We start from the raw sequence: 72,089 nt of genomic DNA, 5'->3' as shown, positions 1-72,089 counted from the left end.
CGTGTCTTTCTCAATGGTTTACTTATGCTCCGTTCACGTGTTTTTGAAGGTATAAGATCAAGATTCCGTTTGAAATCTGTACTCGGCTTTATAGTTATTGTTCTCTAATTACTTTTCATCCACAAGAGTGACTTGATCCATGCTTGGAGCCTCGATATTCAACTCGGCTATTGTGCACAAGTAACTTTTTCAAAGTCCTTTTAACTTCAATTCCTCACTGTCTCAGCGGTGCCAATTACATTTAATTATGTTTAAGGGTGGTTGAACCAAAAATGTCTGCTTGGTTGACTCTGATGAGTACTTTAATTCGCATTTATGGTTATTCTTCTTTAATTCACATCAATAGCTGCTTGAACTGTGTTTAAGTTTCACATTTGAGTTGTCGATTCTCATATTATACAATTAAAAAAAATTTAATTCTTGATATTAAAATATTTTTTACAGGTCCGAAAACAGTCCTACATCAAAATGCAGATCTGTAGAAATAAATGGAAACATGTTGTAGAGGACGACAAAATGTAATTAAGTCGACCCATATCAACAATCGACAAACCAAACTGGTCATTAATTCAATTAATACATTATTATAGGGCATTCATTGAAGAATAATACTTGGTATCTCAATATTAGAATCCCAATTTCAATTACATTATTGTGTGTCATTCATTTTATGGATGATGATTGTTACTATTTTTTTAATGTTACTCTATTTTGTCATCTAATAGATAAATGATAAATAATTAGAACTTAATCTCAGACTAAAAAGTTGAAATCCTTAACATTACTCTTCATTTCATGACAAAAATTAACACAATAATAATATTAATTGACAAATAATAAGCCATTAGGGACATACACTAATAGCAGCTTTTCACTGGCATATCATATGATAAACTTTTTTTTTTTTATTAATTGTAAGATGATTATAGGGATTAATAAATGAGCTTAGTTATACCCCGCTACTTGTTTTTCTTTTGCTGTATGTACTACAATCATAGTATCATAACAATACCAACGATTACTCTTGATCTGCAAATCACCATAAATTTAAAAGAAAAATGACCTGAATTAAATTTTTGAATCAACAGAGGTATTAACTTATCATTTCCTAATTAAGATAACAATAGAATATTAATCCACAAATAAGCCATTAGCAAGACGTCATCAATTTTGCAATGGCATATGGTTAATTTTCCGTTGTAAGATAAGGATTTAGGAGCTTGGTTTAATTATTTATCCCACAGCTTGTTATTTCATTTGGTGGACGCACTAGTACTACTATCAATATTGTCATTTTTGTCATACACAAACATAACGCCTACTCTTCATCTGTACAAATCACGCTAAATTTAAACAAAAACAGATAATTAATTAATTTTTTGGAACAACACATGCAGGGGTGGCTTTAAGTATAGGCGAACAAGACAGTCGCCTAAGACCCCATATTTTTTGAAGACCTTATTTTTTTGAGTATTTTCTTAAAAATTCTATAATTAATAAAGATCTTTTTTTTTTAAATTATGTATTATAGAAAAGCTTATTAAACATCTTTATACTTAACAATTATACTACAACTAAGAATTTTTTTAATATAAAATCAATATTTGGTAATCTTAATGTTAAAGAGATATAATTAATAATATTGTTTAACCATTAAATCAATTATTTATTAGTCTTTCCAAGAAAAAAATTTAAAATTTTAACCTTTTCAGTTTCCCAGAAAAAAATTAAATTCTTTGACTTTTAATATTCCTTCTAATTTCTATTAAAACCTTGTAATATAAAAAATTCAGTAAACACAAAATTTCTTGCTCCTTTATATTCATTGGTTCATTTAAAAAAGAAAAAAGTAGTTTCTTAAAATACAAAATCCATATATATTATTTGATAATCAATTCATTGTCTCAACTTTTTATGTGATGTCATTCTAAATATTATATTTGAAAATAATATTATTCTTATTTATTTGTTGTTGGAAAATTCTATAATGCCGTAATGAAAATTACTGCATTAATACTGTGATAAACATAAATATTGTAAATTACACATAGAATAAGTAAATGTAAAGTAAAACCAGTAAATTCAGACAAGATTATTAATTATTTAAAAAATTAAAATTGTTTCTATAGAATTTTAGTGAAAAATATTTTATTCATTTACAAAAATTTTTTCTTTAATTAAACAAAAAAATTACTCATTAATTAAACACAAAAGTTATACAAAAAAAAAGTGGAATAAGTTTTATTGAATTGGTTACCATAAATTCTGTATTCATTTTAGGACATTTGTATACTTTTTTTTCCCCATTTTCTATAATGATGTCTACTTATTACACATGTTAATTAAGCCCAATTATTTTTCTTGATATGGATCAAGTAAAAACAAAATAAAAAAATTCTTATATTACTAGACACATATATGATATATCAATAGAATTATATCTAATTTTGAATATTATGCATATTTTATATAGTTTCAAACTTTTTACTTCTATTTGGAGACTATTTAAAGTTGTTATTGAGGAAGTACACAAAGATGCAAAATAACTTCATTTTACAACAACTATGAAATATATTAAAATAATATTTTTTTTCCAAAATCCAATTTTGAGTATAAATTTCATCCTTAATCAAAACATCACATATATACAAAAATACAAAACTAACGTTTTCAATTTAAATATAAAAAATCAATAAATATATAAGGTAATAAACATTATAACGAGTTTTAATTTTACAATTGTGATTTTTTTAGTAATTATTAATTTATTTATTTATCTTTAATTCATAAGTTTTAGGTATAATATACAAACTTTTATGTTTTATTTTGCATTTAATGTTGATTTACTTACTTTATGTTATATTTTTAATTTTTTATTTTATTTACCAATAATACATTAATTTACCAGTTTTATAGTAATTTACTAATTTTATCTTCCTTTTACAAGTCTTATGTTTCATTTCCAAAATTTACGTTTTATTTTGTAATTATTGTTGATTTATTAGTTTTATGTTACATTTGTAAGTTGTTGTTTTATTTACCAGTAATACATTAATTTACTAGTTTATATTAATTTACTTGTTTTACATTTCATATACAAGTCTTATGTTTCATTTCCAAAATTTATGTTTTATTTTGCACTTAATGTTGATTTACTTGTTTTATGTTATACTTATAAGTTTTCATTTTATTTACCAGTAATACATCAGTTTACTAATTTTATAATAATTTGCTTATTTTACCTTACTTTGACAAGTCTTATGTTTCATTTCTAAAATTTATGTTTTATTTTATAGTTAGTGTTGATTTACTAGTTTTATGTTATATTTGCAAGTTTTTGCTTTATTTACTAGTAATACATTAATATACTAGTTTATATTAATTTACTTGTCCTTCCATTTATAAGTCTTATATTCCATTTTCAAAATTTATGTTTTGTTTTACGCTTAATGTTGATTTAGTAGTTTTTTGTTATATTTGTAAATTTTGTTTTATTTACTAGTAATACATCAATTTATCAGTTTTATAATAATTTACTTGTTTTACCTTCTATTTACAAGTCTTTTGCTTTATTTTCAAAATTTATGTTTTATTTTACAGTTAATGTTAATTTACTAGTTTTAAGTTATATTTGCAAGCTTTACTTTTGTTTACTAATAATACATCAATTTACTAGTTTTATATTAATTTACTTGTTTTATTTTCTATTTACAAATCTTATGTTTAATTTCTAAACTTTATGTTTTATTTTGCACTTAATGTTGATTTATGAGTTTTATGTTATATTTGCAAGTTTTTATTTTATTTACTAATAATAAATTAATTTACTAGTTTTATATTAATTTACTCATTTTTCTTTACATTTACAAGTCTTATGTTTAATTTCTAAAATTTATGTTTTATTTTACAGTTAATGTTGATTTACAAGTTTTATGTTAAATTTACAAATTTTATGTTTTATTTACATATTTTATGTTTAATTACAGTATTGATACTGTAATTTTAATCACAACATCATAGAATGACCCCACTTGAAAAATTAATCTTGAAAATGCAAACTAAGAACTATAGCGAGCACCTCTACAGGCATAAAATAAAAGAATTGCAACGTGTACATGAAGACTGCTAGATATAGAAAAATGTGTATAAAAAAAAACTGATATTTGATAACGAGCATAATAGAGATAGTTGTTATATGGTGGATAATTTTTAAACAAATTAATTGTATCAAACTTATAATCCGAATAACATTGTTTTAAATAAAATTTTAATAAATGAAAATTTTGGAAATATGTAATATTACTTTTAATAATAGTGATACAAAAACTCGTCATAATTAATTTGTCATTCATTTGTAAAATTTGACAATTCCATAGTTTAATTAACATTTTTCTAATTCTCATTTTATGTTTATCGCTTTTGAAGATTAAAATATCAGGATTTATTATGTCTATATAAGTAATTTGATATCCTTAATTTTTTTTTTTTGGGAGAAAGTAATACTTTCATTCATTCAACTCTATGAATAGGTACACAAATTGGGTTGGTATATCATCCACCCAAAAGACAAAATCATTGAGTTCTAAAGCTAGTTTTGCAAGTGAGTGAGCCACACTGTTACATTTTCTTGGAGTATATTGCATTTTCACTTGCTTTAATCTTTTGATCTAATCCTGAACTTTAGCTACAACCCAAAAGATCTCAGTTCTTGTGCTTTTTTTTACATGAGATTAAGTTCACAACTTCTTGCGAATCAGATTCCATAATCACTGGAATGCATTCTGCATGCCCTGTTATCTCCAACCCGAACTGAGTTGCTTCAACTCCTGCTATCTCTAGCCCGAACTGAGTTGCTTCAACTTCTGCATAATCCACTTTATCTAAAAATTTTGTAGTCTTCATAACTACTGCTACAACTTTGCCCTCTGAGTTCCTAATGACAATACCCAATCCAGTTCTTTGCTGATCATTCTTCACTGCTGCATTCACATTAGCCTTGAACCAACCTGTTGGTGGAGGTTTCCAACACTTTTGGACAACATCGTCATATCTTGAGCTTTCTTGCATGTGTGGCATTTGGATTCTTCTGTAGGCTTGCACAACTGCTTCTGCTACCGCAACTGATGATTGGGAATCTTCTCTTTTGCTTTTGAAAATGAGGAGATTCCTTGATTGCCAAATGTTTCAGCACAATGCAACCATCAGTTCCATTTCAGCCTTGTTCATTTTTCCCGTCATAACTTGAAATAAGCTAAAAACATCATTGTTCTTACTAGGGGTGGGCATTTTACTCGACCCGACCCGACCCGAAAAATTTCAGATTCGGGTCGGATCGGGTCGAGATTGAAACCCGATCGGATTAAAAATTACAAACTCGATCGGGTTGTGATCTTCACCCGACCCGATTCGAATACTCGTCGGGTTGTTAGAAAAAAAAACTAAACCTAACACTGCACACTGCACAACATACACACACACGCTGCACAACAGCGCACACACATACACACTGCACAACAGTACACACACACACACACACTGCACAGCAGCACACAGCCACACACACACACGCTACACACAGTCACTCAAACAATCCCCAAATTCACAAACCTAACACACAAACGCTATCAGCCACACACCACCACAAGACAAATCACAAGTTCATAATTTCATTGTCAAGCTCAAACACAGACAACTGATACAAGGCAGCCGCAAGTCCGCAACCAGCCACCACAAGACTCACACACACACCAGTTCACGATATGTTGCCGCCAATTGCTGAAACAACGATCTGTTGTTGCCAAGTGAAGCCGCAACCAGCTGCTGCTGCCAAGTCAAACCCATCCAGCCGTGAGCCGTCTGCGTCCAACCGTGATCTGCTACCAAGTGAAATCGCGTCCAGCTGTGACCCGTGGCTACCGATTTGCTGCTTGAAGACCAAATCCTCACAACCCGACCCAGCTTTCTCCCCACCCGAACCCGATTTTGAAGCTTTCCAATGGATCAGAGGAATTGAAGCTTTCCACTTTCTAGTGAGCTTGAAATTATTTTCCACTTTCAAGCTCAACTTTCAACTTTCAAGTTACCTAAGTCATAACTTTCATGGTATATATATATATATATATATATATATATATATTATATAATTATATATGCATAATTTGTTATTATGTAATTGATTATTATTTAATTGTTGTAAACTTGTAATTTTGTATTTATAAATATTAGTAATAAAATCAAGAAAATTGGTGTATTTATGATTTTGTTATGAATAAATAATGATTAATTGACTAATTGTTATTAAATAACAAAAATTTTGTTAATTATTAAAAATTGAAATAATAGTAATTGATAATTGTTAATAATAGTTAATAATTGATTTTTTATGAATAAATTAGCACATTAGGTAGATTAAATATTAAAATTAAGTATTATGTTGTATATATTTTATAATTATAATGTGTTATGTAATTATGTGCACTTGCGCAGTAGCTTCAAGCCTTCAACCTTAAAAAAAAATAATAAATTCAATTAATATTTTATTGTATGTTAAATTGTTAATCATCTAGTAATCGTTAAGTACAAGTAATTTGGGCTTGAAATTAAAGGTTTATAATAAGAATTAAGACATAGATAGGCAAATAATATCATATTATTATGGGGAATGGGTAATTGGATATTATAAATTAATTAATTAATTAATCATGAATTTCTTACTTTTTGTTTATGGAGTATGAACAATTTGAATTGAAATTACTAATTAGATTATGTTAATAATATTTCTATGTTTTGATTTTTGAATTAATGATTATTTTTTATATTCAGATGCTTGGACATTCAAGATCGAATTCGATGAGTGACGAAAAAGAACAAAGTATACAAATGGAACGAACTCAAAGAGGAAAGGAAAAGGCAAAGCGGAAAAGACCGCCAATGAAGAAAAGATCAGAAGTGTGGAATCATTTCACTTTACTCGAAGATATTCTAAACAAATGCATGTGCAACTATTGTGGTAGACAATATCAATGTCATTCAAGAAATGATGGGATTACAAATATGACAAGGCATTTAAAGTCATGTCAATCATTCAAGACATTTCGCGAACAACAAAGTGGAAGTCAACAAAATTTGACAGCTGAGGGCGGCGAAGAAAATGCAAGTAATTTGGTTTCGGGTAAAGGATGGAGTCAAGACGCGTGTTGAAGGGCAGTAACTAAAATGATTATTATGGGTGAGTTGCCGCTTAGTTTTGTAGACAACAAAGGATTTAGGCATTTCTACAGTGTAGCTATCCCGCAGTTTGTTATGCCATCTTGAAGAACTATTGATAGGAATGTTATTGAGTTATTTTTGGAGGAAAAGACAATGTTGAGGAGTTTGATTTGCAAAAACAAGCAGCGGGTGTCTCTTACAACTGATTTATGGACTTCTGTTCAAAACATGAGCTACATGGTGATTACAGTTCATTTTATTGATAGTGATTGGTATTTGAATATGGGAATTATTAGTTTTAGCGCAATCGAAGATCATATAAGGAAGTCGATTGGCAAAAAGATTGTGGCTTGTTTACTGGATTGAGGGATAGAGAGGTTGTTTGCAACAATTGTTGATAATACCACTGCAAATGATATTGTTGTTGGTTATGTCACTATGCAGTTGCTTGCTTGGAGGAATGATTATGCACTTGTGTTGACGGGACAGTATATACATGTGCGTTGTTGTGCACATATTTTGAATTTGATTGTTGTTTCAGGATTGGAAGAGTTGCATGCTAGTGTTACCGCTATTTGGAATGCTGTAAAGTACGTGAGATCCTCCAATATGAGGCTGTGGACATTTAAACAATGTACTGAGAAGGTGAATTGTCCAAAAGAAATTGTTATTTTGGATTGTCCTACCAGGTGGAATTCCACTCATTTGATATTGATGATTGAGCTGAAATTTCAAGCGGTTGATAGAATGGCAGAAATGGATAAACCTTATGAGACATACTTTGTTGAGAAAGAAAATAATGTTAGAAGGGTGGGCCTACCTGGACTGGAGGACTGGGAGAGTGCTGAACAAATTGTGAAGTTTTTGAAGGTATTTTATTATGCCACATTATTATTTTCTGCCTCTTTGAGTATGACTTCTAATCTTTATTATGATACTATTGGCTTAATTGAGAGTTCATTGACTGCACTGCAAGAAAGTACAAATTCTTGGGTGTCCTTTATGGCTTATAGTATGAGGAAAAAATTTGATAAGTATTGGGAGTCCACAAGAAAGATAAACAAAATGTTGATTGTTGCCTTTATTTTTAATCCAAGAGCGAAAATGGATTTTACTAAACATATTTTTGAGATCATTTTTGGCAATGATAGTTTGATGGTTGAACAAATGACCAAAGCAGTGAAGGACTTGTTAAATGAGTTTTATAATGCATATAGTGCATTCTCCACTAGTTCCACACCATCGATATATAGTGAGAGTGGTCTTAGTGGCAGCTATGGAGGTACAAGTTCTTTTCAACGTTTTACAAGTGAGGCTAATTTGGTGGATGTTGCTGGTGGTGAATGTGATGACGCTTTTCAAGTTGCTCGCCCTTTCCTTGGATATGCCAGGAAGGTTTCTGTTCAGAATAAGAGTAGAAGAGTAGTATCTGAAGTGGAAAGGTACTTGAAGGACCCAGTTGAAGATCTGAACGATCTTAAACTTAATGTTTTGCGTTGGTGGAGGGTGAATGGATCGAGGTATCCAATTATGGAGAAAATTGCAAGAGATGTCCTCGTTGTTCCTGTTTCCACAGTGGCATATGAGTCTGCCTTTAGTACCGGACGTCGTATTATTGATAAGTATAAGAGTTCTTTAACCCCGGCTATGGTTGAGGCATTGATATGCACTGAAAATTGGCTGCAGTCTAAACTTTTTGCCAATCCTGTCTACAACCTCCAAGAAGATATTAAAGAGCAAATGTTTCATATGAAATTATAAGAAGGTAATGTTTTTAATTTTTTATCATACATTATATACATAATATATTTAAAATGCATTATAACTTTATATAGAACATCTACATGCAGTCATGTACTTGAGTTACTAATTTCTTTTTTTTTTTTTATAGATTTTATAGAGCTTATAAGATCGCAAGCTTCGACAGTGGCAGCGGTGAGCGCCGACATTGGTGTTATGGATGTTTGAAAGGTCACTTTTAATATATATTATTATTCATAATTTGATATTATAGTACTATTAGTATTTGGTTGTAATTTAAACTATAATTATAGTTGTTATAGTTTTAAATTTTAAGTCTAATTTATAATTGTTTTAGTTAGACAAGTTGAAGTTGATAGAATGTTATTATTATGATGAATGCCATAAAATAAGCATGATTGACTTAATTATATATAAAATTAAGTGTGTGTGTGTGTATTGAAAAATTTGGTAAACATATATATTTATTTGTAATTATAAATTTATAATGATAAAATAAAAATTAGAAAGATTGTAACACCCCTTTAGCTTAATTAAAGATATGAATTGGATTTATTTATTTGTGTTTGTGTTTGATGTGTAACCTTATGAATTTGGTTTATTTGCTCAATTTTTTATATGAATTGAGTTTGTTCATTTGTAACGTGGCTTAAAGAAAATATTTATTGTATATTTCTTCAATCTTTCTCTAGGTAAGCGGCACTTGAACTTGGAGTTCAAAATTTTGAATTTAGAACTTGTCAAAGTGCTTGCATGGAGCCATGGAGGAACCAAGGTGGAGGAACCAAGAAAGCCTATTTAGTTTTAATGTTTGAACTTGAATTTTGTGATTTGTGTTTCTAAACAATTTAATTATGTTTAAATTTTGTGACTTTGTGAGTTTGTGTTTCAAACTTTCAAAAACTAATATTTGGAAATTATGCTTTGGACTTTGTAAGTTTGTATTAATTTTAACTTTTATTAAGTTTGGACTTTGTTGGTTGAGCAAATAATAGTCCTAAATCCTAATCCTACCCTCCAAGCCAATAGGCAAATAATCATATTCTAGGATTTTAACTTTATTCATTTGATTTAATAGCATTTTCTTTTCTTTTTTTCAAATGAAAATTAGTAAAAATGACTACAATTGAGAAATATGTCTTAAAACTATCATAAAAACTACAAAAATAGGAAAAAAAAGAGCTCAAAATTGCATTAACCAAATTTGACCCGAATTGACCCGATTTCAACCGACCCAAACTGACCTGAACTGACCCGAACTCAATCCGATCTGTTTTAAATCCAACCCAATCTAACCTATAATTCGGGTTGGATCGGGTCAGGTCAATAATTTGGGTTAAGTTCAGATTGATTCTTGTCTAACCAGAACAACCCGAAACCCGATTGGGTTGACCCGAACCCAATTTTGCCCACCCCTAGTTCTTACAAAGCCTGATATCCTCTTCAAAACATGTCAGCTGTCATATTTTTTTAGAGGCTTTACACTCAAAAAGAGTATGAAGAATAGACTCTCCCATTCTATTAACCTCTGACACCGAGGGAATTGCACAACTTTCCTCTTCCATAGGTTCTCTGCAGTTGTGCAACAAGTTATTAGCTGCTCTTCACATGAAGATCTTGATTTTTTCTGGAATTTAAAGATACCAGATAGAGTTCCATGAATTTTGATTCTCCTTTAAGCAACTTGGCTTGTCTAGGAATTTCATCTTTAAGGCCAATTGATAACTGCTCTTCACCAAGCACTCACTCTTCTTGTCATAGTACTACACCACTTGATCCGGGTTTGGCTATCTTGGAGAGGGATTTTTATAATTTGTTCTGCATCATCTCTTAAAAAATGCTGTTGAATCAGCTCTTCATTCCATTCATGTTTTTCATTGATGAGCTTTGAAACAGTTGTCTCTAAATGTAGCTTGGGGGGGGGAGGATATCAGTTTGAAAGTGTCAGGTCTTGGAAGCCATTTGCTATGATACACTTGTACCTATTCACCATTTCCAATTCTCCACCTCAATCCCTTCTCAACAACTTCTCTTCCCCAAAGAATACTCCTCCACATGAAAGAGGGGTAAGAGTCGGTTTTCCCCTCCATAAAGCTTGAGTGTTTAAAATATCTAGCCTTCATTACTCTCGCTACCAGTGAATCCGACACTTGAATAATCCTCCAACCTTGTTTTGTTACTAGTGCTTGGTTGAAATTAGACACATCTCGAAATCCCATTCCACCTCTACTCTTAGCTTGACACATTTTCTCCCATCTTCGCTAATGAATTGGCCTATGATCTTTGTTGTTTCCCCACCAAAACCGAGCAATAGCTTTTTGCATATCTTCACAGAGCCCTAATGGGAGCTTGAACACACTCATAGCATATGCCGGCACTGCTTGGGCAACTGCTTTTATCAAAATTTCCTTTCCACCACATGAAAAAAGTTTTGCTTGCCAACTGGATATCTTGCTGAGAATTCTAAGCTTGATATCGTTGAAAAAGTTGATCTTGTTTCTTCCAACCATAGAGGGTACCCCAAGGTATTTCTCATGTCTGTAGACCACTTGTAGCTGGAAAGTGTTCTTTATCACAGTGACCATCTCCTGCTTTGTGTTTTGACTAAAGAACACAGATGACTTTTTGTAATTAAAAATTTGGCCTGAAACAGTAGTATAACAATCAAAAACTCCTTTCAAGCTCAAGCAATCTTCTTTTGTAGCTCTTACGAAGATCAAGCTGTCATCTCCGTCATTAAGAACTTGCAGGCAAGTAGTTATGACTCCTTGGCTCACAGACTTCCAGTGCTTTTGAAAGAAGGCTGCTGGAAGACCATATGGACCAGGGGCTTTTGTTGGATGCATTTGACTCAGAGCTTCTGTGATATCTGCTTCTGTGTAAGGCTAATCGAGTTGTGCATTCATCTCATTTGAAATTTTACAAGGCATGTCTTTAAGTGCTGACTCCATCTGGTGCTTCGTTGGATTATTAGAGGTGAACATATTGTCAAAATATTCACAAAACATCTTCTCAATTTCATTAGCTTCTTCTGTCCATTGGTTCCTTTAATCAACAATTCCTCTAATCCTGTTTTTTCTCTTTCTTGAAGTAGCCTTGGAGTGGAAAAACTTTGTATTTCTATATCCTTCCCATAACCAGAATATTGATATTAAATAAAATAAAGAGGTTCATTAAAAAACAAGATCAGTCTATTTTTGATAGTGTATATTTTATTTTCGAGGAAAAGTTGTAGTTGAAAATAAAAATAATTAGGTTTTTCCTATCTTATTTCTGAGGGCATTTAATTCCATTTCTGATAACAATGCCTAGGAAATAATTTTTTTCTCCAATGACTTATCGGAAATTCGATATTTTCGACAAGACTCAATACAACGACAATCGACAGTACGTCCCGCTTGAAAATAAGTTTTACTGAGGGCCTTTGTGTATTTCCAAGGGTATTTGCCCTCGAAAAATGACCCATTTTCTCGTTGTGAGTCTTGACTAATTCTTGTTTGCTAACCAGATTGTAATTTATGGATAATAAGACAAGCCGAAGTAATTTCTCTTTTTAATATTTAGAGGGTAAAAGAATACTTACACTCTAAGGTTTGGAAAAATAATTAGGTAAATCTTTATATTTTCAATAAAAGACACCAAAACTCCATTTTAATTAAAATACCTTTTTGATCTGTTAACTCAAAAAAAATTGACTCTGATATTTTAGAATACGGAAATATCCATTAAAATCTATTTGTTTACTATTTTTAAAGTATATTTTTGCTTGAACTTACTCCTTGCTAAATTAAATTTCCAGCAGTGCCCCTAACACCATCCATTAAAATTTCCTTTATTTGTTTTTACAATTATTTATTTTGTGTACCATCTCTCGCTTGTATGATTAAACTTGAACAATTGATCCATTATCTATACCATGCATTATTTGTTTATTTGGCAATATAGTGTTGGCACTTGATCTACATATATTAGATCAAACCAGAAATAAGCACTCTCATAAAAAGATCAAACCAGAAATAAGCACTCTCATAAAAGGAAGCAAGCCAATACTAAATACTAAATACTTAATATAATTTTTTTAAATAAAAAAATTTAGAATGTTAAGTGCTAAATACTTGCAAAAATCAATTATGAGGTACAACATCAGTTAATACATTAGTATTGTCACATAATCGCAGTAGAGGAGCTGAAAATTTAGTTAGAGCGGTGATATTTGTCCCCCTCTATTTATCTCAGCAGCCCTACTTTCTAATTTATTTCATTAAAAATTCCAAATTGTTTATTTTTCAAACTTTTTTTCCCTAAATAATCTCGGCGTAACCAGGGAAATTATTGAAGATTAGAAAGAAGAATACAGCTAGCAACTTGGGGGGGGGGGGGGGGGGTGGACGCGGGAGGGAACAAAATGTGCCTTACATCTACACTGAACAATATGAAAATCCATGATTTTACTCTTGAAGTTATTCTTAAACACTATTTCTTCTATGACAAAAACAAAAATCCATATTTGCTTTGGATTGAAAAAAAGAAATAAATGAAAAAACCTTTACCAAAACAAGCCGTGCGCCTGAAGAATAATGTTTGTAGAAAATACTTCTCATAGAGAATTTTGCATACTGAAACACGAACTAAATTGCTTGCCTCAAGAGGAAAAAATATCATATCAAATATTTGATATTATGAGAATAATTGACCATACAGCAGTAAAAGAACAATTAATGCACCAGTAAAAAAATTAACCTTCCTACTCTGGTACAACTATTATTCGATGAAGTTACTATATATGAAAATTCGAAGTCAGCATTTTAACCATCTTTTCACTTATATTTCACTCTTTTTTTGAGAGGTTGTTTAACTCTTCATAGATCTAGACAACATGTCGGAATAACTTGAATATAATAAAAGATCCATAGTGTACATATTTATAGAGGTGTACATAAATTTTATTTAATATTATTATATCCAGTTCAATTGTTTATATTATTATAGTAATTTATTAGTAAGATTTATTAATCCTATGTGACGGGCGGATCTATATAGGGACCGTCATGGCTCCTGTAAAAAAAAAAAAATTAATATTTTAATAACTAATATTTTATATTAAAATAAATATATATTAATAAAATATCTATTTTATAGGGTTGTACGGTGCCGTTTATTTACAAAATTAAAAAAGAAGAAGCTTGTAGAAGAAGAAGAGTCGAAGTCTTGAAAGAAGAAGAAGATACAAATACAAGTTTATCGTTAATAAGGAAGATGAAATATATGGGTAACGCTTGATTGGCTGACGAATCACCAGACAACTTATCAATTCAAGGTAAATCTTGACCTTGAAGAATGATTTTGTTAATATTAGTTTGTATTTGTCTTGCTTCTTGATTCTTGAACTTGAATAATGAACAATGATTTTCCAATTTTCTATCGTTATTGCTAGCAAATAATTAAGAGTAGCCAACTGATTTTTCAGGCCCAATGTCCATCGTGGAATACCAGAATGCTTCTAGTTATTATTCTTCATTCTTACTTCTTCAAGAAAAGATTTTTTAGCTTTATTTTTTTATAATGTTCTGTTCTTGTACTTTTGCAGAACTGCAGTTTTGCGTCTTCAATTATATTCATATTATGTATATTTTTTTTTAGGATAAGTAAAATTGTATTAAAATGATCAAATTGGCCAATGATACACTATAAGCCGAAATGCCGAATGGAATTCAAAGCCAAATTAGAAATTAAAAAATATTTACTTAATTTTTTAAATAATAATTCTTTGCCATTGCATTGTAAATAATCCTGTAACCTTCATTTATAAAATTATTTTTTTCCAGATTATGGCTAAGCCACAAAAGACTCTAGATGCATTTTTTAAGAGAAAAGACTCATCAGAAAGTCCAACGTCTTTGACTCCATGTCAAATTAATGTTGAACATTCAACCCTTGCCCAAGAGCAGCGTCCTCCAAAATCTCCAAGAATTGAATCAAGAAAAGATGATAATTTGAACTCTTTACAACGTGATCCTGGATTGCGTCAACAAATATGGAATTATCTTGTGAATGAGCGAGACGAAATACGTCGAGCTTATATTAAAGCGGGACCATATCATGTTGTTCTTTCAAAATATCCAGCATCCGGGCCAGAAGATCATCCTCGGAGATTTCAGTCTTCTTGGTATGTAAAATTTTCATCATGGCTAGAGTATTCTCCTTCTAAGGATGCTGCATTTTGTTTACCATGTTTTCTTTTTGTAATGCCAAATGGACGTCCAGCATCAACTACATTTACAGTACATGGATTTAGAAATTGGAAAAAAGTTAATGATGGGAAAAAATGTGCATTCTTGGTTCACATGGGGGAATCACATAATGCTGCTGAAAAAAGTTGTGCAAATCTAATGAATCCATCTTTTCATATTGATAAACAGATGAATGCACAAACTAGAGAAGAAAAAAAGATGAATATGTTGAGGCTTAAGACTACAGTAGATGCTATCCAATGGCTTACATTTCAATCATTGGCTTTTAGAGGACATGATGAGAGTGTAAATTCTAGGAATCGGGGAAATTTCATTGAATTGGTAAAACTTTTGGCAACATATAATGATGATGTTGCTAAAGTTGTATTAGAAAATGCTCCAAAACATGCCAAGTATACTGCAGGGTCAATACAAAAAGAAATTTTGTAGATTCTTGCTAACAAAGTGAGAGAGAAAATTCACGAGGAAATTGGAGATGCAAAGTATTGTATTCTTGTGGATGAGGCTAAAGATGAGTCTAGAAAGGAGCAAATGGCACTTGTGTTGCGTTTTGTTGATAATGATGGTTTCATAAGAGAAAGGTTTTTTGATATTTTGCATGTAAAGGATACTACTTCAATGACTTTGAAAAAAGAGTTATCTTCCATACTCTGTCGATATAAACTTGATGTTCAAAACATGCGTGGATAAGGGTATGATGGTGCTAGCAACATGCATGGTGAATGGAATGGGTTGCAAGCATTATTTCTTGGTGAGTGCCCATATGCTTATTATATACATTGTATGGCACATAGATTAAAATTAGCGTTAGTTGCTGCTTCTAGAGAGGTGATTCCTGTGCATCAGTTTTTTTCAAAATTGACTTTTGTTGTGAACTTCTTTAGTGTATCTAGCAAGCATAATAGTGAACTACAATCAGTTCAAATACATGAAATCACTAATATGATTGCTATTGATGAACTTGAGACTAGTAAAGGAGCAAACCAGATTGGAACTTTGTGGAAAACAGGTGATACTCATTGGGGTTCTCATTTTCATTCCGTTTACAGTTTAATAAAGATGTTTAAGGCAACTTGTGAAGTTCTTCAAAGCATTGTCAAGAGAGGATCCAATTATTCTCAACCAGGTAATGCTAATTCAATTTATAATCTTATTACATCTTTTGATTTTGTGTTTATCTTGCATTTAGTGAAGGAGATTCTAGGAATTACATATATTCTTTGTCAAGCTTTACAGCAGAAGTCTCAAGATATTTTAAATGCTATGCACCATTTGTCAACAACAAGAGCTCTTGTTCAAAAACTGAGAGAAGATGGTTGGGATTCTTTTCTTGAAACTACAAAATCATTTTGTGAAAAGTATGAAATTGATGTATCTGATATGAGTGGTCTTTACATTATGGGTCGTGGTCGTTCTTGTCATCAAAAGGACCAAATCACAATTGAGCATCATTATCAGATTGATTTATCTACTGCTACAATTGACTCTCAGTTGCAGGAGTTAAATAGTAGATTCAGTGAGAAAACAATGGAATTTATTACTCTTAGCTCAGCTTTAGACCCAAAGGATGGTTTTAAATAATTTAATATTAATGATATTTGCAAACTTATAGAAAAGTTTTATCCCCAATATTTCACAGAGCAAGAGAGAATTATTTTGAAATATCAGTTGCAGCATTATGAGTTAGATGTGCTTCATCATCCAAGTTTTCAAAGTATGTCTAAATTATCTGAAATATGTCGAGAACGGGTGGAAACAAGAAAATCACATTGTTATCATCTAATTGATAGATTGATTCGTCTTATATTGACACTTCCAGTTTCCACAGCAACTACAGAAATATCATTTTTAGCTATGAAGATTATTAAAACAAGCCTTCGTAACAAGATGGGAGATGGATTTCTTGCGAATTATTTGGTTGTTCACATCGAAAAAGAAATTGCAGAAATCTTTAGTACAGAGTATATTGTATTTGATTTTTGTTCCATGAAAGAACGCAAAGCTCAAGTTTAGGAGATTTTATAATTTTGTTTGTTCACTTGCCTGTATGTTTTGAAACAAAATGTGAACTTTGATTAAAGTACTTTATTTTCTATTATATTAATAATTGCTTATTTACATTAAAAAATTTGTTGATTTTTTTTTTTGAAAAAATTCTTTGGCCCCTCCAGCCAAGATTGGCTTATTCTGCCCCTGCTATGTGATTGCTTTTAAAACTCACTAACACTTTTAAAAAGAAATTTTACCAAGCGTTCAACAGATTAACTTTACGGCTGATTATTTCTACAATATAATTAATAATAATTATTTTAAAAGTTACAATATTATCAAACTAACCCTTCATAGGACGGGAATTTGCATAAATATACACAACAGATTATTAATTTTAAATTTAATTTAAAGTGTGTTTATTAGTTACATGGATTTAAGCATTATATTTCTATTTATTATATAATATTAGTTTGAAGTAAATTTTTGTTGGGTAAATAATGTCAAAAAGTTAAATAGTTATAAGGGTTATCTGTGTAAATATTTTCTAAACATTGAGACATGTATACATCACTTGACTTCTTGTTTACAATTATTTATTTCGTGGGCCCGTTAATTGAAACATGTATAGCCGTTAATTTTACAATGAAACTTCAGGCGTAGAAATGTTATCGTATCTTTACCATGCATTATTGATTGGTACTTTGATCGTCAGTTATTCTTCTTATTTACAATGGGTTTTACTAAGTTATAACATGTGTAATTTACAGTTTTCATAAAACATACAAAAACTAGTAATATGATAGTGAAGCTCACTGCCATGAATAAATTACACAAGTTGTAACTGAACAAGACCCACAACATTTACGATTATTTATTATTTGAACCACGTTTTGCACATGCAAAAATTGAATCACAGCCCTTACTCTTACCAACTTATTGTACGATAAGACTTGAGCCGTTGATCCCTCATCCATACTTTGCAACGTCACAATCACCCAGGTCGGCACCGTCGGAGAGTTGATGTCCATGAACAAAATAATTTGTTCTCGAAACTTTGAAAAGTTGGAGGCATGTGCTGCACAAAACCAAATGATGTATCAAGATTTGTTATGTGAAAAATAATAATAATAATTTAATTTGGTAATAGAAAGTTGATGTTTAACCTTCAGAAGACGACAAAATAATTTCAGCCCTTGGATGCATCATACGGCTGGAATCACAGGTCTGAATAATTCTTAATATTTGGGAGACCGCATCAGAGTTCGATTATTTACAATCAATTTTAAGATTTACAGTAATTTTAGAAATAAATTTTATTAAATATTTAATTGTTTTTAATCACAACTGAATGTGCTTTCAAAATTAACCACAAACGCAACAATCACATAAAAAAACAAAGCCTATTGTCATGGACCGCAATCGTGGCCCCCAAGATATGCGCTTATACGCTAGTGTCGATGATGGTTGTGCTGATTGTTGGAGACGTGCTTCAGGGGCGTGCGTGTGGGGAATACAATGGCCCTAGACTCTTTGGAGTTCAGGCAGGCCGACCCGGTTGAGTTTGGGGAGCTTGTCGCTAGTCGAGGACTTAACCTTGAAGACGGGTCTAGGCAAAACCCTACACACACTGGTTGGGAACTGGAGCCGTTCTCCTGACGAGCCCAAGACAGGGCGAAACCAGTCGATATTGTGCCACTTCCACTAGGCTTACTCTCGTAGTATGGGATGCGGGAGTGCCGTACGGGCTCGAAACCTCTCGTCCCGTGACACTATGCCATCAATGGCTCTATAACTTATGAGCAAGATTAGATTTGATTTGAAACTCTTGTACTGTATTAGTATATCATAATATCAAGATTTACTTTTAGATCTTTAATTGGCGCTTTCAATCACAACAGTGGAACAATTATTGGGGTTTGATTCAGCCACATAATTAAATTAGGGTTTCGTATGCAAGAATATTTCTGGTTCATTCAGTTATGCAATAACTAAGTGAAATGGAATTTTGAAAAAAAAAAAAAGACTTTATAATAGTTATCAAGATTTTCTTTTAACTATAATACCCTATGCAGATACAATATTAATTAAAAAATTAATTTTTAATTTTTTAAAAAAATATAAATATAATTTAAAAAATTTAATAGATAAAATAATTTAAAAATGTAAATTTAATAATTTTGTATTTATTATAAGAATTTTAAATAAATCTTAGGGATAAATAGATTTTACAATTAATAAAATATATTTCATGTAATAATAAGTAAATTATTTTATATAATATTGAAAATAAAATAATTTTTAAAATGTAAATTTCGTTCATTTGTCCATCACAAACCTTTTCCAATTGTTATCTACTTTTCTGATTTCTACGATTACTATCTACATTTTTCATTGAATTATTGCTTTGTCGGTACTTTCGCAATTATTTATTTTGTGGACCAGACCGTGTTTCGCACTAATTGCAATTATTTAACTATAGCTGTTTATCTTACTAATCACTATACCATTACCATGAATTAGTGTTGCTTTTACTACGTTCTAACCACCAAGGTTGACACCGGTGGCCACTTAATTGAATCACTATATATATCAAATCAAACCAGAGATAGCAACTCGCTCAAGCTCAACAAAAGTATTGATTACGGTTCATCCACAATAAGCTAGCAGAGATCTTTTCCATTTCTGGTTTGATGAATATGGAAACTCCTTGCGCAAGTTTATAAACCATGTTCAGTTGAAAAACATTTATAATTTATAGTTCTTATTTCAATATATGCATTTATGATTATCTTAACATATGCATTTATAAAAATATTTTTTAATATTAATTTTGAATGTAAGAACAAATGGTCGGAGGGTCATATAATAATGATAATTGACAGTGTTGCTGATGTCGAGGATGTGAAAAATGAAAATCTTGATCTTCATATTGTCCCTCAATATGAGAGAAATCTCAATCATACTGGTTAAATATATATAATATTACTCTTATTATTATGTTTAATTAAATAAAAAGGATGAGTGCTATTAGTTTCTATCGATCATGTGAGTGTCATTTTGGTTAAATTCAACTATTAGGATCTATTGAGATTTTGAAGAGATTATCTTTGATAATGTCCATGTACTACGTCTTTGTTAATAAATAAAAGTATCTTGTGTCAATGTGTTATTTATTTTGGTCTCTTAATAAAATTTAGTTTAATTAATTATGCTCTTTTTCTTATATTTACATATATGCGCACACAAATACCGCAAAGAAAAAAAAAAGAAAAAAAATTCACATATTAGTTTGCTAATTATTGCAACTTGTAGTGGAACCAAGATCTACGTAATTAATTAAGAATGTTTGTATTTTCTTAATTGTATTTTCTCAAATGGGTTGTCCTTAACAACTTTACCGCTGCTGAATACAATTCATCCAGCTATACCGTCAAAGTCACAAAATAAAAATAAAAGAGATATTATGAATATTTTTAATTAATTTAATAATTTTATTATCCTGCTAATTAAAATATCGCGTTTCTATGTGTTGTTTAAGTTAATCCACCAATAAAAATAAAAGTATTATCCTAATTAATTTAATTGATTATGCTCACTTTCTTTTTGAATATTTTTGTGATATAAATTCTACATATTTTTTTTCTTAAACAATCTCGTCGCAACAAGGGAAATTATTGAAGATAAGAAAGAAGAATAGAGTAACTCACGGGGACAATATGTGCCTTACATCTACACTGACCAGTCTAAAAATCCATGATTCTACTCTTAAAGATATTTTTAAATACACTTTCTTAAAGATACCGGTGTCTCTTGGGAATTTTAGTCTGGAGTAAAAGGTTTTTAGATGATTAATGTATGCATAACACCTGACATACATGCATCCATGCATTAATTGGATGAAATAATCCTCATTCCTAATCGGGTGACTATGCATTTAACCACATTCGTCATTCGAATTCGGAGTTATTATCCAATTGATTATACTCTGTGTCTATAACTAACAAAAAGGTTCCCCATATCAAATTCCATATTAAAATGCTAGTTAATACATTAAACTAAGCAGCTAGTAATTAACTTTTCTTTTTCAGCTTTAGTCCATCCTTTTCCATTTTCTTGCGAAATAACAAACAAAGCCTTGACGTCCAGTATCTTAAAAAAAAATCATTGTAAGATACCAAGAATTGATTCTGTATATTAGCCGAACCTATTGGTCTGCGCACGAAAATTATTAATTTCTTCAATATTAACTGTCCAATATCTTCACTTAGGATGGTCGATGTGGTAGGTCATACACCTCTTATTTGTTGTGTCCGTAACGATTACAACAAATAATAATTATATACTCGATCACCCACGCTAAGTGGCTTCAGGTTAATTGATGTTGTCTTTAAACCAAGAATCCGTTTAGATCACTATGATATTCCGAATTATATAAAAGCTATATATCTCTTACTATATTTATATACATGCGAAAAATAAGAGGAATATGAATTGTGGAAAGTTCAATTACGAAATAGTGAAGGCCTTAGACAATGTGATGCAGTGTGGTCGCGGACGCGAAAGGTATGATAATGGAAGTTGAATAATAGATACAAAAACGAATAGTCCAAGGTAGATAATACGCCAACACCGAAACAGTGAGGCGACCCAAGACAAAAATATACACCAAAACGTAGGATTAGATGATTTTCGAATCCAAGAGCGATTTAGATAAATAATCCCATGAAGAAATATTAATTAAAGGTTTTCTAACGTATTATATAACCAACCAATTTATAATAGAAAAATAGCCTAATTATACTTAAAAATGGAGATAGAATTCTACCCAAAGAAGAATAATACAATCTGGTAAATAAAAATTAAAATCACTTGCTCAAACAATTTAACTCTAAAACAGTTGTCCTAACTATATATCACTACGGTAATTTATATATCTGTTGTGTAGGGTTAAGATCTATCCAATGGTTTTTTTTTTTTTTTTGGCTTAACAGAACTTCGGTGATTATTCTCAAGAATTGACCTCTATAAGGAGAGGAGGTCATTTGTAGCTGAACTAAACAAAAAGTACAATTCAAAACCAAATTTTAATGGAATCCAATTGCTCTTCTTGACCACCATTTTCCTTAGTAGGCATAAAGTTACTGCATCAACTTCTGAGCAACATGAAGCAACATGAATGTAGCATGCCCCTCCCCAGTCATCAGTGCTCATGGCGTCAGATGAAGATGGCATCTTTCCATCATATCGCTGTTTTACAAAAGAGAATGGAACATATCTGTACTTGATCATGTGCATAATCTGTCTCCTCATAGTGAGAGTGAATAGCGTCAACCAGTAGAAAAGAAGTATTGGCCAAAAGACATGCACATCAAACGCACTGAAGAATGTCATCAGAAAACCAATGCAGAAGGACCTTGTGAAAGCCGTATTGGCCAGAACTTGAACTCGAGCAAGCAGCGTACGAACGGCCGGAACTCGTCCGATCCGTGGGTGGGCAACGTCGGCCCGTCGCTATACTCGAGGTCAATCTGCGGGGACAGAAATCCCATCAACAGATTCAACATCCAATGATTTATTTTGTTTTCAACTGATTTTGGGGTAGGAAAAGCCAAACCAATCTAGAAGAATAAATTTATATTTTTGGGGGAGACGGGGTACCTTATTAGTTTGTTGTGTGAGGTGTAATGTATCTGAAATCCGGGGGAGGTGAGAAAGGGAGAGAGAGTGATAACAATGGTGAAATGTTTAGAACTAAGAGAGGTGTCCTTCAAAATGGGCTCCACGCTTTCTCAAGCAAGCTGATCCTCGCGAGACTGACGGTTTTGGAGCTCACCCCTTAACTTGTCGACCTCTGACTGGGCGGCAACAAAGGAGTCGAGGTCTGGAAGGCACTGGCTGAGGAAAAAGGATGCCTGCGGGTCATAAAAGACATGTTAAATATATGTGTATGACAATATGATTAAATAAGTAAAAAAAAAATGAAGGGTGCACCCGGGATACCCCAGGAAAGCCTACCTCTTGGGTAGCCCTAAGCGCTTGACCATGACGTTGGCTCAAACTCATCTTGTCAGTCTCTTCAACAACCTCGGAGGTAACCTTTTCAGTAGAGTAGTAAAAACAGCAAGCCAAGTGCAAAACCTCCTTGTTGGAAGTTGGGTCTAGGTCACCTTCGCGTAACTTATCGGGAAAAGCGGAAACCAGCCCGAATTTTCTCTTCCTCGAGGGAGGGGTATCCTTCGACCCGTTGCGGGACATACCCTGGGATTTCTCCTTTGGTCCGGGAGCTCGAGGTGGTCTGGAGCCTTTCGGGGGTACCGCTAAATCCTGAGATCTGGAAGCACCACCTACTACCGGTTGGAAAAAGGCATCAAAAGCGTCACCCGCCGATTTCATAACTGCACCCAATGCACAAAAGTTATGTTAGTCGGACCAGTACAAAGTACTAAAAAAGCAAAAATGAGAAATGAAAAGCGGGGAACCAAAATAAAGAATGCGGTGATAACGGGATACCTTACTAGTTTGTTGTGTGAGGTGTGGTGTATCTGAAAATCGGGGGAGGTGAGAAAGGGAGGGTGAGTGGTAACAATGGTGAAAGGTATAGAAGGAAGAAAGAAAAGAGAGAAACAAAAAGAAGAAAGAAAGAAAATGGAGAAAGAAAAGAGAAGAAAGAAAACGGAAGAAGAAGAAAATAAAAGAAAAAAAAAGTGAAGAAAGAATAAAGCCAAGGGAAGACGAATAGATGTAAAAAAAAAAAAAGAACGGAGAAGACAACACGGAGGGGGGAGAGCTGCAGCCACCGAACCGACGCCGAAAATCGCCAAGAAGTTCGCCTTCCGAAACGAAAAAGAGTGAAGAAAAAGAGAGAAGAAAAGGAAAAAAAGAGAGAGAAAGTAAGGATAAAATGAAGACACAAGGGAGGAGGGTTACCGTGTCTATCGCCGGGTTGGATCTCGCCGTGAGCCGCTGGAAAACCGCCTTGAACCGACCAGATCTGGAGCCCAAAATCGTCACTGCAGCAGCCGAGATCCACGTCGGAAAACGTACCAGATTAACGCCGGCCGAGAGAGAAATAAGGAAGAAAGAAAAGAAAGAAAGAGAAAGAAGGAAGAAATAAAAGGAAAAAAGAGAAAGAAGGAAGAAATAAAAGGAAGAAAGAAAAGAGAGAAAGAGAAAGAAGGAAGAAATAAAAGGAAGAAAGAAAAAAGAGAAAGAGAAAGAAGAAAGAAATAAAAGGGAGAAAGAAAAGAGAAGAAAGAAAACGGGAAGAAGAATGAAATAAAAGAAAAATAAAGTGAAGAAAGAATAAAGCCCAAGGGAAGACGAACGGATGTAAAAAAAAATGAAGAACGGAGAAGACAACACGGAGGGGGGAGAGCTACAGCCACCGAACCGACTGCCGCGGCTGCAGCCACCGAACCGACGCTGAAAATTGCCAAGAAGATCGCCTGCCGAAATGAAAAAGAAAGAAGAAAAAGAAAAAAGAAAAAGAGAGAAGAAAAGGGAAAAGAAGAGAGAGAAAGTAAGGATAAAATGAAGACACAAGGGATAAGGGCTACCGTGTCTACCGCCGGATTGGATCTCGCCGTGAGCCGCCGGAAAAGCACCTTGAACCGACCAGATCTGGAGCCCCAAACCGCCACTACAGCAGCCGAAATCCACGCTGGAAAACACACCAGATCAACGCTGGCCAAGAGGGAAAGAAGGAAGAAAGAAAAGAGAGAAAGAGAAAGAAAAAAGAAAGAAAAAGGAGAAAGAAAACGGGAAGAAGAAGGAAATAAAAGAAAAAAAAGAAGTGAAGAAAGAATAAAGTCAGGAGAAGACGAACAGATGTAAAAAAAAAATGGAGAAGACAACACGGAGGGGGGAGAGCTGCAGCCACCGAACCGACACCGGAAATCGCCAAAAAGATCGCCTTCCGAAATGAATGAGAGTGAAGAAAAAGAGAGAAGAAAAGGAAAAAAAGAGAGAGAAAGTAAGGATAAAATGAAGACATAAGGGAGGAGGGTTACCGTGTCTACCGCCGGGTTGGATCTCGCCGTGAGCCGTCGAAAAATCGCCTTGAACCGACCAGATCTGGAGCCCAAAATCGCCACTGCAGCAGCCGAGATCCACGTCGAAAAACGTACCAGATTAACGCGGCTGAGAGAGAAAGAAGAAAGAAAGAAAAGAGAGAAAGAAAAAGAAGGAAGAAATAAAAGGAAGAAAGAAAAAAGAGAAAGAGAAAGAAGAAAGAAATAAAAGGGAGAAAGAAAATAGAAGAAAGAAAACGGGAAGAAGAATGAAATAAAAGAAAAATAAAGTGAAGAAAGAATAAAGCCCAAGGGAAGACGAACGAATGTAAAAAAAAATGAAGAACGGAGAAGACAACACGGAGGGGGGAGAGCTGCAGCCACCAAACCGACTGCCGCGGCTGCAGCCACCGAACCGACGCTGAAAATTGCCAAGAAGATCGCCTGCCGAAATGAAAAAGAAAGAAGAAAAAGAAAAAAGAAAAAGAGAGAAGAAAAGGGAAAAGAAGAGAGAGAAAGTAAGGATAAAATGAAGACACAAGGGATGAGGGCTACCGTGTCTACCGCCGGATTGGATCTCGCCGTGAGCCGCTGGAAAATCACCTTGAACCGACCAGATCTGGAGCCCCAAACCGCCACTACAGCAGCCGAAATCCACGCCGGAAAACACACCAGATCAACGCTGGCCAAGAGGGAAAGAAGGAAGAAAGAAAAGAGAGAAAAAGAAAGAAAAAAGAAAGAAAAAGGAGAAAGAAAACGGGAAGAAGAAGGAAATAAAAGAAAAAAAAAGAAGTGAAGAAAGAATAAAGTCAGGAGAAGACGAACAGATGTAAAAAAAAATGGAGAAGACAACACGGAGGGGGGAGAGCTGCAGCCACCGAACCGACGCCGGAAATCGCCAAAAAGATCGCCTTCCGAAACGAATGAGAGTGAAGAAAAAGAGAGAAGAAAAGGAAAAAAAGAGAGAGAAAGTAAGGATAAAATGAAGACACAAGGGAGGAGGGTTACCGTGTCTACCGCCGGGTTGGATCTCGCCGTGAGCCGTCGAAAAACCGCCTTGAACCGACCAGATCTGGAGCCCAAAATCGCCACTGCAGCAGCCGAGATCCACGTCGAAAAACGTACCAGATTAACGCGGCTGAGAGAGAAAGAAGGAAGAAAGAAAAGAGAGAAAGAAAAAGAAGGAAGAAATAAAAGGAAGAAAGAAAAAAGAGAAAGAGAAAGAGAAAGAAGAAAGAAATAAAAGGGAGAAAGAAAATAGAAGAAAGAAAACGGGAAGAAGAATGAAATAAAAGAAAAATAAAGTGAAGAAAGAATAAAGCCCAAGGGAAGACGAACGGATGTAAAAAAAAATGAAGAACGGAGAAGACAACACAGAGGGGGGAGAGCTGCAGCCACCGAACCGACTGCCGCGGCTGCAGCCACCGAACCGACGCTGAAAATTGCCAAGAAGATCGCCTGCCGAAATGAAAAAGAAAGAAGAAAAAGAAAAAAGAAAAAGAGAGAAGAAAAGGGAAAAGAAGAGAGAGAAAGTAAGGATAAAATGAAGACACAAGGGATGAGGGCTACCGTGTCTACCGCCGGATTGGATCTCGCCGTGAGCCGTCGGAAAACCGCCTTGAACCGACCAGATCTGGAGCCCCAAACCGCCACTGCAGCAGCCGAAATCCACGCCGAAAAACACACCAGATCAACGTTGGCCAAGAGAGAAAGAAGGAAGAAAGAAAAGAGAGAAAGAGAAAGAAGAAAGAAAGAAAAAGGAGAAAGAAAAGAGAAGAAAGAAAACGGGAAGAAGATGGAAATAAAAGAAAAAAAAAGAAGTGAAGAAAGAATAAAGTCCAAGGGAAGACGAATGGATGTAAAAAAAAAAGGCGGGAAAAGGAAAAGACAAAGAGAAGATTTTTAGTTCGGAGTATACAAAGTTTAGTTAAAGGAAGAAATTATGCAAGGTGCCCTCAGTCCAACCGCGTCGCCACGTGTCACTCATACAATGACTTTTTTTTTCCTCTAATACTTCTTGCAAAAAAAAAACTAGGGGGATGTTGTTTGAGGGAAAAATAGAAAAGGCAATAGAGCGCCACATGTCAACCAATGGAATGATTCCGGCACAATCTGAGGTATCCCACACAATCCGAGGTGCCCGGCGTGATTTGAGGTACCCCGCACAAATAGAGGTGCCCTGCACAATTAAAGGTACCCCACACAAATAGAGGTACCCCGCATAATAGGAGATACCCCACGTAACTCGAGGTACCTGGCAGAACAGATGCAAGAGAATCCTCTAAAAATATCTACCATGAGAAACGTCTCCACCTTTTAAAAGATATTTTTTAATTTTGTCAGAATTAGGAATAAAAAACGCGTGCTAAAAGGAGGGACAGCCGCCTGCCACCTCTGCCAAAAGTGAAGGACACTGTCCTAAGAACAGTGGTCCTCAACCGCCTACCCGACAGCTACTGCAAAGGTATCCTGGACCACCCTCCAGCGCGCGCCACGTTTCCAAAGGCTAAGATACACCGCGAACATGCACATAACGGCCCAAAAATCATAAAAATGATAAAATAATGTTAGCCAAAAAGGGTACGCCACGTGGCAGCCAAGGTACTCCATATATAAAGTCGCTTAAGTTTCATTCTCCAGGAGGCTCTTAGTCACCATTAACACTCACACTCAAAAAATTAGGTTTTCTTCAACCTTAAACCCTAATTTACATAGGGCTAGCCAACTCTCTTTGTAATAAAAGCTTGAGTTTGCTAACTTGAGCGTCGGAGTATAAACGCCGAAGTACTCCGACTTCACCTCTAACCTTTATTTCATTATTTTGCAGGCGTGGAGCCCATTTTGAAGGACACCTCTCTTAGTTCTAAACCTTTCACCATTGTTACCACTCTCTCTCCCTTTCTCACCTCCCCCGGATTTCAGATACATCACACCTCACACAACAAACTAGTAAGGTACCCCGTTGCAAGAGAATCCTCCAAAAATATCCGCCATGAGAAACGTCTCCACCTCTTAAAAGATATTATTCGATTTTGTCAGAATTAGGAATAAAAAATGACGTGCTAAAAGGAGGGACAGCTGCCTGCCACCTCTGCCAAAAGTGAAGGACACTGTTCCAAGGATAGTGGTCCTCAGCCACCTACCCGACAACTACTACAGAGGTACCTTGGACCACCCTCCAGCGCGCGCCACGTTTCTAAAGGCTGAGATACGCCGCGAACATGCACATAACGGCCCAAAAATCATAAAAACGGTAAAAGAAAGTTAGCCAAAAAGGGTACGCCACGTGGCAGTCAAGGTACTCCATATATAAAGGCACCTAGGTTTCAATCTCCAGGAGGCTCTCAATCACCATTAGCACTCACACTCTAAAAAATAGGTTTAAGATTGAATAAACTTTATTTTTTGGAGTGTGAGTATTAATGGTGACTGAGAGCCTCCTGGAGAATGAAACCTATGCGCCTTTATATATAGAGTACCTTGGCTGTCACGTGGCGTACCCTTTTTGGCTAACGTCCTTTTACCGTTTTTATGATTTTGGGCCCCTCCAACCCAAGGTTAGCGAGACATTCATGTGAAAGTTTACGATAAAGAACCGTAAGTAAGGGAGATACTTATTGTTTACATTGAAGGAATTAAGAACCTCCACGGGGTTGCCCTTTTCACCCAGAGTCTCTGTTCCCCACCTATCCTCAGCAACAAACCATCCCTTTCGGTAACTCTTCTTTAAGGCGGGGTTCCCCTCAACAATATGGGCATGATCACCCCAAGGAGAGAAGTAAGCAATACCGGGACCCTTAGGCTTTTTGAATTAATAAAGACCCCTCAACTCCTGAATAGAAATGTCGCGTTTTAAGACCTCCAACCATAACACATGTAAGCCCGTAAGTGTCCTCCACCCCTAAAGGGACAACTGCCCAGGAGCTACCCTCAAACAACTAAACATTCTCATATAGAAAGTTTGGAGGGGCAGGTAGAGTCATAGATCAAAGAGGTCAATATGGAGAGCAATCTCATCAGACTTCGGACACTCAGGTCGTTCATCTACATGGGTACCCTAAGCTGAACAGAGGGAAGAATATCGTATTTGGCTCTAATTTGTTCTAAGTCTCCCAAAGTAACCCTCCTAGTGCCTAGAGAAAAAAGGTTGTCAGATTTTGAAGGTGTTGCAGGGGGAGATTTGGGAGGCTGGTCCGAGGAATGAGCGGGAACCTTGGGCTTAGATGACTTACTCATTTTTTTAGGATTAGGGGTTGGCCGTTTATTGGGAAAGCATGGGCTGACACAAGGAGTAATCCTATGGGGGAAGCTCAGAACGAGAGTTACAACTGCTAGAGGTATTATAGGGGACCTATCCCCCTCGCGAATGGAGATGTGGGAGGGAGAACCCGCAGGAGGGCTGTCGACCCTACTGGCCCTAATTGCACGTCATCTCTTCTCGGGTCCCGTATGTTTCTTGCCCATCTACTTTCCCCCAACAATACATCCAACAAGCCACAAGTTCCCCAACAACACATCCACAAGCCCCCAACCACACATCCAACAAGCCACAAGTTCCCCAAAATAACAACATATCCATACCAAGCACCACCCACCACACATCAACAACCAAATGCAAACACCAAAAAAAAAAAACAACAAAAACAAAAATAAAATTTTCTCAGAGTATGCAAAATAGCGCCACTGTAAATGCGCCAAAGGAGGAGAAGCGAGGAGGGATACCTGTGATTCACCAATTCGACAGATCGGGGTTGATAATCGCGGGGAGACGAAACTGCAGGCAACCAAAAATAGTGGGTAAAAACATGCAAGTATAAAAATAAAAAATAAGCTTAAATATATGTAATTATTTATAAATAAATAAAATGAAGAACGAAGAAGCTGCAGCAACCGGCGTCGGCTGTCGTGGCTGCAACCACCGAGAACCGATGCCAGAGATCTCGAGAAGGACGCCGGAAACCACCAAGGGAGAACGCTGCCGAGAATAAAAAAAAGAAGGAAACGAAGAACGGAAAAGACAACACGGAGGGGGGAGAGCTGCAGCCACCAAACCGACGCCAAAAATCGCCAAGAAGATCGCCTGCCGAAACGAAAAAGAAAGAAGAAAAAGAAAAAAGAAAAAGAGAGAAGAAAAGGAAAAATAAGAGAAAGAAAGTAAGGATAAAATGAAAACACAAAGGAGAGGGGTTACCGTGTCTACCGCTGGGTTGGATCTCGCCGTGAGCCGCTGGAAAACCGCCTTGAACCGACCAGATCTGGAGCCCCAAACCGCCATTACAGCAGCCCAGATCCACGCCGGAAAACGCACCAGATCAACGCCGACCAAGAGAGAAAGAAGGAAGAAAGAAAAGAGAGAAAGAGAAAGAAGGAAGAAAGGAAAGGAAGAAAGAAAATAGAGAAAGAGAAAGAAGAAATAAAGAAAAGAGAAGAAAGAAAACGGGAAGAAGAAGGAAATAAAAGAAAAAAAAGAGGTGAAGAAAGAATAAAGCACAAGAGAAGACGAACAGATGTAAAAAAAAAAAAGAGTATAGAAGAAATTTGTACTTGTGAGCAATTTGATGCAGCCAAGAGAGAAGACGAAAGTTTGAAGAAAGAAGGTCACTGGAGATAATCAACTTTAGGGAGGTCGTTTGAGGATTTTTAAAAATAAATGAGAGGAGATTGACACAGGTCAGGGGTTTTTAATTCAACCTGACAGAACACGCTGTCCAAGAAAGGAGTTAGGGATGTTTGCGTGAGATTGGTATTTTCAAAATACAAACTGCATGTCAGACGGCTGCCACTTCTCAAGAAAAAGGGCAGGTCGTTTTTTATTTTTGGGAGGAGACGGGGTACTTCAATAGAACGCATTTCTTTTCAAATTTATATTTGACCTAAACCCAGTAATAAGTGACGAGGTACCTCAAAAAAACGCATTTATTTGCAAATTTATATTTTTGGAGGAGATGAGGTACCTCACTAGTTTGTTGTGTAAGGTGTGGTGTATCTGAAATCTGAGAGATGTGAGAAAGGGAGAAAGAGTGGTAACACTGGTGAAAGGTTTAGAACTAAAAGAAGTGTCCTTCAAAATGGGCTACACACCTGCAAAACAATGAAATAGAGGTTAGAGGTGAAGTCGGGGTACCCCGGCGTTCACACTCCGACGCTCAAGTTAGCAAACTCAAGCTTTTATGGTAAAGAGAGCTGGGTAGCCCTCTGTAAATTAGGGTTTACAAGACCCATGAGGAAGCGACGTGCAGTTGGGGCTAATAGGGTTGACAGTCCTCCTGCGGGTTCTCCTTCCCACATTTCCATTAGCGAGGGGGATAGGTCTCCCCTAGTACTTATAGGAGTAGTAACTCTCGTTCTGAGCTCTCTCCCCCTAGGAGTATTCCTCATGTCAGCCCACGCTTTCCCAGTAAACGGCCAACCCCCAATCCTAAAAAAAAGAGTAAGTCATCTAAGCCCAAGGTTCCCGCTCATTTCTCGGACCAGCCTCCTAAATCTTCCCCTGCAACACCTTCAAAATCTGGCAACCTTTTTTCTCTAGGCACTAGGAGGGCTACTTTGAGGGACTTAGAACAAATTAGAGCCAAATATAATATTCCTCCCTCTATTCAGCTTAGGGTACTCCATGTGGATGAACGACCTGAGTGTCCGAAGTCTGATGGGATTGCTCTCCATATTGACCTCTTTGATCTATGACTCCGCCTGTCCCTCCAACCTTTCTATATGAGAATGTTTAGTTGTTTGGGGGTAGCTCCTGGGCAGTTGTCCCTTCCGGGGTAGAGGACACTCACAGGCTTACATGTGCTATGGTTGGAGGTCTTGAAGCGCGACATTTCTATTCAGAAGTTGAGGGATTTTTATCAATTCAAAAAGCCTAAGGGTCCCGGTATTGCTTACTTCTCTCCTTGGGATGATCATGCCCATATTGTTGAGGGGAACCCCGCCTTAAAGAAGGGTTACCGAAAGGGATGGTTTGTTGCTGAGGGTAGGTGGGGAATAGAGACTCTGGGTGAAAAGGGCAACCCCGTGGAGGTTCTCAATTCCTTCAATGTAGACTGTAAGTATCTCCCTTACTTACGGTTCTTTATCGTAAGCTTTCACATGAATGTCTCGCTAACCTTGGGTTGAAGGGGCCCAAAATCATAAAAACGGTAAAAGGACGTTAGCCAAAAAGGGTACGCCACGTGGCAGCCAAGGTACTCTATATATAAAGGTGCCTATGTTTCATTCTCCAAGAGGCTTTCAGTCACCATTAACACTCACACTCCAAAAAATAGGTTTAAGGTTGAAGAAAACCTATTTTTTGATTTTTGGGCCGTTATGTGCATGTTCGCGGCATATCTCAGCCTTTGGAAACGTGGCGCGCGCTGGAGGGTGGTCCAGGGTACCTCTGCAGTAGCTGTCGAGTAGGCGGCTGAGTACCACTGTCCTTGGGACAATGTCCTTCACTTTTGGCAGAGGTGGCAGACAGCTGTCCCTCCTTTTAGCACGTCGTTTTTTATTCCTAATTCTGACAAAATTGAATAATATCTTTTAAGAGGTGGAAACGTTTCTCATGGCGGATATTTTCGGAAGATTCTCTTGCAACAGGGTATCTTACTAGTTTGTTGTGTGAGGTGTGGTGTATCTGAAATCCATGGGAGGTGAGAAAGTGAGAGAGAGTGGTAACAATGGTGAAAGGTTTAGAACTAAGAGAGGTGTCCTTCAAAATGGGCTACACGCCTGCAAAATAATGAAATAGAGGTTAGAGGTGAAGCCGGGGTACTCCGGCGTTCACACTCCGACGCTCAAGTTAGCAAACTCAAGCTTTTATTGCAAAAAGAGCTGGCTAGGTCAAATAGTACCCCGTCTTATCATTTGGCTCGCTGGGTCTAGGTCACCTCAAATGATAAGTGACGTAGATAATAATAGGGTACCTCTAATTTATCACTAGTAAGTGTTCCCAACAAACTAGTGAGGATCTTCGTTGGCAAGGAGGGCTAGTCAGCTCTCTTTGCCATAAAAGCTTGAGTTTGCTAACTTGAGCGTTGGAGTGTGAACGCCGAGGTACCCCGGCTTCACCTCTAACCTCTATTTCATTGTTTTGCAGGCATGGAGCTCATTTTGAAGGACACCTCCCTTAGTTCTAAACCTTTCACCATTGTTACCACTTTCTCTCCCTTTCTCACCTCCTCCAGATTTCAGATACACCACACCTCACACAACAAACTAATAAGGTACCTCGTCTCTCCCAAAAATATAAATTTATTGTTCTAGATTGGTTTGACTTTTCCTACCCCAAAATCAATTGAAAACATGTTTCTATGCAAAACATTTTTTAACCAAACCATACCTATGATGTACAACTTAAGCTTCTGATTCTGAGCCAAGCTGAATCTCTCTATATCTTTCAACACCACACATTACATGCAGTCTCAAATATAATATATCATCAGTGGCCGCTGTAACTAACTGCGGGCAACATTCGATTTTGAAAACTCTTCTACCGATTTGATTTTGTGCTATTTCATATTCAAATTGACTAAAGAATTAATGTGTTCCCCTGTGTCTACAACTACATTAATATAGCCCCCAAATTAGAGTCCTCATAAAATTAAATCCGTTTACTCTAACAAATTAAATTAAGTCAATACTGTAAGGTACCGACAATTAAATATTCTATTAACAAAGCCTAAATGTATTTCTATACAAACAAAACCTACCGATCTGTCCATGAAAATTAATTATTTCTTCATTATTGTCAGTTAATATCTTCACTTGAGCATATGGTTTACGAGGTAGGTCATACATTAATTATATGATTACTTCGTAATTATTCAATATCTTCATACACCTCTTACGACTAATCTAATGGTCTGTCCATGAAAATTAATTAATTATTACGTAATTCGTTGTGGTCTAGTATCTTCACTTGATTGGATTAATATATAGTTTACATATGTAGTAAGCCATATGTGTGTGTGTGTGTGTGTGTGTGTGTGTGTGTGTGTGTCTATAACCCTTTTTTACTGTGGGTGTCCTCATTTTTTTCATGCAAACATGCTTTAAACGTACAGTTTAATTGAGAGCGTCTAATTTTTAATGCTATTAAATCACATGGTTTTATAGTTCATTTAAAAATAAGTTTATTAAATCTCATGATTTAAGAGTTGTCCACATTAAAAAAAAAAAAACATTGTCTACACCTGACAATAATTATATATATATATATATATATATATATATATATATATATATATACATACATACATACATACATACTCACACCCTTCTTTGTCGATTTGCTTGTGCCTGAAATGAGCCTTGGCATTGTTGAGAATTGTATATATGTATACATCTTACTGTTTTTATATACGTGACAAATATAAGAGGATTGACTAGAGAACCGTGTCAAATAGGGTAAAAACTTGTTTAATCTCTATATTATGAGCTTAGTGCCCATTTAATCCCTATATTTTTAAGAATACCTCAAAACGTCCTTACTATTAAATATTGACACTTATGCCATTATTTTTATTTTATTTTTTTACATGCTTTTACAATTTTACACTCTTACAGTAATGTTTCTTTTTTAGATATTAATAAAAAAATTGGATTATCAAATTAAACCAAAAAATAAAATAAAAAATAAAAAAGATATATATTAATTTTTGTGGAAGCTCATGTGTGTCCAAAAAAAATTAAGTTATCAATTTTAAAAAAAAATTAATATTTTAACTTCTCAACGGAGTGTTCCATAAAAATTAATATATATATATATTTTATTTTATTTTTTGGTGTTACACTGGTAATTTAATTTTTCTTTTTAATAATGTTTAAAAAAGGAACATGATTGTAATAGGGTTATATTGTAAAAATAAGTCAAAATAAACCAAAGGTAATAGCAAGGATGTCAATAATTTAATGATATGAATGTTTTAAGGTATTTTTAAAAATATAGGGACTAAACAGAGATCAACCTCAAAATATAGGAACTAAACGAGCTTTTACCCTGTCAAATATTTAACTATCGATGCATAATGAACCCAAATTAAAAAGCTTGACTATATTAAATTGAAAAATAAAAATTTGTGGAAAAAGCAGCAGCTAGTTACCGAATCGAGTTCTCTTCTTCATTTTACAGTTATTTATTTTGTGGATCCATGCAGGTTCCTACGTTTCCACAACCAGTTTAGCCACAGCCCTTAATCTTAACTATTTATGTACAATAAACTTCAGCCTTTGATCTTTTATCTCTACCATCGGCTACTTGAATCTATATAAATCAGACCAAACCAAAAATAATTAAGAACTCGCTCAAACTCAGCTACTTATTTTTTAGTTTTATTACGGTTCACCAGAAGCTAGCATAGATCTTTTCTGATTTGAAGAATATCGAAACTTTTCCTCCTTGCGCAGGTTAATTTTTAGGCTATTCAGTTGAATGTCATTTACAATTCTTATTTTAATATATGCATTTATGAATACTCTTTTTAATATTAATTTTTCAGGTAAGAATGAATGGTTGGAGGGTATGATACCACATTATATTAGTATTTCTGATGATAGAGAATGTAATAAATGACAATCTTGATTTTCTTGTTGTCCCTTAATATAGAAGAAATCTCTAACATATTGGTTAAGCACATGCAATATTATTTGGTTGGAGGTTATGATTCCACCTTATATTAGCATTGTTGATGATGAGGATATAATAAATGACAATATTGATCTTCGTATTGTCACATAAAATAGAAAAAATCCCTACCATATTAGTTAAGTACATAAAATATTATTTTTTTATGTTATGTTTAAATAAATAAAAGGATAGGTATTGTTATTAACTGTCAATCATGTGACAATCAATTTGGTTCAGTTCAATTATTAAGATGTCTTGATATGTTCAAGAAATTATCTTTGCTAGCTTCCATAGGCTTCGTCTTTCTTAATAAATAAAACGGTTATGTGTCAATGTGTTATTTATTTCATTCTGTCTATAAAGATAAAATCGATCATTTTGTCGAATTCAGTTTAATTAATTATGCTCTCTTTCTTCTTGATTTTTATTTTTGGTTAAAAAAGAAAGACTCTACATATTAGTTTGCTAATTATTGCAGCTTGTAGTGGAACCAAGATCTTTATAATTAATTATGAATGTTTGCGTTTTCTTAGATGGATTGCCCTTAACAACTTCTTCTCTACTCAATACAATTCATGCAGCTATACCATCAAAGTCACAAAATAAAATAGATATTAGGAATATTTTCAATTAATTTAATAATTATATTATCCTATTAATAAAATTATCGTGTTTCTATGTGTTGGTTAAGGTAGTCAACAATAAAAATAAAAGTATGATCCTGATCAATTTAATTGATTATGCTCACTTTCTTTTTTGAATAATTTTGTTAGATAACTAATTCTAATTTTCACTCTTTATTTGCATTTCAGTCCATTCTCATTCCTACTTATTCCGATTCCAATCAATTTCAATTCCAATTTAGTAAACACACCATAAGTTGTAATGATGGAAATTACAAAATAATAGAAAGAAGAATAAGGATTTCAAATTCCTTATCTATTGGAATGTAAAAATTTAGATATTGTCCTCTAAATAAAATTAATTTTAAATAAGTTAAAGTGCAAATATTTTATGTTTATTTTCTTAAATTAATAGGATAAACTTATTTAAAAAAAGCAGCAAAGTGGATTGTCGGACAGTCACCGGAGACTCACCTGAGTTTCGCCAGAGACACGCTTCACCATCAAAACGATATTAATGAAATTATCATGAGCCGATCTACAACTCTATGGAGTTGGAAATGCTAATATATTTTGTTATTTACCTCAAATCTTATTTAAATGTTTCAGAAAATTCTAACTCTTATATTTCCAACCATATAGTGTATTTTCAACAAAATTAATACTTCTGATGATTAGATCATCTATTTATGATCATTTTTATGTGTTTTAACACGATAAAAAATGGTAGTCAATGGCGGTCAATGGAGACCGATAGTGCCGGCGGTGGTGGTCGGAGGTGGGGGCGGCGGCGGCGGTCAACAATTGTCTATGACTTGATGCTGTAATTTAAAAAAATAAAATAAAATTCTCTATTTAACTAGATAATTCCAATAGGCTAATATGTTATTGTTTTCAGTAATCATAAATGTTTAAAAACTAGATTAAATATATAACTAGTTAAGCAATGTTGGTTATTTTGATTATAAAATAATAATGAATTAATTAAAAATATAAATTAAATTAAATGTTTTTTATTAATTTATTTTCTAGATTAAATTAGTTCATAGTTTAATTATTTTTTATTTAATAATAATATTAACACTTTAACACTAAGATAATGGGTATATTTTTCTAAATAAAAAATATATAATTTCTTTTTCTTTCAAATTTAATGTGAAATCAAATAATAGTAATTGATTTTTGCACTACTCTTCTCTCATCACCTCTCCACTCCCCTCCTTTTTTCTCCTCTCCTCCCCTTTCTTAAAACCGAACACCACTTTAAAGATATTGTTAAATACACTTTCTTTTACAATTAAAACAAAAAACCATTATTTACTTTGGATTGAAAAATATAAATAAATAAATTTACCATTACCAAAGCCAGCAGTGTGCCTGATTAAGAATAATGTTTGTGGAAAAATGAATCTCATAAAGAATTTTGTATTCTTTTATGTGTAACTTACACATTTTTTGTTTTATTTTACACTGAATGTCGATTTACAAGTTTTAAGTCATTTTTTTAAGATTTTGTTTTGTTTATAATTTTTTCTTCTAATTTACAACTCCATCATTAATTTACCCCATTTTCCATCAATTTATTAGTTTTATGTGTGATTTACACATTTTTGTTTCATTTTACACTGAATGTTGATTTACAAGTTTTAAGTCATTTTCTAAGATTTTTTTTTTTACATTTTTTTCTTCTAATTTACCATTCCATCATTTATTTACCCCATTTTCCATTAATTTACTAGTTTTAAATGTGGTTTATACATTTTTTGATTTATTTTACTCTGAATGTCGATTTACAAGTTTAAAGTCATTTTTCTAAGTTTTTGTTTTGTTTACACTTTTTTCTTCTAATTTACAACTCCATCATTAATTTACTCTCTTTTCCATCAATTTAGTAGTTTTATGTGTGGTTTACACATTTTTTGTTTCATACAAATAAATAAAAGATAATCCACACGCGTGGCAACCCAAATTAGAAGTGGTACAGAGTGTCTATTCAAACAAATGTTAGGAATCTACATGTACAACAACTCAAACTTTAGAGATTCTAGTGTCTTTTTTTCATTTTTCATTTTTCGTTTATTCAAATAATTTTTTACAAAAATGAAGAAGGAATAAGTCCACAAGATTAAGATGCAACAATAACAAATTAGTCAAAACCATGACTTTGGATTACAAATTTTCGAAACCCTGTCTTGCAAAGTTTGGTTAGGCCGCCAGAAAATTCTCTACATGGACATTCACAAGACGATGGGCCAAGTTCGAAAGACTATTGGCACATTAGACTTGGATTATTGGCACCCCTCCAAAGTCCATCAAATAATGCTGAAATATTAGCACTTCCCTTAATCCCAAGAATACTCTTCTTCAAAGTAACAAATTCTCTAGTAAAAACGAAGTGTACAATACTTATGTGTGGGTTTATATGTGGGTAAAGAGATTTGTGAAAGAGAAAATTTATTTTATTTTATTTTATTTTATTTTTAAGAAAAGCATAGAGAGTTATTTAAATTTATATTTTATCCCTTTATTGTAATTATTAGAATTAGATATTTTGTAAGATCATCGAAGCGATGGCAGTAGTCGCGTATTCTTATTATTATTAATAATAATTTCGAATATTGACAATTGTTGTTATTGAACGCGAATTCCTATAAGCATTTTTTAAGATTCATCGTGATTTGTTTGTGGTACTTAATTTAAAATTGTAAATTACTAATAAGAAGGTAACTAACTTCGTTGTAGCATATTAAAGGGAATTTCAATCACCGAAATGTGGGTTAAAATCTCTGCAGTAATTAAACTTAATTAGTACAATGGCTATCCCTTAGCTAATTATTTTATGTGATTAAATTTTAACATTTATTTTTGTTACTACCAAAAAATCAATATTAGGCCCAATAACCCAATTCAACCCATAAGGCTCAAGCACGGAATGTATTACATGCTTCCCAGAGTTCGCGCCAGATATTGCCCAATGAGAAACTTGCGAAGCAAATGTGAAATTTTGTCAGACTAGCTATTCGGGACATTCAGCGGCAGTGCATATTATTGCAGTCTAAATACAATAAAATGGTGGCAATAAAATATCATCAACCAATTTTAACAAAACAAATTATTTTATTAAAATAATTTGATTTTTACAAATAAATTATTATTTTAATGCCCACCAATTTTGATAAACACAAGATAATAATATGATTTTTACAAATAAATTATTATTTTAATGCACAACAATTTTGATAAAACAAAATAAATTATTATGTTAAAGCCAACCAAAATGGACATTTTAGGCTTGGTTTGCCCTATAAATAGGTGAGTTAAGGGCATGGAGAAATCATCAAGTAAAGTATGGAAGAAGCATCAATTGAGAAAGTATTTTGAGAGCTTTAAATTCCTAATTTGAGAGTTTGGGTGTATTGGGGTTCCAGGTTGGAGATAAAATTACTACAATACTTGTATTTCCTCTCATCTTCTCCCGTGTACATAGGCTAAAAACTAAACCACGTAAACTTTTGTCTTCTGTATGATATTTATTTCTCAATTTCATTTTAGTTGTGTATCTACTTCGCTCATCAATCCATAAACGATGTTATCAGAGCTATTGATCGTAATTATTTGGAGTAGAGATATTGTTCAGGCATACGACACTATTCATAAAACTATTTCTAACGGCAGTATTCGAAGACTAAGAGTGGAGCAACCGTGTGCTATTGTATTTGAAGCAAAAATTTCACCAAGCCACTCGTCACAGGAATAAGCTTCTTCTAGAATTGGGCTTGAATAGAAACTTGGGCTAGATGGTTTGCAATCCGCCTGATTCTGTTATATAGTTAAGAGAGTAAAGTCCAAAAGCGTACTCAGGCATTGATGTGGCCCAAATAAGCTTTTGTTGCAATTTTGACTTGGCTTGAATAGTCATAGACACTATGATATTGCACACCAGGAAAGTTCTCAAGAAAAATTGAAGGGGTCACAACGGTCCTACTTAAAACCCAGACTCCTTAGGCTCTTATTGCCTTGGTGACAGAACTTTCCTAAACATGTACAATACCACATGATTGCTCCACTCTTGGTCTTCGAATACTCCCGTTGGAAATAGTTTTGTGAATAGTGCCGTATGCCTGACCAATATCTCTACTTCAAATAATTACGATCAATAGCTCTGATAACATCGTTTATGGATTGATGAGCGAAGTAGATACTAAAATGAAATTAAGAAATAAATATCACACAAGAGACAAAAGTTTACGTGTAGTGGCGAAGCTAGCATCATTTGTTTGGGTAGGCTAGATTTTTTAAAAAAAATGAAATTTACTTCTTAAAAAATTTGTTTTATACAAATGAAATTAAGCACACTACATAAGCAAAAATTTAACTATAAAACTATAAAAATACAATGTAAATAAGAAAAATACTATTGACGAAGCTGTGTCCTGTGATTCTTCAAAAAAGAAAATTCATCTACTATCGCATCTGAGTCGATATTATCTGCAATTTCTCTTTCGATGTAAATAACTATGCAATCTGAAAGAAACTCATTCTCCATCTTGTTTCGATGTGTTGTCTTAATCAGTTTCATGGCAGAAAATGCTCTCTCTGTTGTTGCTGTTGAAACATGAAGGGTTAACACTAAACGAATTAATCTATCCAACAAGAAATAAATCTGTTACTTTCTAGTCTCAATCAATCTTCGACACAATTCAGAAAGGCAAGTAATATTCTGAAACTCTTAAAGAGAGTGTACATCTATCTCAAAACACTCTAATTGTCTTCTCAAAGCCTATAACTCAATCTTAGTGAAATCTTCAGGATAAAATCTTTTAGCAAGGCTGCAAATATCTTCAATTTTAAATGATTTAAATGCATCAATAGGATTTAAAGCTGAACTAAGAGTGAGGAGTTCCAAAGTCTGTTCAGTGAATGTATTATTCAACTCTATCAATTGAAAATCTATCACAGCATTAAATATATCATAATGATAATAATGCTCAACTGTAATATAATCATTTTGCTAACAAGAACGTCATCTGCTTTTCATATGGCGAGCTTTCATATTAGGCATATCTATCTCATTCTTTTCACAAAATAGAACTACGTTCTCAATAAAAGTTTCCCAACCATTGTCTCGCAGCCTTTGAAGAAGTTTTTTCGTAGTTGAGACTAAGTGCACAACATTTAGAATATCTTGATATTTAACTTGTAATGCTTGACAAAGTAAATCACTCACCCCCAAAACTTTATTTAATAAATGCAAAATGAACACAAATTTAAAAGATGTCATTGATTCACACGCACCTTTAGCCTCTCCACGTATGCTATTGTTAGGCCCACACTCTACCAACTTCCAAAGAACTTTACGAACAATACTAAACAAATCAAGCAACCTACTGATGGAACGGAAATGAGAGCTCCACCGAGTAGCTCCAGGCCGTTGCAAAGTATGAATTTGATTGGCCCTTGTACCAGTTTGAACTTCTCTTGAAGCTATCAAATCTATTATTTCTGCTTCCCAAACAGATTTTAACTCAGAAAGCCGTTTAGCAGATGAAGTCAGAACATTTACAATTGAACCCAATGCTGAAAAGAAAAGCCATACATCTGGCAGATCATTAGATGCTGCAACTAAAACAAGTTGTAGTTGATGTGCAAAACAGTGTATATAATATGCATATGGGCAATCTTTCAAAAATAATACTTGTAATCCATTCCATGCACCCCGCATGTTACTAGCACCATTATACCCTTGCCATCGAATATTTTCAACTAAAAGATCATATCGTGCAAGAACATTACATATTTCTTTTTTCAATGTTACTGCTGTAGTTTCCATCACATTGACAACTTCAAAAAAAGGTTCTCGAATATACCCCTCACAATCAACATACCTTAAAATAATAACCATTTGCGCTTTATCAGATTCATCAAGTGCTTCATCTACTAAAATACAAAACTTACCATCTCCAAGTTCTTTGCATATCTTGTTTAACACTTTGTTTGCAAGAATATTTAAAAGCTCTTTTTGAATGTCAGACGATGTATACTTAGCATATGATGGAGCATTTTCCAAGACAACTTGAGCAATTTCTTTACTACACTCCGCTGAATGCTTTATCAAGTCTATGAAATTTCCCCGATTTTTTGAATTAACTGATTCATCATGACCTCTAAAAGCACATGCTTGCTTTGTTAACCATTTAACAGTAATAATTGAGGTCTTAAATCGTAGCCTATTCTCCAAAAGTTGTTGTGAAGTTTGGGCATTAATTAATCTATCAATGTGTTGAATTGGGTTCTTCAAACAACCCCAACTCTGCATATTCTTATTATGATGAGAAGATGGACCCCTTTCATGTTGTAAAAAGGGACATTTTTTCCATTGTTGACTCTCTTCCAACTAGAAAACCCTTTAATAACAAATTTTGGGTTGTTTGATGGAATTTCATAAAAAAGAAAGCATGGAAAACAAAATGCACTATCTTTTACCTCAGAGTACTCAAGCCATGGAAATTTTTTAAACCAGTGATACTGAAACCTACGTTCTTGCATGCCATCATTAGTTAGTCGATAATCTCGTAGTTTAGGTTGATAAGGTCCCATTTTAATGTACTCCCTTCGAATATCATCACGTTGATTTACTGAATATGTCCCTATTTGATGACGTAATCCAGGATCACGCTCCAGATAAGTATTTTTAGTTTCTTCAACTTCAACCCTTTGAAACTTGGAAGTATGTTGCTCACTGGAATCTTGAGCATTAACTTGACATGGAGATAAAGACTTGGTGGATGATTGATTTTCACCTACTCTCTTAAAAAAAGAAAGTAAAGTTTTTCTTAGTTTATTTAACATTGAATCTGTAATAAAATACATTAAAAATTTAGTATTTATTTTATAAAAAATTTGACAAAATCGCAAGTTAAAAGCTAATTAAAAAAATTCAGCATTCAAATTAATTGTTTTACTATATTCTTCACTCATTCTTTCATGCCATCATTATTTTATAATTCCAATAAGATGAATCAGCACCTTTCACAGTTCCACTTTATATGCTATCATCACTGTTTGTCATATTCTAATATTCTAGTCTATTATCACATTCTATTATTTTATAATTTTAAAAAGATGAATCACAATTCACAAAATCAACAACTTCCAGTCTTCCACAATTCCACTTCGTGTGCCAACCATCATTATCATAAAATCATATTCTATTATGTAAACTAAATTTTAAAAGGCAAAGTACTTTGTACCACGGGCCGCATCAAGAGACTGGGCATTCGGCATCGGCTCGGCGGTGAGAGATTCAGCCTGCGGGTGCGGGCCTTGCGGCAGTGGCTCGGTGTCACTCATGAGGCAACGGTTGGACATCAATTCGAGCGCAGGAGACTGGGTATTCAGCAGCGGTAAAAGACTTGAGCAATTGAATTTTGGTGAATTTCAAATTCAGATTTAGTTAGATACTAGTGAGTTTTATGAATTGTGATTTGGGGAAAATAAAGATTCCTATAATTATTAGGTTTGTTTTTATTTTTTTATAAATATTAATAAAAGTAAATTTATAAATTATAATTTTTTTTTTCAAAAAGGTTAGCCTTCCCTGAGCTTCGCCTCGGTTTACGTGGTTCGGCACCTACGTTCACAGGAGAAGATGAGAGGAAATATTTTGCTAATTGTGTAGAGTTTACAAGTATTGAAGTAATTTTATCTTACAACCCATAACCTCAATACACCCAAACTCTCGAATTAAGAATTTAAAGCTCTCAAAAAACTTTCTCAATTGATGCTTCTTCCATACTTTATCTGATGATTTCTCCATGCCCTTAACTCACCTATTTATAGGGCAAGCCAAGCCTAAAATGTCCATATTTGTTGGCTTTAAAATAATATTTTATTTTATTTTATCAAAATTGGTGTGCATTAAAATAATAATTTATTTGTAAAAATCAAATTATTATCTTGTTTTATCAAAATTGTTGGGTTTTAAAATAATAATTTATTTGTAAAAATTAAATTATTTTAATAAAATAATTTTTTTTGTTAAAATTGGTTGATGATATTTTATTGCCACCATTTTATTGTATGTAGACTGCAATAATAGGCATTGCCGCTGAATGTCCCGAATAACTAGTCTGACTAAATTTCACATTTGCTTCGCAAGTTTCTCATTTGTAAATATTTGGCGCGAACTTTGAGAAGCATGTAACACATTCCGTACTTGAGTCTTATGGGCTTAATTGGGTTATTGGGCCTAATATCGATTTTTAGGTAGTAATAGTTTCTAAGAAAAGTCTTGCCCTACAATATTTTCTTCATTTTAAGAGGTAGGTGAGAAAAATTTAACTTGAATATTGAGCTTCATATTTCTTTATTACCCAAACATAAGTAGCCGGCAAAAAATAAAATAATTACTTGAAGACCATTGGGCTAATCCCTTGTCGATTATAAGAAATATATAATTTTACTTTTTGATGTGACTATATATTGAAACTTTGAATTCGTAATACTTGATTACAAAATTTTTCACATTACGTTTACATGTGAAAATTAAGTTCCCTTACTAAAGCATAAGTGAACCAGTTAGTTACCTTATATGCAACATAGTAGTACAAAAAGAAAAATATGCTACTCAATAACCACAAATAAAGTATTTATAATATTCATTAGTTATTTAGTTTAAAGTCTTTATAAAAAAAAATTTTATTCACTGTCATCTTTTAACATTTAACTCTTTGGAGTTTGGAAGATTGGAAGGACTAAAGTTTAATTAAATTCAAGCCATTTTGAATTAGATATATAGTAATTAATACCCAAAATTACGTAAAGATTTGACTATTGTTATAGCAGAATTTGGTATAAAATGGTTGAACATTTGAGAGTCTTAGTTCATTTTCTATTACAACTTCTATGATTCTTTTTTCCAGGTGGACCAAATCAATTCTATTTCTTTGTTTGAAGGACTCATTCCCTCGTCTCAAACCTGAAAAATTGCCTTGGAATGCTTAATTGACTCTGTCCAAAAGAATTCTATTCATGGACTCACGGGAAGCTTCGAAATGATTCACCAATAATTATGGCATAACGACTTATAAAATCAATTTAAAGAAAAGACTATTAGGCATTTACATTATAGGAATAAATAATTCGTATCACAATTAACGTATAATATAATATGTTTTATTTATACATAACTGTTATAAGATTAACACATAAACTATGGATATTAAAAGAAAAAAAGATCATCACGAAAACACGTAATGATAAATAATTCATGGTGGAGATCACATAATTTAGAATAAAGTTATGTATACTTTTCAACTAAAATAAAGAACCGTGCCAGTTCATGCACGAATTTTACGATGAAAGTGGAAGGTAACCAACCACGTATGCTACTGGGTTATGTAATCTGCAGTGATTATTATTTGGTGACCTTCCACCATATTTTTAATAATTAATCAAGTTTTTATTTTTTTTCCAGAAGAAAAGTTGACTTGTTTTCTCGAGTACAAAAACAAACTTGCACAACTTGCTTCTACTAAACTTTTTTAGGTATTGAATCGTTCTTTGTTGATTTTTTACAAATATAAAAATTCTAACTTATCGAACAAGCAAAAGTCTTTTAAGTTTAAAGATATGACTTTTTTTAACACACAAATTATTTTATGGTTACCAGTAACCATAACTAATTGAAATGTTATTTTCTCAAGCTATGTATACATTCTACCTTTTTTGTTATTCTATCTTTTATTTTTGGAACCTACTTAACATCTTTCTAACCTATCCATTCAATTGATTTGATAACATCAAATAACCACATCTTAAAAGTATAAAATCCTATAACGTTCAAACTCAAAATACTCAATACCCCAATGAGAATCCTTATTTGTTATGGACAAAATGATACCCATATTTAACCTTGACAAATTTTGGAAGTTTATATTATTGTATATGGTCTGTAGAGAGCAACCCCCTAACAACAAATGATTCAAGACAGAGTTGGGCGTATAAACTTCCTTGGCTCCAGCCATACCAGTAGATTCAAAAATATCACGAATGTATTTATGTTGAGTAAGAAATAGACCACCTGCTGTAGGAATCACTTCAAGACCGAGAAAATAATGTAAATCTCGAAGATCCTTTAGTGAGAACTTCTTGGACAACAACTGACTGAACTGATTGATAAAAGTTGGATTGGACTACTGCCAGTGATCAAAAGATCATCCACATAAACCAGGAAATAGGCTTGAATTCCATTCTGATGATAAATGAACAAAACAAAGAGGTGTCGGACTGGGCATTGGTAAGCAGCTATCAGAAATTTCACTCATGATACCAGGCGCGAGGAGCCTGTTTAAGACCATAGATTGCTTTTCGAAGCCTGCCACACATGAGAAGAAAAATTAGAGTATCGACCGGGAGGTTGATACTGTATATATGTTCGAAAATAACATTTAAAAGTTACTCGACCATTGGCCAGGTGACAAAGCACTCTTCCATGCATCTTAAATAGCAAGAGTTGGGACTTGGGACACCTGACTCATTTCTTCCCTTCTACCTATTTATAGGTACGTGTTAAATTTCACCTTTATTAGATATGAATTCCCGAAGTTTGAATTACGTTATAATTGTACTAATTAAGAACTTTCATTGTAATATTACATGAAAAAAAAAGCATAATGATTATGGTGTGACATCATTTTGACATTATGCTAAAATGAACTATATCCCACTCAATAAATCATGTCGATGAGTTAAAGCCAGATAAAACCCGTATTAAAAATTAATAATTTGGAAACGTATCTATAAAAGATTAATGAATGAGATTGAATATCGAAAGATAGTGGGCCGAGCCACAATTTGGTGGGCCCTCCACAAATGAGAAACACACAAATGTTCAAGTGGGCGGGGGAGTCAACGTGGGACCCACACGCACTCGCCCACGCCTGTTAGAACAAAAAACTCAGAAAACGTTGGACTTGGCCAATTTGCCATCGTTGAGTCGACCGCAGCACTTCATGCCCGCGAGTTGACTCAACCACTTACAGTCTCCTGATTCATACGACCGCCACTAGTACAATCGTGATCTGGTGATTCACTTAAGTGGGGGATTTTATCTAAACTGCGGCATATAAAGCTGTGCTTCGCCCCACTATAAAATTAATTGTAATAAAATATTGTTATAATAATTTTTTTTAATATCCGCATCATATTACTGCATTATATAAATATTTACAACTGTTATTGTAGCAGACATTACACTGATATTTACAATCAGATACACATAACTGAAGCTTACATTATTACATTAAATTCTATAAAGTACATGTTCAGACAAATAACTCTCACAGACGAAGAATGTTTCTATCATTTTGTAAAGAAGAAGAACTTATAAATATTTAGGCCCCATAATACTTTTGTAGGGCCTTAAACAGCTGTCCTCACGCTTGTGAGGGCAGCAGCCCAACCACTTCTGGTAAATGCCTAGTGGCTTGTTATGATAATGTTAATCACTAATTTCGTGGCCATTTTTTTGTTATCGTATGACCAGCCAATTGATACACGAGGCATATGAACTGATTTTTGAAAGTGGGGATCCACAATGAATCAATTAATTGCCTACAAATTAAACTCCTCCACTATTAGTGCTATCATGATATCAATCAACTAATAAATTTTGATGGCCACGAAAAAATTGTCAGTTTGGTGTTGTGTTTAAATTACAATTGAGAATATTAATGAGTGGTATAAGAATGATATGACCTAAGGTGCAGTGTATTTTTAGTGGATTAACATTGCTGAAATAATTAAAGAGAATACATATTTTAATATATACAACTTCTTGATGATAGGATCATGATGCTGCACTTTTATAAAATTATGATGTTTTGTCAAAATTCGATTCCATGTATTTTGCAAAGATTAGCATCAATTAGTAAACACAATTTAAATAATAAGTAGTACATGGAATCGATATCCAGTTATCTACCTTTGAGATGTATCGATTAATATATATTCACAATTTAAATAATAATTTATGTAAATATGATGATATATACAAAGTTATTGCAAACTTCTTTTAGTGAGAATTGATCCGTATAATGACATTCGGTTACTCAAAATCAATCTTAATCTCTAATTCAATTTATTTAATTTTCAAGCGAATTAAATTTGATGGATACTTCTTTACCTCATTATTGAGATCGATCGAGGGTTTGAATTCTCATGTGTGCATAGTGTTTATTCCAAATATTTGAAATCAAAATCAATTTATTTTAAGTCTATATGTTTGGATAGTGTCATCACATAATTGATTTAAGAAATTTTAATTAATTTTTTCTATTAAACATATCGGTAAATTACAACATAATTAGAAAAACTAATTATCAGAACACAATAATCATCATTCTAATGTTAAAAGTATGAATTAATTCAATCAAGCTTATCACAATGATCATAATCCATTTGAAAGTAATCAATTCAAATAATACATAAAATTCTCAACAATTTTAGAACGAGGAACTGTGACTTGACTTGTGAGCTCATTTCGCTTAACAAAGGCTAATTTATAACGACCCACTAAGCAATCAAAAGAAACTAATAATTAAATAAATGGGGAAAAAGAGAGAGATTAATCCGAACTTTTCTTCCTCAACGTCATTATTCATTTATTCTTTCGTAGAAACTAATAATTAAATTTAAAAAAAAAAGAAAAAAAAAAGAAAGAAATCAAGGAAAGTCAACTAGCAAGCCACTTACTACCGGAAAACACCTAAAATCCATTTATGACTCATTTGCTCAACTATAAAAACAGTTGGCCAGTACAAAAACACAACTCTAAACTCTCCCCGCCATTTTCTGTTTTCCGTTATCACAAAAAACACAGAAAGCCAAAGGAAAAAAAAAAAAAAAATGGTCCGAGCATCACCTGGACACGGCTCCGGCTCACCAAAGCGGCTAACACTCGGCTTCCTCATCTCCGTATCGTCCTTCGTGACTCGCTTCGCCAAACAAGCCAGCCACTTCTCAATCAAGTTCAAAGCCAAGCCGATAAAAAATAATACCCACGCGGCGAAGCAGCCGATCAAAAGCAACGCCAATATGGAGTACTACAACAACAACAGCAACAACAAAAACTCAATTCCCCCGAGCCCAAAATCGCCTCTATCAGCTCGGCCCAAGCAGCTCATAACGAGCATAAGCAACAAGGCCATAACATTGATTCACAAGAGAAAAATCGACGAGGACAAAGACGATGATGTTGTCTTCGGCGGGTCCCACGACGAGTTCGGGGATGGTGGGGTCTGGCAGAGGGCGATCTTGATGGGGGATAAATGCCAGCCGTTGGACTTCTCCGGCGTAATTTATTACGATAGTACCGGGAAGCAGCTGGAGGAGTTGCCTCCGCGGTCGCCACGTGCCAGTCCCTTGCCCGGCTACCTTGCTCGGAAATAAGAGCTGTGAGTATGAGCGATGATTTCCTCACCCGGGTAGGTAACTTAGTTGGGTCACCGTGAAACGTTATCGGATGACAAAAAATATATATAAAAAAGAAACTTGTAGTTTTGTTGTGGCTTTTCCCTTTGGTTTTCTGCTTGTGTGTCATGTGGCGGAGGCGAAGAGTGAGATTGAGGGTCTTACTCACGGTGTCGTTTCTATGTATGTAAACTTGTAAAGAGTTTGATTAGCAGTTTTTAATTCTGTTTTCGATAAAATAATTATGATATTTTTGTTTTTCTCTTCGCTTATTTGTACGGAGCTAACGCCAAACCGTTTTGTACTACCCAAATTAATTTCACCAATATACTAATTAAAATGACCTACGAGTAATTAATGTGTTTTGAAAAGGTATGTTTTGGTTTTGGCTCGTTCTGAGAAGAACGGACTTAGAAATTCTGGAAGGCAATACGTTGATTAGTTGATGAATGATCAGAATGATGCGCGGCCGTAAGCAATATTTGTGCATTGCATGATCTGTTGACTTTTGACTTTTCAGTTTTTAACAATTTTTGACACATACACACTTTGAAATGTCCACCACTAATGTACAAAAATTATCGAATATTTGTGATTTCTTTTTAGATATTTTCTCTCTTTTTTTTAAAAAAAAAAATCCATAGTACATATAATTGTAAAAAAAAATTTAAAAATCCTATTTTTATAACTAATTAGGGCTAACTTAGACAAAGGAGAATTGAGAAGTCAAAATGGTTTTTTTTTTTTTTTAAATATCCGACAAGAGAGATTAGATTATTAGTTTCAAAAAGGTCATGGAGTTATCCGTCTATATCTTATGAACTAAGAGAGCGTGTAATTTTTTTATGAAATATCCCTGAAAGTGACCGCAAAAAAGAAATATATATAGAGACAATTTAAATCCAACTTACAAAATGATTGTAAATAAAATTTAGTGAAAGCGACTAAATGACGCGCCTAATGTACCGCCTTTAATATTGTATCAGATTTCGAGAGTACTTGAGAGATTAGCTAATTTATTTATTTATTTTTGAATTGATGTATTCCAATTCTGAAACTGAATACTGCATGTTGAGGGCATGCATGCGATGAAACTGATCTTTATTATTTATTCTTCATATCGTCACGAGACATTAAGACTAATATTGATTGCCCCATGCCGTTTTGTCAACCAATTAAGCAGAATGGACAGCAATAGGGCTAAACTGCAGTAAAGTGTGCTTAAACTGCAGTAAAGTGTTAGATTAAGACCTTGTTTGAATTAGTCTACTACTTATACGAACCAATATTTATAATATATTTAATAATTTTTGTTAGAATTATTGTTTAAAATCATTTTTACTACCCATTATTAATTTTTATACTACAAACATGATTTAGTTATATCCATAATGCTTCTCGCTTGGTTCTTATTTTTTTATGTTAGATTTAGATTAGTATTCAATATTAATAAAAGAGATGAAAAATTTATTTAGTCCATATATTTTAAAATTAGTATCTATTTAATATTATATTTTTAAAAATATCTTAAAATATCCTTACTGTTAAATTATTGACAACTCTGTTAGTTACTTTTTGTTTTTTTAACTTGTTTTTGAAAATCATTGGAACTTGATGCAATATTTTTATTAAAACTTTGAACCCCGTTGATTCCATCTCTGAACAAGCTTTGTTATCCTCAATCTAAGCGGCTGTGAAATACTGAAAAGTCTTCCAGATGAAATATTTCTTTTGGAACTTCCCAAAAAGCTTAATTTTTCGGGCTGTTCAAAACTGAAGAGGCTTCCAGAATCCAGAGTTCTTATCAGATGGTAATATAGAAGAGATATGGTTAGATGGGAACTGCAATTGAAGAACTTCCCTCATCCATCGGGTGTATCTCTCTCGGTTGATGAACTTGTACCTTAGTGGTTGTAAAAGGCTTAAGAGTCTCCCAAGCAGCATATGTCAGCTGAAACCTCTACTAGTTCTTAATCTCCATGGTTGCTCAAATCTTCATAGATTGCCTGACGAAGTTCAAAACTTAGAATAATCGTACTTTGTATGCTGAAGGAACTAGTATAAGGGAAGTACCATCATCCATTGTCCGTCTGAACAATAACCTTTATAAATTAACTTTGGATAAAAGCAGAGGGGGTGATCAGCAGATGGGTTTATCTTTAGATGGCTTGCACATGACTATAAAGTGCTTATATCTAAATAATTGTAGCATCACGGAGTTTCCCCAAAGTCTTGGTCAGTTATGCTCACTAGTAGCTTTGCTCCTAGAGAAAAGCAATATTAAGAGAATTCCATAAAGTATCATACAACTTTTCTAACTTGGTAGCATTCAACTTAGGGTGCATTTAAGATTGAGGACAATTATAATTTTTAAAATACAGTATTAAAATGTTTGGCAAACACTAGCCGTTGTAGCTTAAAAGTTATATTAATATGATTTTTTACTTGTAAAATAAAAAATTTATTATATATTTAATAATTTTGTTAAAATTATTAAACATATTTATATTTATTACATATTATTAACTTTTATTTTATATTTATATTTTTTTTCTACAGCAGCTATAACTTAAAATCTACAGCACTCAATTCCAAATAGGACCTTAAATTATAGTGAGAGGCTTCAATCTCGACCAAAGCTTCCTTCCAATCTAGAATGGTTGCTTGCACATCGTTGCACGGCACTGGAATCAGGTTTAATATTTTCAGTAAGTTATGAATCTCCTCTGCGGCATTTTGACCTGAGCGGTGATTTTAAATTGGATCGGAATGAGGTCAGAGGAGTTGTCGAAGATGCACTGCAAGATATGCAGCTTTTGGCTGCTGCACGTTGGAAACAAGTACGAGAGGAGCTGTGTCTTTAATTAATTATCTCTTTCCTTCTAATTTGCGCAACGTTGGTTATTTTTTTTCTCTTTTAAATTAGTTTAAGTTAACAATTACTATTGATTTAAAATTATACATGAATTTTTGTTTTTACTGGGATATTTTCTAGAAAAGTGTGGTTATTTCGTTTTGCCCGAGAATGAAATTCCAAACTGCCTTAGGTTTCAAAGTGTGGGATGTTCTTCTTCTATAACCTGGGAGGTGCCTCCACCACTACCAGGTTGCATCAGTAACCAAAACATATCCGTACTGGGTTTTGCATTTAGCGCTATCGTAGCATTTTGGGGACCATCATGTTGATTGTGACAGCTGGTTTGAATTCTTCTGTGAATTCGAAGTCAAATGCAAAGATTGTCAGCCGCATCATGTCTTGGAGAGATGCGATATTGCGCGAACTGAATATGTAGAGTCAGATCACTTAGTTTTGAGGTACTATTTGTTCGGTGATCAGGATTTGAATGGTTTTCGGGAACACAATTGCGATATTGAGACAGTGGCAGTTCAATTCTATTTTCAGGATTTTGCTACTTCCGAACGTTTGGAGTGTTGCAGGGTGAAGGTGAAAAAAAAATATGGGTTGCATTTATTGCACGCCCCAGATTCAACGGAAGAGGAACCGTACCCACACCCAAAAGGTTGAAATATTAATCTTGAGCACATCACATCTATCGCCATCGCAGCTGCTACTACTTTTCAGTAAGTTACTAAATCAATTAACCTTCCAATATATATATATATGTAGTTTTCAATTATTTCTGTCTAAAATCTAATTCGCTGAATGTCTAAACCTTCACGTCTGAATCTGATCAGTTAGTTCACCACTGCATATCAAAGTAAGAAAATGGAAAGTCCATGGCAGTTGTGTACTCTGTGTTCTACAATTTACATCTTTCGGATTTGACCTTGTTATACAAGTTTAAATTGTTGAAATTAAGTTTTGAAATGTATTACAAGGTTAGTTGTGGCCATTGGTTTCAGAATGAAGCAAAAAAAAAAAAAGGTGGGTGCAGGTTCCCTAAATGACATGGAGAGGAGACTAGAAAGCCATTATTGTTGCTCTCCCAACAGTTCATACATATACATATACGCATACACATACACATACACATACACATATTCTCAAAATGCATTAATGTAGAGCTAATTGTATCACTTTTAGACTTACCTAAATATGATCCAATCAGAATTGAATCATGTGGATCTTAAATCAGGTCCGATCCATTGTCATCCCTATTCCAGTGGTGTCTCAATGAACTTGTGAAGATCCTTGAATACAAGAGAGAGTGTGCATAGATTGTAACTCCAGTTTTCTATCGATTGATCCATCAGACATTGAAAACCAAATCAAGGCTTCATTTTCGAAGCTTGAAAAGATCCGAAACAAAACCATCCCTTTTCGGCTTTTGGGTTTTCATTTTCGAAACCAAACCATCCCTGTTCAAAATGGCATCTCGATAAACTTATGAAGATCCTCGAATACGTGAAATGGTATGCGTAGATTGTGATTCTAGTTTTCTATCGGTTGGTCCATCAGACATGAGAAACCAAATCGAGGCTTTTGGGTTTTTATTTTCGAAGCTTGAAAAGATTCGAAACTAAACCATTCCTTTTAGGCTTTTGGGCTTTTGGGTTTTCATTTTCGAAACCAAACCATCGTTATTCTAGATACGTCTTGATGAACTTGTGACTCCAGTTTTCTATCGGTTGATCCATCAGACATGAGAAACCAAATCGGGGCTTTTGGGTTTTCATTTTCAAAGCTTGAAAAGATTTATGCTGCGTTTACTTTTTAAATTGGAGTAGGAATCTTGAGGAGTGAGAATCCTTGGATTAGGAGTGTGGAGTGGGAGTGGGAGTAGGGTGTTTACTTAGACTAAATGAAAGTATGAATTGTCAATCAGAATCTTAATTATTTGTTTACTTTGTCTTGGATTGGGAGTAAATTATTTTAAATTATAATTTTATCCTTATGTACAGAATTATAATTTGTAATTAAAAAATTAATAAAAAATATTTGGAAAATAAAATAAATATTTTATTATATTTCTAAATTAATAATAATTACTAATATTCTTAATTATGTAAATCATAATTTTTTATTAATTTTAATTTAAATTATGTGAATAAAAATTATTAATAATAGCAACACAAATGAAATATTATTATTGATAATATAGTACAAAATTAATATTTTTTTAGAATAAAATATTTATTATTATTAATTAAATAATTAATTAATATTTATTAAAATTAATGTTTAATATTATTAATTTAAATATAATATTTATTTATTTTTATTTTATTAAATTTAATAAAATAAATATGATATAATTATTATTTTTAATAAATATGATATTATTTATTTTATTAAATATTATTTATTTATTTTATTAAATATTATTTATTTATTTAATTATATGGATAAAATGAGAAGAGGGGGGAGTGGATTCCCACTCACACCTCCCCCCATGGGAGTGGGAATCCCACTCCCCACTCCAAAATTGGGTGGGACCCACGGATTCTCACTCTCACTACCTCCTTTTTTAAGGTAAGTAAACACTGGAGTGGGAGGAATCCACACTCCACACTCCCACTCCAGAAAGTAAACACTACCTTAAGGAGAATTCAAATAAGTTACAGAGTTGGAGGAATGCTCTTAAGGAAGCAGCCAATTTGTTAGGATTTCAAGGAAAATCTTTTAACATTAGGTAAGTAATGTTCTTTTCATTTTCTTAACGTTAGCTAATTAATGTTCTTTTTGCTCAATTAGTAACCAGAAATTCTATTTCAGGTAGTGTATTTATCTACACAAATTCCTTCTTTTCATAGTTGGTATTTATAACATTAGGCATCAAAATCGATTTTCCGCAAGATTTATGGATTCATCCATTATAATTACATCTGGTGTGCTAAATATTTCTTTTAATTGTTGCTAATATTTCATGTGATGGTGGTATCACAAATTGGGTACATCTAATGAAATTTTGTGTTCTACTTAATTCTGGTTTTTTTTTTAAAGAATGATCTCCTATTCCCTAAAATGATTCTTCCATTTGGAGCATATTCTATAGATTCGGTAGTATTTCCTTTAATCAAAATTGATTGAATACTTAAATCTATCTCCCATTGTAAATCAATCTCTCTTAAAGTCTTAGGAGATTGTACTTTTACAAATTTACTAAATACTTTATCAATTTTTTTAAAAAAATCTCTATCATCAAACATTTCACTATTAGTTGAATTTGTTAATGCATATTCTATAACTTGTGTTATACTATATGGAAAACATCCAAACTTGCTGGACTAGCTATTCCTTCTCTAAAAATGAGCTTTCATCATAATTTGTATTCCTCTTATATGAACATATCTAATTTTGGATCTATCACTAGACTTTATCCTATTGATTTGATTTTAATAATAAAGGTATATTTGAATTTCCTTTGGCATGCCTAATTTCAATTGGTTCCTCGTATATATATATTCCTTAATCATGTTAGCAATTCCTTGTGCTAACTTATTAGTTGAAGCCATAGTGGTTTCTAACTCCTTTTTATTAATTTTAAGATATTGGTTCTCATCAAAGATTAATCTTTTATTGAAAAAAAAAACTTGTTCTTCTAATTCATCATTCTAGTATAGATCTTTATTATCCATTTCTTCTATACTCATTCTGAATCGAAATTACTTAGAGTCTCATCAGAAAGATAGTATGTGCTATCATTATCACTAATACCTTCACAATCAGTGATTAGTTCTAATTCATTGATGTTTGCTTTTTTTCTTTTTAGGGCATTCATTTGCATAATGTACTTCTTCATTATATAACCAACATTTACACTTTTTAGGTGCATTTGCTTTAGATTTTCCTTTAAATTTATTTCTTTTGAAAAACTTTCTCTTATATTTATTTTTATTATAATATTTTTTATTGGTCTGAAAGAATTCTTTCTTTTTGTATTTTTTTTCTCTATATATATAGGTTTTATTTGAACATTCAAATTTTGGAGGTTCTTCTAACTTAGAACACCATAATCCTTGACGCTGCTTCTTCATCAATCTTTTATCTCTTATTTCAGCATACCACTTATTTATCCTATTTCGTGCAAACCTGATTCTATTTCTGAATGTATCAATATCTGTACTATCTCTATATTCTTTACTATATTCTAGCATAATCTTTTTACCCTGCGGGTCTGGTATTTTCATGAAACATAAATCATTATAATATCTTGTGGTGTTTCTTTCACTATCAAACTCATATTTATAATATAGATCTTTGAAGCTACATGTGTATGCTTGTAAATAACATACATCACATATTTTAAGCCTAGTTAGCTTCATTATATTTTATATTCTTTTTCTTTTTATTTCTGGTTGAAAACCAGCTTCTTAATCTTCTCTTTAGAATTCTTTTATTATTTCATTTTCAAATCTATTTAAGATATGTGCTTGAGTTTCATTTGGATAATTATTTTCTTTATATAATATTCTATTTTTATTTTTATCCTTCAATCCCATTTACCATTGTTTAACTTTTCCTATAAACGAGGTTTTAAGGAATTCTATGTTATTATTCTATCTAACTTGTGAAATGCAAGAGCAATTTTCATAGATTTAACCCAATTAATTATTATTTTGTTTCTGTCCTTGGAACAATCTATGTCTAACCATACTCCATCATAGCTGATTGATTTTTATTTATATTCACCTAGATTTTTATCTCCTTTTTAGGTTTGCTAGAACTAAAATATTGACTATGTAGTCTTTCATAAGTTGATATTTCTTCTACAGCGTAAAAAGCTCTATTATTAGACTCAGAAGCTCTGTTACTAGATTCACCTTATTCATAAACTCTTGTTTTTGCTTCATTCATCTTTAAATATTCTATTCTTTTTTTTTTTATATCTTCTTTAGATGTTTTATAAATGAGTGAAAGTAGTATTCTCCATTACCCAAGTGTGAGTGAATTAGACATCCTCAAATATTAGTGAGGGTTAATATTTGAGCAGAACTCCAAAAGTTTTGATGTAAGTTGGTCTCAGTCGTCTCATGTAATATGAGTTATAATTTGAGAAATAATCTCATGTAATACTATTTCTCAAATTACAACTCATATTACATGAAACTACTGAGACCAACTTACATCAAAGCTTTTGGATATATATATATATATATATATATCTCACATAAAATAATACAATTATTAGTTTTTAGAATATGCAATTATTTGTTATGATACAAAAGATTACTATAGGCTACTCTGTAATCATACACGTGTCAAGATTTGAGAGGCAGAGTTGTGGACCGCAGCACAGTTTTCTCTCTTAGATCTTTGCATGCATGTCGCATGGTGAGTCACTGTGGCCACCTCGACAAAATCCATACATTATGGGCTTGTTTAGTATTAAGATCCTTTAAATTTTAATGTATGAAACAAAATTAATTGTGTATAATAAATATGTTTTTTAAATAATAATTTAATAAAAATAGTGAATATTATAAATTTTTTATTATATAAGTAATTGATCAAATCAACTTATCTTCTAAATCAGAGCGTTAGTGCATATTAAATAATTTATTACTATAATTTTTAAACCTATCTAACTTCTTTATCAAACAAAATATATAGTTAAAACAATAATATTTCTAAAAGTTAGTTTAATTATTTATTGAGACAATCTAACTAATTGGATAATTTCATATAAATAAGTGTCATAAGTTTTATTTATTTATTTATTTTTAATAAATGATCTCGATAGTAAGCGAACTTCTTATTAAAATAAAATTTTACAACAAAACTATAGGAGCGTAGTTGTAAATTAATTTTAATTCATTTATAAAACCGAAACTACCACACTAAATCCTTCTTCTCTCAAAATCTTAAATTTTATATTTGTAATTAGGAGTGGGTGCTCTGATCGGGTTGAACCGATCTAAATTGAACATAAAATTTATTTCGAGTGTCAATTTGGTTCAGTTTGAACCTAAAATCCAAACGGAATAAAAATATAAAATCAATTAGTTTTATTATTTAGTTAACCTAATTTTTTTAAATTTTGTTATATACATATTGTTACTGAGATCGTTACTTATATTAAATCGACATTGCATTTAATAATTTTATAACAAAACCGATCCCCAATTAAAATCTGAAAAACCCGATCCCCAAATTAATCCCTACTCTAAATTACACACTCATCTCTCTCGCAACAACGCACGGAAGTCTCACTAGTCACAGCCGTCAGCCCTTAGCAGCACCGCACTACGCCGCCAGCCCATAGCTGCGCCACCGCACGCCACGTCACGCCACGCCGTCAGCGCGCCACTGGTCGTCTCTCTCAGCAGTCAGCAGTCATCTCTCAGCCGCTCGTCGTCGCATTGCCCACCAGTCGTCTCTCTCAGCCGCCGGCAGCAGTCGGTCTTCACACGTCAGCGTCGCAGCTCCCAGCCTCCTACCAGTAACGCCACCCGATTTCGCGGCTTCCATCTCGTCGGTCATCATGGTAATTGGTAACTGTAACTTCAGCTCTCCAATTGGATATCATAATTTTATATCTGATCGATATATGGATGCCAAGTTTTCATAAGCTTCAAAATCCATGGTTCTAGCCTTATTAGTTCTATCATTCAATTTATTTTTCTTTGCATATTTGTTGCTGTTACTAAAATCATCATGTAGATCCTATTTCCCTTTTAAATCTTCTGCGATGAAATGTTGCTTTCATGTTTTGATCCCAATTCCATTCTACTTGATGAAGTTGAAGTCTGGACAAAAGAACTTGCCTTTCCAGGAAAGCAAATGAATATATAAAATGGTATTAGAAAACTTAATAATGGTGGATATGTGGGGGTTTGAATTATCTCGACTTACTTTAGAAACAAGTAGGTGATGTAAGAATAAAATAGGCTTGAAAACCTCATATTTTGGACATTCACTTGGCAAGGTTGGATTGAAGATTTGCATTCATTTTTTTGTGTGCTTGAAGCTGATCTGGGTATTATTGTATTTTTGTATTTCTATAGTATTAAAACCCAACCCGAAATTACAATTCAAACCGTAGTTGAACCTGAATGACCAACCAGAACCCGAACCAAATCTGAAACTGAACCGTACCTGGACTGAATTTGTAACCAAACCGAACCGAACCGAAATAGCTTTTCAAACTGTTTGGGTTGAATTCTCAAAGCAAATGGGTTGCAAACCAAACTGAAACCCATAAAAACCGAACCGAAAACTTAAGTGCCTACCCCTATCTGCAATCTCCTAAAAATCTCTCCTGGAGAAACAAAGCTGTGTTTCTGGAAATGGACAAGTGGCAGATCATCCACATCCCAAATAAACCAGCAATTCCGCCCAATCAACAACCTACTGGTAAGATTATCACAACCTCAAATTCTTACACCTTAATATTTTTTCTCTTTTTCCTATAAATAAATTCTTTTTCTTTTTTAAATTTAAATATCATACAGTGAATGTCTTTGCTTCAATGGTAGAGACAAAGCTTGCCAACACTATTATAAGGTAATCCTTTTTTCAATTCTATTGTCAATGATTTTTTATTTAATTGAATTGGAGAAATAAAAATGACCCTTTTTTTTAGTAGGCGTTTAAATCAAGTTGCGCCACTGGAAAATCTCCGCCATGTAAAGCGAATACAGAAGAAATTTCTTGAAGGAGGTTTGTAAATAATTTTTCAGATTTTTGTAATTATTATTATTTTTAATATTGCATTGTGTCTATTTTCTTCTGAAAGCAGTCAATGTGTAATGTTAGACCAAAATAGATTGAAAATGTTTTTAGTGATTGGACAAGAATTTTGCTTAGGCTTTGTAGAGCTCTTTTAGTTTTGCTTCGAAGTGCTTTATCACGATTGAATAAAAGGTTTCTAGGGAAGTACTTCCATATGCATGGACCCTAATATTTGCCATTTAGTTTTGCAATATTTCTAGCACATAATGCTGATAATGGGCTTAACTTGGCAGGAAAAACTCAGTTGTCAATGATCTTATGTTTAGCTGATGAAAATGACAACCGAATGAACAGCCTTCCGCAGGATGTACAAGAGCTTGTCAATTCCTACCAGTTGAGTCCTTTTATCACGAAAGTGGGTCATCCTTTTGTCTTCTAAAAATTTTTGTATTTTAGTAATTAGGTGTGGAATTTACTGCAGTTCACATTGATCAGACTCTAGTACTAGGCTTGTTTCAATTTGTGTTGATGTGTGATTTGAGTCTAAGTAAATTTTGTTGGGGGCCTATATTAGAGGGTTTTATGAGCATGGCAATGCTTCTTCTGTTGTTTCCAATATCAACATTCATCTAAGCAAATAATATATCCAGTTGACTATCACAAGATGTGGCCATTGAAAAGGGCTGCATGCTTTATTTTGGAAAGAGTTCTTGACAAAAAATTAGGATGTACACAATAACTATATTGAGTAAAATCTCACAATTTTCGATCTTTTAATGTTTTAGTATAGCCTTGAGATTGTTTATTCTCCATTTTATTCTCCTTAGCCTTGTATTTTCTCTTTTTTTCCCGAAAGTTTTGTATTTTCTATCATTGTGGATATAATGATAATTCCTTTTGATTGGCCATTTTCAAACATCTTTTTTCTTGCTTATTCTTTTGAATAAGTGTAGATTGTTTTATTCTATCAATGTGTATTGCAAAATGTCATAACATATGTGCTGTTACAATTAGTTGTAGCCTTCTGCACTTTCTATTTGTAACTTTTTTTTCCCATGAAGTTTATTTGGATTGTGTATCTGATGAATGTATAAATTTGCAATGAGTTTTCACTGATTTGCTTCTTTTCTGGATGTTATCATGATTGTGATTTTAGCTGTTATGTAATATTACATTAAGATGTGCAATTACTTGGAACTCGGTATTTGTTAAGATAGCCTGAAGTAATTTTTAAAGTGAATTAAGGTATTAAAGGTACTGTTATTGAATGAAATTTAAAAATTGTTGGCCAAAAATACTTATATTCATTTTATAACATTGTTGACTTTAATTCTTTGAAATTATCATGTGTAATTATTTTTTAATTTTTGAAGATCATTGGAGTGTCATTTACATTTGACTTTAAATAATTTTAGGTGTGTAAAAATGCTGCTTTGTCAAAAGAAGAATGGGAAGAACAATGCAAGCTGTGGCCAACATCATACCATCCACCAACTTAGTAAGCTCTACATGTCCCTCTATTACGTTTTCCAGGTTTTGTTGTTTTCCCATTATTCTTAGATCACCTACCTCCTACTGAAATATGGATGTCCCCAAAAAAAAAAAAAAAAAAAAACTGTTTAAGAACATAAACATTAATATCTAGGGATATTAACTCTTTTTTTGGGCCAAAATTAGTGTTTTATGGAAGCCTGTTATTTCTGTTCTCTCCTTCTCTATCAATTTAATTTTTTTTTATATTTTATTTTATTTTCCTTCTTGTCATACTCAATTGGCAGTCTTTGAATTCTAGTTGTATAATGGCAGCTCAAATTCATCGATGAAACATCTATATATCTGAATTGAATAGTTTAATCTTTGAATACATTCATAATTGATTTCACAATTTATGAAATGTATTTCTTTTATTATTTCTTCCTAATATTTAGAGATTCCATTCTCTTTCACTCAGTATTAATATAATTTTTTGGGTGTTTTACTGGATTTTGCAATTTTTTGGGTTTTGCATCTACAGCAATATTGATGGCATTCCTGGCTTTAATGAAGATGACTCCCAATCAATTTTCAGCTTCATGAAATCTGCTGTTGAGTTGGCACAATCTGGTGATGGTTCGGTAACTATATTTGTTCCCTGTAATTAGTTTCATCTCATGCATCTTGATAGATTATGCTTCTTCTACTAAATTGTGCTAGTCAAGTACCCTATTTATGCAACTACCTCATAAAGCCTCTATTATTGGTGCTCAACTTGAGGGTTCTTGACTAATTTTTAAGATTGAATCTAAGTGACGGTTAAATAGTTAGACCCATGGGATACCTGAGATGCTTCTTGTTGGACTTATAAGTTAATGGTGTTAGATTGACCACTCAGAGTTTTTGATTTTTCTCTACATTAAAGAGTTTGCTATTCGATTGTGCAGAGTGAAATCACTTTATATTTACCACTGGATTTGGATATAAGTTATTATATAAGTAATTTGTTCATCTGTTACTTTCCAGTTTAAGTGGCAGAAAAATTAAGAACCAAATGCTCTCAATTTACATGAGTAATTGAGCATACTTATTCTATTTTATTTTTGTTATAGACTAACTGATTCCCCTAGTTCTATTTGGATCTTGTTTTGGACAGTGATGCAGGGCTTCTAGAAGTCGTCTTCATATTAATTGTAGTTGTTGATGATAATTTTAGGTCAACTAAAGAAATAAATAAACAGTAACAAAACACAAAGAATTTACATGGTTTGGCGCTTGGCTTACATCCACGAAGATAGAAAAAGCAATTTTCATTATTCAATGAGAATGACATGAAGGTTTTTTTTTTTTTTTTGGTTTAACTATTTGCTTGTGTCCTCTATGCATCAAGGGCTTCTATTTATAATACAGTTCAGGTATCCTGATTGAGCAGAAATACAGCAACTGACAAGCATCATTTTCATTCTCATTTTAATGTTATAAAAATATGAATTGATAACTAATTCCAAACACATCCTAAGGAATCAGGATACCTAAACTGTATTATAAAATGGGGAGCCCTTGATGCATAGAGGACACAGGCAAATAGTTCCAAAAAAAAAAAAAAAACTTCGTTGTAATTCTCATTGAATGGTGAAGTTGCTCTTTTTGTTCCCATGGATGTAGGCCAAGCGCTAAACCACGTAAATTCTAATTGTTTTGTTCCCGTGTATTTAATTCTCTGGTTGACCAAAAATTAGCCTCAACAAGAGTCAATGGCACTAAAGGATGTGTTTGCAAGCTTGTTTCTGTTTCTAGAACTTACTGAAGATAAATTTGTAAAAAGAATCCGAAAAGAGAAGTTACTTGACTTCGTCTCTTTATTGTTATCCTGCATCATGGTGTCTCACGGTGATAAAAATTTGTCCTGGATCTACAGTAGAGGTCTCAGAAATGAGCATATATAAGTTTCAAAAAAAAAAAAAAGAGAGAGAGTGTGTCTCTTGTATACATAGATGTTGATTATAATATTTGTTGGTTTAGGTTCAGTTGCCTAGTTTATGATTTCGACTGAAGCCACCTCATTCTCTGCTATGCAGATTGTAAATGCTGCAGTTATAGTGGATCCTTCCATTAAGCAGGAGATTGCAAGCGCATGTGATCAAATCTGCTGTTGTTCCATTTCCACGGAGAAGAATAGCTTAGAGAGCTGTTCAGAGCAGCCAGAAGTGCTTAGCTCTGACCTTTTTTCAAATGGAGAATCAAACCATACATCTTTGCCTCCAAATGATTTTCCTAGTGAAACCAGAAAATCGTATTCTGGTGTTTCGTGTTTGAACCCTTGGCAGTGGGCTCAGGAAAACTCACATACGACCTCTTGTTATTGGCATCCTCTACGACATGCTGCTATAGCTGCTATACAGTCTTCTGCTGCAAGGGACAGACTCTTGTTCCCTGGTATGGGACATGAGGGAGATAAGCCCAATGGAGTTCATAATATACAGCCTACTTCCATAGGTACACCAGCAAAAAGACAAAAGACTGACCTTGCAAATGTAAGAAAGCTTCTTTCTATATGCATTTGTTGTTTTGGGTCTGTCAAGGGTGCTGGGTACAGGAACATATCTGTTGTCCCCTAATTATTTTTATATTTTCCGTTACACTAAAAAAAGGAGTCAAAGAGTTGATATGATTCGATCTCAGCTTTTATCTCATGTTCTTATTTTTTCATTGGTTTGTTCTAGGCATTCTTTTGAGAGCAAATGTTAAATTCTTTTTATTCCTGTGTTATTATTTCCAATCAATAAAGAGCGCTGGTGCAGGCAGAGCTGTAAGTGTGGCTGGAATTTTGGTTCAGTTTGGTTGGGTTAGACTTTAACCAGAATCAAATTGGGGGTCTGTTATGAATTGTGACCCCAGAATCAACAACTTGATTGTTGGAAATTTAAATTCTGTTATCCATTCCAATTTTACTTTAGTTGATTTAAATGTTTCTTTTCAATTTTTTTTCTTCAGCTATAATAAACCTAAAATATGAAACTTCTACCTAAAAAGAATTGAGTTCACTGGAACCAAGTATATGAAGAATCATGTCAAGCTTGGAATGGTCAATTGATTATACTCCAAAAAAGAAAGGGAATGAAATTTGAATTACTTGATTCCTGCACTATTTTTTTTCCCCTGTATTTTGAATTAGAAGCCATAAGTGTATTTAAATTGTGTTTGTTCGTGAGTTGAGCCATTGTAGCTTTTACCAGTAATTGTTTCCTTTTCTCCTGTTTGTCTGCTATGACTGGAAATTGTCATCCTCATCCTTGTGCTATTTCAGGTTGAGAACAGTGAGGAACTGGATCCTAGTGCTGGAGGTTTTCATCCAGAATCAGCCAGACCTTATCTATGCACTGGTTATGACATCTATTTAGTTTGGGAGCCTTGTGTAATGTAAGTCTGTCAACACTATAGTCAGATATGTATGCATGATGAAATGCCTTTTTCTATTGGTTGCTATGTTTTGTTTGTAGCTGATAGAAAACTCTCATACTTAGTGTTGCCAGTACTGGCTGCCCAAGTAAAAATGTCAATGTTGGAGATGGCATCTGTAATTTGGCACGGCCCTTAACCAAATCCCTTATGTTGTGAAATACTTGAAATTGGCTGCACTGTGTGACCAGAATCGTTCATAATAATTACTTCGATTACTTTCCATTTTCTTTTTGTTTCTTCTTTTGTCTCAATTTGTTGCTCTGCTTTGGGAGTGCTTGCAATTATTAGGAATATGTAATTTGACCATCCAATTTCCTTGTATCAGCTTAAACAAGTTAAGCCATCTATATATGAACAAGGTTGTTTGCTTATAGGCATTTTTGGAATTTACTTACAAAACATTCATCATGAAATAGTGCTTGCCATTTTCACATACATTATACAGAAACCTGTGTCGCATGCTATAAACTTCAAGTCAGAGATGTGCGTATGCATGCTGTCTGTAACATAAAAAGCTCTGTTATTTACATATTTCCAATTTTTAATGTTTCAGGTGTGCGATGGCGCTTGTTCATCAAAGAATAAGACGTATATTTTATGCTTTCCCAAACCCCAATGAGGGCGCATTGGGCAGTGTTCATAGACTACAGGGGGAGAAAAGCTTGAATCATCACTATGCCGTTTTCAGAGTTCTCCTTCCTAAAGAGATTCTAAATAAAAATGAAGTTGTCGCTGCAAGAACTAGTACTACAAACACAAATGCAACTACTGTTTGTCAATAAAGAGAGCCAACAAACACAGCTACTTGGCTTGCCTTTGTTTCTACGATTGTAGGTTTTTGGACATTGAGTTGCATTTTATGCTGTATTTGTAATGAACTCAACGTGGCGTTTGTATTTTTTTGGTCAGAAATTTGAATAAACTTGAAGGATCCCCCTAACTTATATGCATGTAACTTAGCATTAGCCAAACTTGAATTGGGTATCAATCAGAATTTAAAACTATCAAATCAAAACTTCAGACAAAATAAACAACAAAGCGGGCACAGCTATAATACATGTATGTATGTGATACATGCAAGTAATAAAAAAAATTGAAAAAAAGAGAGCAAAACACATTGAATTAAATTAAAAAAATAACTGGGAGCAACCGGTTTTTGCCACCGGTTGCACCTTAAATGAATTAAATAATAATAATAAATATAATAATGTTCAAATATAATAAATAAAATCATCATTATTTTAATATTAAAGGATACATAACAATAAAAAATTATTTTTATAATAATAAAAATTGAGTTTCAAGTTTAATGGTCTTGATATTAAGTTTATGGTCTTGGTTTTATGTTTATTGGTTTATTAATTGAACGATTTTTGTGGTTGAAAGCTAATGATTTCAAGTTTTAAGTTCATTACCCTATATTTCAAGTTTCTTTGGTTTCAATTTTAATGATGAGGACATCATGTTAATGCTTCTGGTTTCATGTTTATTGATCCATTAATTGGATGATTTTCATGGTCATAAGTTAATGATTTCAAGTTTCATGTTCATTGCCCTAAGTTTCAAATTCTTTTGGTTTCAACTTTAATGGTTTAGGTATTAAGTTAATGGTCATGGATTCATATTTATTGGTCAAATAATTGGATGATTTTCATGATTGTAAGTTAATGATTTTGGATTTTATGTTCATTGGCCCAAGTTTCAAGTTCTTTTGGTTTCAAGTTTAATAGTACAAGTATCAAGTTAAAGGTCATAGATTCATGTTTATTGGTCCATTAATTGGATGATTTTCATGGTTGCAAGTTAATGATCTCGGGTTTCATGTTCATTGCACCAAGTTTCAAGTTTCTTTGGTTTCAAGTTTAATAATTCAAGTATCAAGTTAATGGTCATGTCTTCATGCTTATTGGTCCACTAATTGGATGATTTTTGACACGACTCAAAAGTGTATTACTCTCAAGTATAAGAGTGTCTAGTTATAATATAACCCAGTGAGACCGGGGTCGAACCACAGAGAGTTTTAAATCTAGTAAAACTAAGAAAATTAATTGTGGGGAAAAGAAATTATTTGAAATCAACTTAAAAATAAGCTAAGGTTTAAGATCCACTCTCTGTATTTAAACTATAATTTTAATACTCTCTCATTTATATTTTACCTCATTTTTACCAATTAATTATTATATCATTTAATTTTATGTGTGTGGATAAATATAGAATAAAGTACCTAATGTGCATATTAATGTGTCGACATTATGTCAAAATACTATAAAATCAAGTGAGATTTATAAATTAATATGATATAAAAATAATTAGAAAAGAATTAAATAAACTTAAAAACTCATTTGAGAAAATAATAATAATTAATAGTTTGAAACATTGAGCTTCATCCTTCACCTCAGCTTAATAAAATTAGCTACTCATATTGAAAGAAAACACAACACTCTTTTTATTTGATAAACTTTTTGAAATATATTATAAAGAAAATTGATACAAACGGAAACAAGAAAAGAAAAGAAACGAAGAAAGAAAGAAACTCTTCAGCTAAACTCTCTCTCGGCTTTTGAAAAATCAGCTCAAGCTTCTCCCTTCTGGCGTGCCACCCTTTGCCTTTTATAGGCAAAGTAAATCATCTTCTTTTTTTATTTTATTAATATTAATATTTTATTTTATTTTTATATTATATTATATATATATGTGATGGTCAGGAGGCGTGATGGCCTCCTGACCATCACCAACATACTTTTGTTCTTTTGTTCTTTTTTTATTTTTTTATTTTTTATTATTACATTTCTTCAATTGTGTTCCAGTAGTTCTTCTTTGTTCCCGCTTTCAATTCCAATTCCATCTTTATTCCTAAAAAATATTTACAAGATAAAAATTAACAAATTACGAATTAATTTAACATAAAATATATTTAGGGAGTATTAAAATAATTTAGAAATAATGAACGCATTAATCGACACAATAAGTGAAACACTAATAATTTTATCCTTTTTAAATATACACTTTTTAGTGTCAATCAATTTTTATAGTTGCAAGTTAATGATCTCTGGTTTCATGTCCATTGCTTGAAGTTTCGAGTTCCTTTGGTTTTAAATTTAATGGTACAAATATCAAGTTAATGGTCATGGTTTCATGTTTATTGGCCCATTAATTAGATGATTTTCATGGTTGCAAGTTAATGATATCAAGTTTCATATTCATTGCACTAAGTTTCAAGTTCCTTTGGTTTCAAGTTTAATGGTCCTGGTATCAAGTTAAGGGTCATAGTTTCATGTTTATTGGTCCATTAATTGGATAATTTTCATGGTTGCAAGTTAATGACCTAAAGTTTCATGTTCATTACCTAAAGTTTCAAGTTCATTTGGTTTTAAATTTAATGATCCAAGTATCAAATTAATGGTACTAGTTTCATGTTTATTGGTCCATTAACCAATTCTATAGATTTCAGGTTTGTAAATTTTTTTCATTATTTATCATTTAAATTCATCTCAACCATTGGATTCATTATATTAAATCCAACGGCCATTTTTCCTGCATGTATCTGATGCATACAAGTATTGTAGCCTCAGCCACAACGAAGCACATTCCATATCTATCACATTACCAAAAGAATTTAGAAAAAATAATTTGTAAAAAGAAAAAAGTAGGCTTAAAAAAAGAGAGGTTAATAAAAGGTGGGTGGCTTATGTTTTAAAGAGACAACTAGTGGCGAGCTAGAGACATGGTGTGGCATGGCACAGCTAGTGGCCGACAACGTTAATGTTTAATTTGGAGAGATTGCGATTGGAGGGGTATTTTACATTTTTTTTCTAATGTAAAACCATATGGGCTTTATTGTTCGGTTTGGGTTAATCCAAACTAAAAAGTAAACTTAATTGGTTTTACTTTTTCAAGCCTTTCGGTTTTGAGGTTCAAACCGAACCAAATTGCAACCTGATATAAATTTTGGATTTGGTTTTATTCAATTCAACCTGGCCTGAATATCGACCCCTGTTTTTAGGTATGTTTTACAAATAGGGAATCATTCATATTCCTTGTGTTTACTTCAAAAATTTGAGTTTAGAAATTAGAATGGATGGTATGAGACTAGCTAAAATTGAGAATGGAGAATGCGAATGCCATTCTCATGAGGTGTTAGGCCATTTTGCCCCACTTTGTGATTGTGTCCCTATTACAAAATTAAATAGTAATAATATTAATTACTATAATAATATTATTTATAAATAATTGTTCGGGGATAAATTTGTAAGGTTATTTATGTTGGTAGAATTAGCTTAATTCAGAGGATAAAAAGTAGAAGCAAATAAAGATATTTTAGTGCCACAAGTGTATTTCCTAAATGTTAGCATCAATAAGTAAAAGTTCTTCGTCTTTTAGCCTAAGAATAAAGAATCAATATGAAATCAAATTTATAGAAGTACCTAGCAGTAGAGGACAAACTTAACATCTCTATATCTACCATCATCGAGCTGCCCATTCAACAAGCGCCACATGGAACATCATTTATAGTTTGGCCAGTAAGCTCATTTGAATGAAATCTCCATAATATCTTCATTTAAAGAGGATTTAGCCAATGGAGAGATGTCATATTGCATAAAAGATGAAAGTGCCTCTAGAGCACCCAAGCTTGAAGTATTCACCTCAAGACACATGAATGGTTCTTTTTGGCCTTCTCTCTAACTCTTTCTTGAGACTTTAGGGTTGCTTCATCTTTTTTATCCACCATTTTAGGGTTTTTCCATTTCTAAAAACTTCATGGAAAATCTGAACCATCTTACCTCCTAGCACATATAAGATTGTAAAAAGATATGTCGTCAAATTAAGAACGACTTTTTTACATAAAAAGTTGCCTCAGTTACTATAGTAGTAAGTTGGGATGAGACACATAGAATTACAACACAATTATATATATGGTCTATTGTCATGGAGCTTATGTAATTCTAAAGAATGTGTTGCCTTGATTAGGTCAAGATGAGGTCATATTAAGTAAGTTATTGGACCGACAGTGATATACTCCATTATCATGTAAATCTGCATTAAGCAAGATATGGACTTAGGCTCCATTTGGTACAACTTATTAAATAGAACTTATAGCAGTAGAGTTTATAGGAGTAGAGCTTATACCAATAGAGTTTTTGGACAAAAAGTCATTGGGTGTTTGGTTGTCAATTAAAAAAGTACTTTTGAACCATTAAATTGTTTGGCTGTGTAAAACTAAAAGTGTTTTTGTGTAATTAAATTACCAAAAAGGATATGTATTCATAATTATATAACATGTAACAAAATGCATTCAAGTTATCAATTAATAAGAAAAAATCAGTTCAATCACTTCTTTAATTTTCAAAATTAAAAATTGCATAATTGATATATACTCTCTCAAGTGTTGGGTATGTGTAGGGATTGCAAAATTAAAGTGCTGGTTATTTAAAAAAAAAAGAGAGAGAGATAAGTGAAGTAGCGGCAACAATATGTTTATATAACGGTAAAAATTTTCGTTGGGTAGGTTTTATACAAAGGGTATTATGTAATTAATGAAATATGTCAAGGATATTTTTGATAATATATATTTTTTGGAAAAGCTCTCTAACCTCTACTCCCAAAAGCCCAAATTTTGGACTTTTCCTATTAGAGATAAATTAGTTTATTTAAGCTAAAAAAAACTCTACTAAAAAAATAACCAAACACCATAAAATTTTTTAAAAAGTGCTTATGGAATTAAATAAGCACTTATAGCTCTTAAATAAGCCATACCAAACAGGCTCTTAGCGCCTTGTTAAGGCAAGCTTATTAAAGCTCAAGTTAGGCACTTTGATAAGTGCCTAAACTACGATTTGTACAGTGAATAATTAAACATATACTCTTTATGAAAAGAGAATTCAGTATAATGCATGATTCATACCGCACGTGCATTTTGTGACCCATAAGAAAAATGAGTGAAGAATAGATAAATGAATCCTTACTTCCTCATTGAGTAAGTTCCTTTAAGATATAATGAGAACTCGGCTGCTATCCTTGGTCATCATCCAATATATTTTAAGATTAAAGATTAATGTTTGTCACTTTAGCATGTTATCTATAGCTATGACATTATGCAGCTTATGAAACATGTCTAAGAAAGAAGTTAGTCTAGCATTTTCAAAATATAAGTAGGATGGGAAGAATTATTGCTATTACATATGACTTATGTATTCACTGATTGACTAGTTATATAATTCACGTAAAGATAATTACAATTGTGTATACATAAAGCTCATGGAGTCCATAAAGCTCATGGAGTCAAGCATATCTTTTATTAAGAGATTAAGTATGCCTAGATCAAAGTAATGAAAATAAAATCGAGGATACATGATAAACAAATATATAATCTCTTATATTGGTTTACAATTGAAATTTCTAGCTATTTAAGCTCCAATTTATTACTCACGGGTCACATGTTGCATTTTCCCACATAGTAATACATTCAAGGTTTTAGGCCAAATTGCTTTCATTGCTGCATTTGTTTTGTCATCCCATCATGTGCAAGTGGTAGATGTTGGAATTGACACCCATGATGGGTTAGATCGGCCTAACATAAAGAACATCTAAAAGCTTCTTTAAATAAAGTTTCATATGACTATTTTAAGCTTAATTAGACTCTAAGAGTTTTGTAGTCTT

At 33.1% G+C, this 72,089-nt stretch overlaps 5 protein-coding genes across 29 annotated transcripts; 3 read left to right on the top strand and 2 right to left on the bottom strand.

The window, feature by feature from the left end:
- The first annotated feature begins 14,102 nt into the window (after positions 1-14,102).
- LOC127901453 (uncharacterized) lies at positions 14,103-17,304 on the top strand. 22 transcript variants are annotated; one of them, XM_052438810.1, is made up of 5 exons: positions 14,103-14,287; positions 14,438-14,473; positions 14,796-15,136; positions 16,193-16,347; positions 17,050-17,304. In XM_052438810.1, the coding sequence occupies exons 2-5, from the start codon at positions 14,465-14,467 to the stop codon at positions 17,232-17,234; spliced, it is 690 nt and encodes a 229-aa protein (XP_052294770.1). In that variant the 5' UTR covers positions 14,103-14,287; positions 14,438-14,464; the 3' UTR covers positions 17,235-17,304. The 22 variants fall into 22 exon arrangements, 11 of the variants coding, with proteins under 11 accessions (XP_052294770.1, XP_052294769.1, XP_052294773.1 ...); XM_052438809.1 differs by having other exon boundaries at positions 17,041-17,304; XM_052438813.1 differs by having other exon boundaries at positions 14,104-14,287; positions 16,271-16,347.
- A 4,671-nt stretch (positions 17,305-21,975) lies between these two features.
- Positions 21,976-24,215, bottom strand: LOC127900962 (uncharacterized). 2 transcript variants are annotated; one of them, XR_008052872.1, is made up of 4 exons: positions 23,724-24,215; positions 23,229-23,608; positions 22,872-23,125; positions 21,976-22,741 (listed from the first exon to the last, which is right to left on the bottom strand). XR_008052872.1 is itself a non-coding variant. In XM_052436483.1 (3 exons), the coding sequence occupies exons 2-3, from the start codon at positions 23,604-23,606 to the stop codon at positions 23,003-23,005; spliced, it is 501 nt and encodes a 166-aa protein (XP_052292443.1). In that variant the 5' UTR covers positions 23,607-23,608; positions 23,724-24,215; the 3' UTR covers positions 21,976-23,002. The 2 variants fall into 2 exon arrangements, 1 of the variants encoding a protein (XP_052292443.1); XM_052436483.1 differs by having other exon boundaries at positions 21,976-23,125.
- A 15,964-nt stretch (positions 24,216-40,179) lies between these two features.
- LOC107176593 (uncharacterized) lies at positions 40,180-44,240 on the bottom strand. Of its 2 annotated transcripts, XM_052436429.1 has the most exons (3): positions 43,702-44,240; positions 41,747-43,258; positions 40,180-41,056 (listed from the first exon to the last, which is right to left on the bottom strand). In XM_052436429.1, exons 2-3 carry the CDS (start codon positions 42,765-42,767, stop codon positions 40,866-40,868), a joined length of 1,212 nt encoding a protein of 403 aa, XP_052292389.1. In that variant the 5' UTR covers positions 42,768-43,258; positions 43,702-44,240; the 3' UTR covers positions 40,180-40,865. The 2 variants fall into 2 exon arrangements, with proteins under 2 accessions (XP_052292389.1, XP_052292388.1); XM_052436428.1 differs by lacking the exon at positions 40,180-41,056 and having other exon boundaries at positions 41,292-43,258.
- Positions 44,241-49,215: 4,975 nt separating this feature from the next.
- LOC102618409 (uncharacterized) lies at positions 49,216-50,187 on the top strand. Its single transcript, XM_006494185.4, has one exon. The coding sequence runs from the start codon at positions 49,358-49,360 to the stop codon at positions 49,898-49,900; it is 543 nt and encodes a 180-aa protein (XP_006494248.2). The 5' UTR covers positions 49,216-49,357; the 3' UTR covers positions 49,901-50,187.
- An 8,480-nt stretch (positions 50,188-58,667) lies between these two features.
- LOC102618686 (tRNA-specific adenosine deaminase TAD3) lies at positions 58,668-66,372 on the top strand. 2 transcript variants are annotated; one of them, XM_006494186.4, is made up of 10 exons: positions 58,668-59,310; positions 59,831-60,179; positions 60,278-60,329; positions 60,409-60,485; positions 60,791-60,912; positions 61,913-61,995; positions 62,512-62,611; positions 64,049-64,504; positions 65,278-65,390; positions 65,986-66,372. In XM_006494186.4, the coding sequence occupies exons 2-10, from the start codon at positions 60,113-60,115 to the stop codon at positions 66,212-66,214; spliced, it is 1,299 nt and encodes a 432-aa protein (XP_006494249.2). In that variant the 5' UTR covers positions 58,668-59,310; positions 59,831-60,112; the 3' UTR covers positions 66,215-66,372. The 2 variants fall into 2 exon arrangements, with proteins under 2 accessions (XP_006494249.2, XP_006494250.2); XM_006494187.4 differs by having other exon boundaries at positions 58,669-59,310; positions 60,412-60,485.
- Positions 66,373-72,089: the final 5,717 nt, after the last annotated feature.

Source organism: Citrus sinensis, chromosome 3 (assembly GCF_022201045.2).
Source record: "Citrus sinensis cultivar Valencia sweet orange chromosome 3, DVS_A1.0, whole genome shotgun sequence".
Classification (NCBI taxonomy): Eukaryota; Viridiplantae; Streptophyta; class Magnoliopsida; order Sapindales; family Rutaceae; genus Citrus; species Citrus sinensis.
The sequence above is the reverse complement of the archived record's forward strand: the minus strand, read 5'-3'. Positions and strand labels throughout refer to the sequence as shown.

Excerpts from the sequence above, each read along its gene's own strand:
- LOC127901453 (XM_052438803.1), top strand. Across the intron at positions 15,137-16,192 it reads CGGAGATTTCAGTCTTCTTG|TAAAGGAGCAAACCAGATTG; the intron begins GTATGTAAAATT and ends ACTTGAGACTAG.
- LOC107176593 (XM_052436428.1), bottom strand. The coding sequence starts at position 42,767 with ATGCAGAGTTGGGGTTGTTTGAAGAACCCAATTCAACACATTGATAGA.
- LOC102618686 (XM_006494186.4), top strand. The coding sequence starts at position 60,113 with ATGGACAAGTGGCAGATCATCCACATCCCAAATAAACCAGCAATTCCG. Across the intron at positions 60,913-61,912 it reads TGAGTCCTTTTATCACGAAA|GTGTGTAAAAATGCTGCTTT; the intron begins GTGGGTCATCCT and ends AAATAATTTTAG. Across the intron at positions 64,505-65,277 it reads AAAAGACTGACCTTGCAAAT|GTTGAGAACAGTGAGGAACT; the intron begins GTAAGAAAGCTT and ends GTGCTATTTCAG.
- LOC102618409 (XM_006494185.4), top strand. The coding sequence starts at position 49,358 with ATGGTCCGAGCATCACCTGGACACGGCTCCGGCTCACCAAAGCGGCTA.
- LOC127900962 (XM_052436483.1), bottom strand. The coding sequence starts at position 23,606 with ATGAAATCGGCGGGTGACGCTTTTGATGCCTTTTTCCAACCGGTAGTA. Across the intron at positions 23,126-23,228 it reads CGCTTAGGGCTACCCAAGAG|GCATCCTTTTTCCTCAGCCA; the intron begins GTAGGCTTTCCT and ends TATGACCCGCAG.